The 72,089-nt window shown below is 35.2% G+C and overlaps 3 protein-coding genes across 3 annotated transcripts; 1 reads left to right on the top strand and 2 right to left on the bottom strand.

The window, feature by feature from the left end:
- Positions 1-32,480: 32,480 nt before the first annotated feature.
- On the bottom strand, positions 32,481-40,628 carry LOC127138590 (mannosyl-oligosaccharide 1,2-alpha-mannosidase MNS1). The gene is made up of 15 exons (XM_051065070.1): positions 40,238-40,628; positions 40,111-40,158; positions 39,809-40,030; positions 39,215-39,327; positions 39,067-39,132; positions 38,742-38,913; positions 36,814-36,903; positions 36,453-36,577; positions 35,768-35,833; positions 35,188-35,296; positions 35,007-35,105; positions 33,850-33,930; positions 33,605-33,775; positions 33,001-33,289; positions 32,481-32,889 (listed from the first exon to the last, which is right to left on the bottom strand). Exons 1-14 carry the CDS (start codon positions 40,388-40,390, stop codon positions 33,044-33,046), a joined length of 1,761 nt encoding a protein of 586 aa, XP_050921027.1. The 5' UTR covers positions 40,391-40,628; the 3' UTR covers positions 32,481-32,889; positions 33,001-33,043.
- Positions 40,629-58,428: 17,800 nt separating this feature from the next.
- On the top strand, positions 58,429-61,880 carry LOC127138588 (flocculation protein FLO11). The gene is made up of 2 exons (XM_051065068.1): positions 58,429-59,516; positions 61,497-61,880. The coding sequence occupies exons 1-2, from the start codon at positions 58,569-58,571 to the stop codon at positions 61,653-61,655; spliced, it is 1,107 nt and encodes a 368-aa protein (XP_050921025.1). The 5' UTR covers positions 58,429-58,568; the 3' UTR covers positions 61,656-61,880.
- Positions 61,881-62,529: 649 nt separating this feature from the next.
- LOC127138589 (uncharacterized) lies at positions 62,530-64,463 on the bottom strand. The gene is made up of 3 exons (XM_051065069.1): positions 64,125-64,463; positions 63,732-63,932; positions 62,530-62,712 (listed from the first exon to the last, which is right to left on the bottom strand). The coding sequence occupies exons 1-3, from the start codon at positions 64,233-64,235 to the stop codon at positions 62,677-62,679; spliced, it is 348 nt and encodes a 115-aa protein (XP_050921026.1). The 5' UTR covers positions 64,236-64,463; the 3' UTR covers positions 62,530-62,676.
- Between the last annotated feature and the right edge of the window lie 7,626 nt (positions 64,464-72,089).

Below are 72,089 nucleotides of genomic sequence, written 5' to 3'. Positions count from 1 at the left end.
TCTCATATCTGATACCAGAATTTCAAACTTATTACGACATTGTTTCCAAATATACTTGCACAAATCCATCTTACAGCTACGAACACTTTTCAATAGATTTCTCTTATGAAGTTATATCATCTCACACTCACTAAGATGACTCAAATACATATGCCAGAGCTCGATTGCATCATTATCAGACTCAACTGATGCAACATCACCTATAACGGTATTCCTAAATAGTTTGTAGATGTTACTTGTTGTCCTTATTGCTTTCATTACAACCAAGAACCCCTTGCTAACATTTATAATGTCCATATATCTATCAAACCTATAGGAGAAACTATTTCTTGTAGAGTACCTTTGAAAATTAAGTTCTTCCTTAAACCAGGAATATATATGACATCATTGAATGTTCATACACCACCATTATCCATGGCAATTTTAATGTCTCGTTCCAGTGATAATTCATGACTTATCATCACCTAGATAAACAAATCCAAAATTATCTGGCCTAAATGTAATGAACCATTCCCGGTGCGGCATCACGTGGTAACAATAACCAAAGTAAAAAATCCATGCATATGTGCACTTGCTGGATAAAACACACTACAAATCTACTTCACTGCCATATTCATCGGTTTGAACCAAATGAGTCATGCTTTTTGTCTGAATAATCCCTCTTCCAATGACCAATCTATTTGAATTTATAACACTCAACTATTTTTTTATTCTTAGATTTTGACCTCTTCCTTCCGGAACCTGCTTTATGCTTGTTCCACCCATGATTTTGACCCCTTTTCACATATAGATTGTCGCCTTGTGTTCATTCCTTTACACTTTGTCTACTATGAGAACGAGACAAAAATGTAGGAGTAATCACATCAAGACTAGTAGTTTATTTTCCATAGTTAAAATTAGTCACCAAGTGGTCATAAGAACTTGATAGCAAACACGTCAAGATAATTATCTTATCTTCATCATCAATCTTCAACTCAACCCTCACCAAATCAATGATTATGTTGTTGACGATATTGACATGTTGTTGAAAATAGGATCCTTCTTACATATTTAGTTTATATAGTTGTGGATTCGCAAAGAATTTGTTCATCAGTGTCTTTGACATTTCCTGCCTTTTAAGTTTGTCTCAGACCTCTTTCGACGTTATTAGGTCTAAGATATGATACATCACCTCATATGAAACATGTAGGTGAATCAGTCTCTCAACCTTCTCTTTCATTTCTTCACGGTTTATATCCCCAATGTCGTTCAATTTTGTCTCACGCAACGCTTTCTATAAACTTTGTTGAGCCAACAGATCTTTAACCTTCATTTTTCATAATTCAAAATTACTCGTTTCGTCGAACCTTCTCACCTCGAATTTCACACCAGGTTTAATCGCCATCTAATGCCAATTGTTAGAACAAAAACCGATGTAGAAGGTTAAAGAAAAGAAAGTAAAAGATAATGAACACAATTGATCTTTGTTTGCATAGTTCAACCAATGGTGCCTACTTATGCAACTATAGAGTAACTATTGTTTCATTTTATTTCAATGATTTATAAGGGTTACAGTGTTGCAAGCAATATATATAATATAACTATCTAATTTACAATAATACTTATGAATCGTACTATAGAGGCTACTGCCCCCGTATCCTCGGTCGTCTCCCCACAACAAATAGTCAAACCTAAAACACGTTTGGGTTAAACATAAGAGTAGGAGCTCCTCGTACATACCTCTTTTTAGTGTGTATATATATATATATATATATATATATATATATATATATATATATATATATATATATATATATATATATATATATATATATATATATAAAAAGACATACTCATCAGGGTCGGTTCAATCATCTCGGAGGCCCCCCATTCTACTTCAAAAATAGTCTAAATTTAAAATATATATATATATATATATATATATATATATATATATATATATATATATATATATATATATATATATATATATATATATATATATATATATATATATATAATTATAATAATTAAAAAAATACATATCAATTGTATTAATTAAAAATAATTTAATTATAATTATTTTGAGTTTCAATCAAGCTTGATTTTTGTATGTATTTAGTTTTTATCATAACATTTTTTTTAATTATTGAATTTTTTTAGTAACATTTTATTTATTTTTATTTTTATTTATGAAAAAAAATTCAAAATTTTAAAATTTGGAGCCTTTTAAAATTTAGAATCCTGTGCTGCAAGACTTGCTGTACTTGCATAGGACCGACCCTGATATTCATGAGCAATGAATTATCAAAACAAATATTAAGTAAACCTCAATATAAGAGCTAAAATTTTAAATTAACCATTACTTAACTTGAGTTTTTTTTCTTTTTGAATTGGTCAAATTGAGGGCGGGAATAGTCAATTAAATTGTTTGTTCTAATGGAGAATCAAAGATGAGATCAGTTAAAAAGTATTAAAAAAAATTATATTTAAAACAACATTTTTAAAAAATTCTTAAAAAGTTTAACTTATTACTTTTAATTTTAACACAATAAAAAAAAATAAGTGACTAAAGTGAATCACCATAATAAAGCAAAGGAAAGTGAAAGGGTAAGACAAAAAAAAAGTAAAGTTTATGAAAGTATGTTCCTTTCTTTCTTTCAAATTCAATAGTAGTATTGCATATACAAGAAAATTGACAACTTAGACCATCATTGTTGCCACACTCTCTCTTTATACGCTGATCCCCATAAAAATGTCATGGATCGATCTCATTCTTTCTCTTTTGTTTTAGTTTTAGCTAAAGAATGCATAAATAAATCAACAAAAGTGGTCATATTATATTACAAAAGATGTCTAGAATAAGAGAATATAGAAAGAATGACTTCTTGGTTAGATACACACCAACATCACTAAGAATATTAGATTTCTTTCTATATTGTCTCTATCAAATAAAAAGGGTTTCTGTGGCACCTAATGTATGAAATGTGGGTCATTTAACTTCTTCTTTTTTGTTACTTGTCATTTAACTTTATTGTTAAGGTAATACTTTCATATTGTTCAATTATTTTTATATTGTGGTCGAACTATAGTGATTTATTGTTCAATTTTTTTACAGGAATTATATATTAAAGATAAATAATTAAGAAAAAATGCTTAAAATTAACGTAAATTATTTTTAGTATATATCTTTGCATTATTCTAAGTAAATATATAAGCATGTTATAATCAAAAAATTTCATTTGTTAGTTGTGGATTAATGTTAACTATTAATCATACGTAAAATAGTAGATTTTACTTTTGTTTCAATCAAAGCATAGAGCTTTCTTCCTCTCGTTGAATTTCGGCTTCCGGAGGGCACTCCAAGTCTCGTCGTCTTGAGATCCAAGTTGAATGATTTGTTGCCTGACACCGATAACAGAAAGGTGGCTTAGATCGAGTTTTGTGACTACTTGATTGATACTGATGGAAGAGTGAAATACAACTTTATTGACTTGAAAATCGACGAAGATTTGAAAGTTATATAGAGATCATATCACCATAGGCTAACCAAGGGACCGATCGAGTTTGATGCGACGATTTCTCGATATGTCGACGACATAATTAAGATGTTGAAACGTCCAAAATCATCTAGTAGTGTTTAGGTTTTCTTATTTATTATTGTTTTCTTAAGTTATGTAATCATTTGTCTAAGTTATGTAACCGTTTGTCAAATGTTAACTTATGTTCGTCATTCATCAATGGAAGTTCTAAAATGTTATCTAATAAAAAGTGTTGTGCAAATGTCTGAGTAATGTTAGACATAATATACAAATAATACATAAAAATAATATTAATGTCTAAATAGGTCCCCCACGGACTATGTGTATTGTCTGTCATGCCAAACTATAAAGCTCGCCATATGGGTTCACCAAACCCATGAGATTATCCATAATGATTGCTATCATATGTAGGCGTTGAGCGTCATCTGCACCATGTTGAGGCGGTGGAGGTTGTGACACGTCCTTAGAAGGTACCCCAACATATGCATGAGAAGGTCCAGCATATGAAGATCCAACATGAGAAAGACTGGTATCATCTCCATGTTGCCTAGGTGGGATGATGCAAAGGTGTTATATAGTAAGGTACCACTCCAAATACCCATCCACACACTCTACATGGAACTGAACCTCCACTGCACAATCTCTAATGGCACGTGCAGAACTCATAATGTTACCACGAAACCAGTTATTAATGCCCTCAGATGGAATAGCAGTGACTGGTTGTGGGATGTCTTGGACGTATCCATACTAGCGAAGACACCTCTCAAGTAAGTGTCTAGCCAGTAACCCCTTCCATCGCAGATAACCAGAAAAAGTGTAGCGGCATCAAACTCTTCATCCCTTATATCCTCTATATAGCTTGTGTAGGATGTACATATGACATCGTCTACATTCAGTGCATTAATCCTCCTAATGTATTCCACAACACCTCCTGGGTGTGCATGACTTCCCCTTCATCTCTTGGCTCATTGGGACCCATCAGTGGTAGCAATAACTCGTATGTCACAAATGGACGGGAAATGCTCGTATATTTAGCACTGCAAAATAACAAAGACTCAGATAACAAGAAATAATGTCATAAATCAAACTAACATAATTAGAAATAATAATTTAGTTATACCTAAAATGACTCATATAACCGGCAAGTTGCCTGGTCTTAATAACACTCGCCTCTCCAAGGGCACCATATAGAATAATCAATGCAACACACCTTCATGTCCAGCTGTAATGCTCAAGGTTGTTAAACCTTAGGCGATAATATGAAAGTGAGTTGAGTATGTTGTGATTGATGTTATTAACATGAAATTTATGCTCTAAAATACTCTGAAAATTATACATGATGTGTTGATATGAATTTGAATATTTTAGTTGTTATTGATGTGTTTTAGTTTTATGAACATAACCTTAGATTCATGATAAAATCGATGTATTATATGTTAAATCAGTGAATATATGATGTATTATACATTGGATAGATACGTATGATACTTTTCCTTGCGAGTAGGGATGATTCCTACTGGTTTAGATGCAGGAGAACTTGAGTTTTTTATTATGGTGTGATCCTTATTCGACTACATGGTGTTTGTATTCGAATACAGATGTTAGAAATTGGGTTCTGGACCCCTAGCCGAAAATGTATACGAATACTCTTAGTCTGTATTCGGATATAGTTGTTTAAATGTGAAATTATGGGTTTTGGGTGAGCTGTATTCGAATACAGGTAGCCTTTCGAATACAATTTCGAGAAATTTTAATACATAATTGAAATTAGCATAACTTGAGTTTTGTGACTCTATTTGAGACGCGATTTGAAGCATTGAAAAACTAACATATAGGACTACCTCATGGTAATGTCCAAAGAGGTTAAATGTGTTTATAAGGTAGTGAATATAATGATTTACTCCTGACAACACAGAGTTGGCTATTTTCGAATCGATTTTGACAGAGTTCTATTTTGGGGAATGTTTAGTACTGTTAGGTACTAACTAGCACTGTTTGAAGTTGTTAGATGTTGAGGGATGATTTGTTGGTTATTTTACATATTTTTTAATAATTAATGTTGAGTATCATGGTTAGAGACCATGAAAAGGTGAGTTATTGAGATGTGTTGTGTATGGTCAGTTTCGCGAGTCGTTTTCATGAGCGGCTAATGTTTTGTTGTTGTTTTGGTGATTTTGAAGGATAGAATTGTTGTGTTAAAATATTATAAATGAATGTATAATATTTTAGTGTCTGATGTAATTATAAGTGATGAATAATAATTATATATGCGAGTTGTAATGTTAATTGTACAATTATATGTTGTGAATATAATTATATGTTATTGTAGTGAGAAGTGTAGTTCGAAGTAAGGACTACTATGAATGCCTTATGGCTGTTGTATATGGTTAGAAGTGAAACCATAAGTGTTGTTTGCATTATTTGTATGTCATGCATCATACATGTCAGTGTTAAAATAGGCGAGTCACCGATTCATAAGTGGAGACCAGTGATAAGTTTGGGGTTTGTAAGTGGAGACCCGATGTTCAGAAGTGGGGACCCAACTCGTGTGAGGAACCATTGTTGAGTGGATGAGATCAGTAAAAAACCTATCATATCCAAATTGGTACCACATGCATTGAGTCGAGTTGTGAGTCACATTATATACATAGATGCTTTGTCAAGTGTTGTTGTGCGCAAATGATTATTGTGTGATGATTGTGTTATTAAAGTTACCCTTGCATTCTTTTACACCCTTAATATATTTAAGTGTATTTCTCACCCCTATGTTGTTTGTTTTGTGTTGTTCTATACAATGTGGTACAGATACTCAGGAGGAGTAAGTGTTGTTGTGAGGTGGAAGATGGCCTTGGATCTCTCTTCATTTATTTATTACTTTATCGTTGTTTAGTTGGATTATTGCTTGACCTATAACATATGGGAACGAGTCGTTTAATTGTTTGAGTTAATGTTTTGATTATGTTATTTTAATTAAGTATTTATGTTTGGAGAGATAAATTGAAGTATGTGTTATTTATTGAGTTCCACTGCGAGTTTTTGAAATTATTTGAAAGAATATGCATGTTTTGTTTGAGTAACAACCTGAAATGGGTGTTTAATTATTTTAAATTAAGATTTTGGGTTTTAGGGTGTTACATAGTTGGTATCATAGTAGGTCGGTCCATCCGACAGAGTTTTATGATGTTATATATTCCCTAGTATGTGACATGTGTATAAACAATGTTGATGTAATGTTTCTTCTAATGGTTGTTTACTGGTGTATAAAGAAATGGTTGGAAGAAATGATCGTGGAATCGTTGATGCTCTGGAGGATATGGCTCATGTGATGGGTCAGGAGAATCAAGCGGTGCAGAATAAAAATGGGATAGAAGACGAGGTCAGAGGGCTGGGAAAGTTCCAGAGGAACAATCTACCGACTTTTAAGTGGAGATAGGACCCAGAAGGTACTCAGCTTTGGTTGCAAGAGATTGAGAAAATCTTGGCTTGTTCAGACATGCAGAAGTTCCTATTTGGTACTCATATGTTGGCTGATGAGGAGGAGTATTAATGGGACAATGCTCATCAGATGCTTGAAGTTGTAGGTACCGAGATCATGTGGGAAAATTTCAAGATTGAGTTCCTTGAGAAGTATTTTCCTGCTATGTTTGTAGAAAGAAGGAGAACGGTTTCCTTGAGCTAAGGAAAGGAACATGACTATTACTGATTATGCTGCGAAGTTTGATGAGTTGTATAGGTTTTGCCTACATCATAATGGGGTAAGAGCGGAAGGTTCTAAGTGTATCAAGTTTGAAAGTGGCTTGTGTCGATATATATAAGCAATTCCTCAGGTATCATGAGATTCGTCAGTTCTCTGTACTGATTAATAAGTGTAGAATCTACGATGAAGATAGTCATGCTAGATCCACTCACTATAAGAGTGTTAGTAAGAAGAAAAGTGGAAATCAAAATTTTGGAAAACCTTATGGGACTCCAGCTCATAAAGGGAAGTGGAAGGCTTCAGGTGGTAAAAAGACAAGTCGGGGAGGTTCTCCTGATTCTGTCAAATATTTTAGTCGTGGAGAAATATGTCATCATGCTAGTGAATGCAAGAGTTCTGGTCATAAATATTTCAAGTGTGGGAAGATAGGAAATTGTATTGCTAATTGTTAGAATAATGTGCTGACTTACTTTAACTGTGGAGAACCATGTCACATTATTACTCATTGATGGAAACCAAAGAAGGTCCAATCTGGAGGGAAAGTGTTTTCTTTTAATGGATCAGAGACTACTAGATCTGATAACTTGATTCGAGGTGCGTGCTTTATTAATGGTTTTTCTCTAATTGCTACAATTGAGATGGGTACGACGCATTCGTTCATATCTCTCAATTGTCCTAGAAGGTTGAAATTTGAAGTGTCTTCCATGGTTGGGAGTACAGTCATTGATACCTCGGCTAATGGTTCGGTGAATACTTCATGGTTTTGTTTAAATTGCTCTTTGACTATCTATGGTAAGGACTTTGGTATTAATTTAGTCTACTTACTGTTAAGTAAACTTGATGTTATCCTAGGAATGAACTGGTTGGAGTTCAACCATGTTCATATCAATTATTTCGACAAGTTTGTATGTTTACAGAGTTCAAAATGGGTAAAGATCAAATGTTTATGTCGGATAAGTAGGTGGAGGAGTCTATAAAGGATGACGCTCGTGTGTTTATGATGTTCGCTTCTTTTAAGGTTGAAAACAAAATTATGGTTGGTGATCTACCAGTTGTGTGTGATTTTCCGGGGGTGTTCCCAAATGATATTAGTGATTTTCCGCCGGAACAAGAAGTTGAGTTCACCATAGACTTAGTACCTAGTACTAGTCCTGTTTCGATGGAACCTTATAGAATTTCAACTTTAGAATTGAGTGATTTGAAGAAATAGTTAGAGGATCTGCTTGAAAAGAAGTTTATTCGACCTAGTGTTTCGCCATGGGGAGCGCCAGTGTTGTTGGTCAAGAAAAAGGATGGTAGCATGAGGTTGTGTGTTTATTATCGCCAACTGAATAAAGTTACTATTAAGAATAAGTATCTTCTTCCGAGAATTAATTATATGATGGATTATTTTGTTGGTGCTTGTTTTTTCAGTAAGCTTGGTTTGTGATCAGGTTATCACCAGATTCGTGTGAAGCCAGAAGATATTCGAAGACTATGTTTAGAACTTGATATGGTCACTACGAGTATTCAGTAATGTCATTCAGTGTGTCTAATGCATTATGTGTGTTTATGGAGTATATGAGTTGTGTCATCCATCATTACTTGGACCAGATTCTGGTTGTGTTCATCGATGATATTTTAGTGTATTCCAAGACAAATGAAGATCATGATGAACATTTGAGGGTTGTGCTACAGACTTTTCAAGAGAAGAAATTATATATGAAGTTGTCCAAGTGTGAATTTTGGTTGCATGAAGTGAGTTTTCTTGGTCACGTGATTTCTACTTGTGGTATATCAGTTGATCTGTCAAAGGTTGATGTTGTGTTGCAGTAGGAGACTCTGAAGTCTGTTACTGAGATCATAAGTTTTCTACGTTTGGCTAGTTACTACAATAGGTTTATTGAATACTTTTTAAAGTTAGTTTTGCCTTTGAATCAGTTGAATCGAAAAAGGCAAGCGTACATGTGGAATGTTTGGTGTGAAGAGATTTTTCAATAGCTCGAGAAGAAACTAACGTCAACGCCGATTTTGATTTTGCCAAGTCCGAGTGAATATTTCATTATGTATTATGATGCTTCAACAATGGGTTTAGGTGATGTGCTTATGCAGAATTGTTAGGTGGTAGCTTACGCTTCGAGACAACCGAAGGTTCATGAGAGGAATTATCCTACCCATGATTTAGAGTTGGGAGTTGTGGTGTTTGTGCTTAAAATATGGAGGCATTATTTGTATGGCTCTAGATTTGAAGTGTTTAGTGATCATAAGAGCTTGAAGTATTTGTTCAATAAGAAGGAACTGAATATGAGGCAGAGGAGACGGCCTGAGTTTCTTAAGGATTATGATTTTGGTTTGAGTTACCATCCTGGTAAGGCTAATGTGGTAGCATATGCATTGAGTAGGAAGTATTTGCATGTGTTGGAATTGATGGTTCGAGAATACTATTTGATCGAGCAGTTTCAAGTTCTTAGTTTGGTATGTGAAATGACTCCTAACAGTTTGAAGTTGGGGATGCTAAAGTTGACTAGTGGTATTCTTGAGGAGATCAGAGAAGGTCAGAAACGTGACTTGGTATTGATTGACTGGATGGTATTCATCAATCAAGGTAAAGAGGTAGATTTCATAATTTATGAGAATGGTGTCATGAGATTCTGCGACTGATTTTTGTGTCTCAGATGTACCAGAGCTTAAGAAGAGTATCCTTGAGGAGGGCCATAAGAGTGGTTTTAGTATTCATCTCGGTGCTACTAAAATGTATCAAGATTTGAAGAAGATGTTTTGGTGTCCAGGTATGAAGAAGGATGTTGTTATGTTTGTTTATTCTTGTTTGACTTGTTAGAAGCCGAAGATTGAGCACTAGACACCGTCAGGATTAATGCAATCATTACGTGTTCCAAAGTTGAAATGGGACATCATTTCTATGGATTTTGTGACAAACTTGCCTAAGACTTATAAAGGAAGTGATACGATTTGGGTTGTGGTGGATAGGATGACTAAATCTGTTATTTCATTCTGATACAAATCAGTTACACATTGCAGAAGCTAACTGAGGTTTATATCGAGAAAGTTGCCAGCCTGCATGGTATTCCTTCGAGTATTGTTTCAGATAGATTTTTGAGGTTCACTTCGAGATTCTGGGAGAGTTTGCAGGAAACCTTGTGAACTAAGTTGCAGTTGAGTTCTACATACCATCTGAAGACGGATGGTCAGACAGAGAGGATCATCCCGTTGTTGGAAGATTTGTTGAGAGCGTGTATGTTTAAGCAAGGAGGCAACTAGGATACTTAATTTTCGTTGATTGAGTTCACCTACAACAATATTGTCCATTCTAGTATTGGAATGGCACCATTTGAGCCTTTATATGGTAGAAGGTGTAAGACATCTTTGTGTTGGTATGAGCCTAGAAAATTGTTGTGCTTGGGCCATAGATTATTTAGCAGATGATGGAAAATATCAAGATGATTTAGGAGAAGTTGAATGCTTTGCAGAGTCGATAGAAGAGTTATCATGATAATCGGAGAAAAGAACTTGAATTCCAAGAGGGAGATCATGTGTTCTTGAGAGTCAAACCAGTGACTGGTGTTGGTTGTGCTTTGAAATCTCGAAATATCACGCCGCATTTCATTGTTCTTTATCAAATTTTGAAGAGAGTAAGAGAAGTGGCCTACATAATTTCTTTACCACCGTCTCTTTTGAATCTTCATAGTGTGTTTCATGTGTCTCAACTTCAGAAGTACGTTTCAGATCCATCTCATGTGATTCAAATGTATGTTGTGCAAGTGAGAGATAACTTAACTATGGAGGCATCACCATTGCAAATTGATTATCGAGATGTGAAACACTTAAGAGGTGAAGAGATCGTCTTGGTGAAGGTTGTATGAAGAGGACCTGCTGGAGGAAGCATGACATGAGAGTTGGAGAGTCGAATGAATGAGTTTTATTTGAAGATGTTTTGTTTAGGTATTTTTCAAGGGCGCAAAATTCTTTAAGTGGGGGAGAGTCGTAACACCCCGAATTCGATTAATTTATTTAATTGAATTTTATTTTATATTAAATTATTTAGGTGATTTAATATAATTTTATTATTTATTTTGGTGATAGCATGTGTTATGCAATTTTTGGAGGTTTATTTGAAATTAGTGGAGTTTTATTTGATTAAAATGATAAAATAGGAGAAATAGTGATATTGGGGCAGAAAGTAGAATTACTAGAAAAATAAGGGAAAGTGGTAGAAGTTGACGTGAGTTGAGGGGTAATAGTATGAAAGTAAGTTGAGTATGTTTTTTTAGGTTAAAATAAATAGGAAAAATGGGGGAACCCAAACTTGTCAGTACATTGAAGTTGTGAAAATTGGGAAAAAGAGACAAGTGTGATAAGAGGCAAAATAAAGCTTTGAGAGAGAAGAAGAAGCCATAGTCAAACTTGCTCTTGCTGAAAATTAAGGTAAGGAGAAATTACTTGAAAAAATGTGTTAATTTCATGAAGGGTAGAGAGGGATCCTCACCCTCCTCTAGATTTTTTATCTTTTTATCATTGTTGATGTTTATGTGTTCTTAAAGAAAAATTGGTGATAAATCAGTTGTTATTCATGTTGTTAACATGAAAATCGTACTCTAAATTAATCTAAAAATTATACATGACATGTCGATATGAATCTGAATGTTGTAGTTGTTATTTATGTGTTTTTGTTTTATGAATATAACCTTAGAATCATGATAAAATTGATGGATTATGTGTTAAACCAGTGAGTATATGATGTATTATACATTGGGTAGATGTGTATGATACTTTTATATGCGAGTAGGGATGATTCATACTAGTTTAGATGCAGGAAAACTTGATTTTTTTTATTCTGGTGTGATCCATATTCTACTACGGAGTGTTTCTATTCGAATACAGATTTTAGAAACTGGGTTTTGGAGCCCTGGTCGAAACTCTATTCGAATACGCTTAGTCTATATTTGGATACAGTTGTTTAAATGTGAAATTATGGATTCTAGATGAGTTGTATTCTAATACAGCTAGCCCGTATTCGAGTACTATTTCGAGAAATTTTAATGCAGAATTGAAATTAGCATAACTTGAGTTTTGTGCCTTTGTTTGAAGCACATTTTGAAGCTTGGAAATATAACACACATGACTACCTCGTGGTAATGTCCAAAGATGTTAAATGTGCTTTTGAGGTCGTGAATATGATGATTTACTCATGACAACACATAGTTGGCTGTTTTCAAATTGATTTTTCGATAGAGTTCTATTTTGGTGAATGTTTAGTATTGTTAGGTACTTATTAGTACTATTTGAAATTGTTTGATGTTGAGTGATTAGTTATTGATTATTTTACCTAGTTTTTAATAATTAATATTGAGTTTCATGGTGAGAGGCCATGAAAGGGTGAGTTATTGAGATGTGTTGTGTACGGTTCAGTTTTGCTAGTCGTTTTTGTGCGCGGCTGATGTTTTGCTTCCGTTTTGGTGAATTTGAAGGGTTGAAGTGTTGTGTTAAAATATTATAAATGAATGTGTAATATTTTAGTGATTGGATAATTATAAGTGATGAATTGTAGTTATATATGTGAGTTGTGATGATGTTTGTAAATTATGTGTTATGAATATAATTAAATGTGTTTGTAGTGAGAGGTGTAGTTCGGAGTGGGGACTATTGTGAATGTCGTATGGTTGTTGTATATGGTTAGAATTGGAACTACAAGTGTTGTTTGCATTATTTGTATGTCATGCATTATACATGTCAGTGTTGAAAAAGGAAAGTCACAGGTTCAGAAGTGGGGACCAGTGACAAGTTTGGGGTTCAGAAGTGGGGACTTAGTTCGAATGAGGAACCAATGTTGAGTGGAAGAGATCAGTAAAAAACCTACGATGTACAAATTGGTACCACATGGATTGTGTCGAGTTATAAGTCACATTGCATACATATAGGCTTTGTGAATTTGTTGTTATGAGTAAACGATTATTGTTTAATAATTGTGTTATTAATGTTACCCTTGCATTCTTTTACACCCTTAATATATTTAAGTGTATTTCTCACCCCTCTTTTGTTTATTTTGTGTTATTTTGTACAATGTGGTACAGATACTTATGAGGATTAAGTGTTGCAGTGAGATGGAAAATGACCTTGGAGCTCTCTTCATTTATTTATTGCTATATCGTTGATTAGTTGGATTATTGCTCTGATTAGAAACATCTGGAAACATGTCATTTAATTGTATGAGATAATGTTTGGATTATGTTATTTTAATTCAGTATTTCTGATTAAAGAGATAAATTGAAGTATGTGTCATTTATTGAGTTCCGCTGCAATTTTTTGAAATTATTTGGAAAAATATGCATGTTTTGTTTGAGTAACATCCTAAAATGAGTGTTTAATTCTTTTAAATTAAGAGTCGAAGTGTTAGGGTGTTACACAGTCTCCTGACTAATGATATGAGCGGTGAAGAAACTACCTACCAGCAAAATATAGAAAATCAATGAGACATCATCCAATGTAATCGTCATCTCACCAAATCGAAGATGGAAGGAAAATGTCTCCTTATGCCATCACTTAACAATGGTTATCAATAGCTGATTGTCGAGCATGGTAAGCGAATAGTCCACCATTGGAAGGAGACCGCAATCTTTAACTAACTCCTTCACCTCCAGTGACATCTCAACATCAGAGAACTTCTTTAGCTTCAACACATGGGTGGGAACCTTAAGTGGCATACAGCCCTATAACAAACAAAGTAAAAAAGCATCAGTTAATTTCAAAGTATCAATAATAAATAAAGCCACATCATTGGTATATAATATACATACCTTTCCCTAGATTAATCTAAATATCACGTGATTTGCATGTTCTGTGAGAACATATCACAATCACTGGGCCCACCAGGAAACCCTTCATCTATTTGTACAGACAGGTCTGTCAAAGCAGGAGCAGTAACATCAGTCTAATTAGGAGCAGTGACATATGTCTCAATAGGAGGAGTAACCTCCATTTCATAAGTAGCTAACGTCTTAGTAGCTATCTCTGGAGTAACCTCTATAGTAGTTGATGCCTCTGCCTTAGAAGGATGGGGCACCTTTTCCATCTTAGAAGAATGGGGCACCTTTGTCTCTGTCGGATGGGGCACCTCTTCTCTGCCACCATCTGCATGTCATCCTAAATCGGTGCCTGAACATCACGTGGCTCATCCTCGTCATCTCTCGTCCATCCAGAAGTAGATCTAGATCCTCTACATCGGATAGTTTGGGATGCGTGAAACTGATCCTGATCGGCCAGCCACCTCCTATGAGAACCGGTTGGTGCCACTATTTACCGAATTTTTCAAAAAAATGTGGTTGAACGTATGAACTTTTTCAGATTTTTCAAAAAATGTGGAAGAACGTATGAATTTTTTCTAGACTTTTCAAAAAATGCGGTAAAAATTCATGAAAAATTGGAAAAATGCTAAAAAAAAGTGTTTAAAACACAAACTTACTTGTCATCCAACAGAAATATACGGTAGTGTCTATGAAATGTGCGAAAAATTTCAGAGCTTTTCAAAAAAATTGAAATGTTCCAATACTTTTTATGAATGGAATTATAATATTGTGCATGGCTAATATGGTATAATATTGCCCATTGATCATTTCCTTTTCTAATGTTTCCATCACCTATATAAAGGAGACTCACATCCTCTTCATTTCATGCCCTTTTCCAAAGCTTTACTTTTTCTTTGGAATTTATCTCTCTATTTCTCTCTCTAGAAATATTTCTTTGGCACTTAAGTTACCTTAGTGCTTTTGAGTTAAACTTTACTTGTAAGGAAGAGTTTGTAAGTGGTCATATTGTTTGTTTAATTCTTGAGAATCCGATACTCTTGGGAGATTGAGTTAGATTCGTGAGATAAACCACTTATTACATCTTTGTCCTGGTTTCTTGAGCTTCGTCGGAAAAAACTTTGTCAAATTATTAAAGCTTTGGAAAACCTGGATAAACTTGTGGTACAATCTCTCTAACTCTTATCCTCTTTGATTTTTGTTATTTAATTTACTGTTTTTATTTATGTTTCTATTTACTCTATCTATAAGAAATTAATAATATAATTTCAAGTATAATTAAGAAAACCACTAAATCAAATACGAATTTTAAATACCACAATTCACTCCCCCCTTCCTCTTGTGTTTGAAGTCACTTGTCCGACAAAAAAGACTATATATTAGTTTAAAATGTGTAAATATTTCCAAGTTTATGCTATTTTTAAAATTAAAAAAAAAACATTGAAAAAAACTTCTAGATGAGCTTAATGGGGTGTGAATTATGTTCCTCATAGGACAGATGTTGAGACAACTTGTCCATCTTTTAGATTGATAGAAATAATAAACAATGCAAAACGCTATAAAATAACACAAGAGATTGGTAACTCAAATCGATGAAACCACACCTACGTCTGAAGGCATTCTACCCAAGAAAAGAAATTGACTAATTAGAATTAGAACAATTAGTCTTATAAGAACCTTCAAACCATATAAAGTTTTATGCCTCTCCCTAATCCTAGTGAATTTCTATTTAGGTATCCCTAAAAATATGAGAACTACTCACTTTCTTCAACCACTAACCCCTATTGATCAACCTCAATAACAAGTTTATTGATCGTTAAATTTACAACTCAACTAAGACAAACCAACAATTGTGTCAAGTTACTGAAACATAAAGAGGTGTACAACAAAGATTCAACATGAATCCTTATTATGTCATTAGCATGAATTACAAGAAAGAAAAGACTCATAAACCCTAGACACAAAAAAACTTAATATTATGTACAAAAATCTTAACTAAAACATGAGAATTTAGTCTCCTTATATAGAAATGTCTTATGGGTTTTTTCCTTATGAATCTCTGATTTAAATTCGTTCAAAATAATAGAAAATCTTATTGGAATTGATTGCTCCATAAAAATATCCAAAAGATATGATTTTTTACATTCAAATTCAAATTAAATCTCTAATTAAATTTGATTAGATCTTCAAAATATGTCAAACAAATCAATCATACATTGCTAACAAATTTGCAGCAAATCTTATCAAAATACAATCAAAAACTTTGCACCAAAAAACATCCCTTATGGCCTGCTGACAAGGCCAAATGTTGCACTGCACATGCAGGGACATCGTGTTCCACATGCTGCACCAGTACATTCAAATAAAATCTTCTCCAGGACTTATAGATCTTCTTTGTAGAGAGAATCTTTGATAGAATAATTTTGAACCAAAGTACAATACAATTTGTCTGTTGCCAGAGACTAGATGTTGCAACACATATATTGGAATACCGTGTTCAACATGTGCCCCTTATGCACCAAAACCTGCAGCTTGAGAAAACTCGGTGTATTTTTTACACAATCCAGCCAATCCCAAAAGGACCAACAATCTCCCCCTTTGGAAAAATTTGACAAAACAACTCTTCAAGTAGAAAAGCAGCTAAGTATCAAAGATATACTTAGACCAACATCAGTAGTAGTAAAAGAACCAAACACCAATCATTAGAGCATACATCAGCAGTAGAAATAACACAGAATCGAGCACAGTTCATAAATCATGAGGTAGGTACAAACATACAAAATTATGAGTTTGCTACATATAATGCTCCATAAACACTCAATATAAAATCATTCAAGGTGTGTTAGTCATGAATGTGCACATAGTTAGTAGTCAACAATAGTCAAAGGTTGGAATCTACTACTAACATATATCATCACACAAGGTTGAGGGCCACATGCTTCAGCATGTGTGCATATAGAGACCAGTTCAATTGGTACCATATAGATCAGTCGGTATTAAGCATAGTAGGATATATCAGGTTTGTAGAAGATCTTTATACATCTTAAAGTCGGTAGTCAAGTTAGTAGTCACACCACTCTACTACACACATTATCACTCCCTCTTTTTTCCACAATTTGGCAAAGGTCCTTCTTAAAAATTAATTCAGCTTAGAGGTTAGTATGTTAGCACATACACATCAGATCAGAAGTAGACAATTGTCAACAATTAAAGGACAGATGTTTGAGCATGATGCTAGAGCATCAAACAAAATTATTGGTCCCATTACAAATTCAATACAAGGAAACAAAACATGCCCAAACACAAGGGCTAAAATTAAGCAAAAACACATGTAATCACCAGCCTTCAATCTTCAAGTTGAAGGCTTCAAACGTCAGCTTCAATCCATGATGTCCACATCTGATTCATAATCACTTGAGTCACTTGATTCCATTAGTTCTTACACTGCATCTTCTATCTTTATTATTTTCTCAAGATTCAAATTGGTGATTATTATCTTCTTAGTGATAGATGTTCCCTCAGAAGGTTCAACCATTGTGATGTTACTGTTAACATTTCCTGACAAAGTGGAATCAACTTCCTTGGTCTTATTTGTCAAAGACTAAAGAAGTTTACCAACATCCTTAGGTTCATCGATTTCTTTGACTGGGAAATTCCCAATTGATTTATTAGATGTATATTTAGAATTTTGATTCATTTTGCAGAAATGAGGAGGATTTTTAAATATTAGAGAGGGATTCGTTATCTGAGAGCAGGATGAAGTAAAATGAAGTTTTTCTTGCTTGTAATGAAAACCCAATTATAACGCAACTTTGATAAGAGAAGAATTTACCTAATTTTATGTCCCATAATGGCCTTATGGAAGAGAGTCTCATTTTCTATTTTGGCACGACTCATAAGCATTGATTGCTACAAGGTTTCATAGATGATGATATACCAAGATCACCCCTTGACTTTTCAAATTGAATTGCATCTCAGAATTTGGTGAATATGTCTCCAACTGTTTCTCAATGACAATCTTGTTTTTAACATACTTCCTAATAAAGTGACAAATAATGTACATGTGCTTTGAAATGCTCATATATCTTAAATTGACATAGAAAAATGACATGACATCTTGTTCCACATTGTACTCCTTCAATATTTGGTTTATCCGTTGCAATTTAGTACAACTGCTCCTTAGAAGGAATTGTATATCATTTTTAACATACACCATAACACCTTACTTCTCATCACGACCAACGAGATCATAATCTTCATTTTCACTTCCATCATCAATGCCCTTATGAATTTGAGACTTGGTTGTCAATATGTCAAATAGGATGCCTTATCAACGTTGTTGATACCTCAGGATTGGCATTAATTTTAGAAAACAAATAATGTATCCACCTCTGTTGTTTTAATATGTTGGGTTGAAGAAATTCAACATCTGGACCAACATGTCATGTACGATGTCACGACGTCAGGTCTGTGACATCGCACATGTGTAGAAGACTGAATTAATTAATTCAGTATATGTCAAGGGATCAGCAAGGATATCTGGTGAATATCCTAACTCCCTTGTGGAGGACTTGAAGACTAATTCAGAATATATATAGGCTCAAAATATGGAGATATATATGGAGAGAGATTAGGAACTTGAAGACCTTGTTTTTAGCAGAATTTTTCTGCTGAAGTTGTAACAGCAAAGAACAAGTCTGCTGCAGCTTTCTGAAGGCCCAAATCCAGTTGGGTGATTAGGTTATAAATAGCTGATTGTAATCTAGTTTTTGTAAGCCTCTTAGAATGAATTTTTAAGGGTGTGTGTAAGGTAAACCTCCCAATCTGTGGGAAGGTTACCATGTGTCTCTCAGTGGTAAACCTGAGAGTGTTTGTTACTCAAAGCCTGTAGGCAAGAGTAATTATGTTCTTGAATGAAGCTGTGAAGCAAGTTCAAGGTGTTTGCACATTACATTGTATTTGTAGTGATAGGAATGGAAACTGGAGGTTTCTATCTAGGAGTTCCTAGGTATAGATTGCATTGGGTAGGGATTAAGTGAGGAGTTGTAAACGGGGGAGTTTAACTCTGAATTGATACTACTAATAGTGGATCTTCTTCCTGGCTTGGTAGCCCCCAGATGTAGGTCATGTTGGACTGAACTGGGTTAACAATTTCCTGTGTTTGTTTACCTCTGCATGTTATAATCATGTCTGCCATAATTCAGGTTGTGTTACAGTCTGCCAATCAAGTTAATAACAAACCTGATACATAGCCTTCTGTTGGAATGTCAATCAGAATGTTTTGACATTCATCAACAACAGCACATACTGTTTAATAAGCTGATGAATTCAGTTCAGTATGTAGTGAAGTCTGGTTTTCAAAAGCATATCAGACAAGGCCAAAAGAGCAGTGTGAAACTGTCAAACTGGATGTCTTGACAGTTCTTCCAGTAAGCTGATACTGAAGTAGAGACTGGTTGGTCTTTTACAGTACAGCAAATTTAGCAGTCTGTGTTCAGGAACTAAACAGACTGAGCATATGGTTCTGGACTCGGATGTCAGACGGAATGTTGTGACATTCATTCCTGACAGCATATGCTATATTGTTGGATGGTTAGTTTATCTGTTTCAGGATTTTTCTCAGGCTATTCTTCAGGAATCCACCAGCTGTTCTAAAATCTAGGAAACTAACAACTAAGCTACAATTAATGAACCTAACAAATAATCTATTTGTTAGCTCCTTAATAAGTGGAGATTAGTTTAACTTGTTACAACCTTTAATCTAGGAAATACAAGTACATGACCAACAAACTGGAACAATGTAACAGATGATGTTCAAAACAGGATTGAGACATCATGATGGCAACTGTGCAGGAAAACAACAGTGGTGAATGTTATGGTGCCCATAACAAATTGTTCCTCCTCTATAGGATGACATAGAAGGAGAGGTTGTGACACTGTGAAAAGGTGCACAATAGTACAGAGTGTAATAACTGTCTTGCTGTAATAAGTACAATGTTAGATCAGATGTCATGACTTGAAGTAGAACATCTGAATACTGACTACACCAGAATTTCAATTGGTATCAGAGCAGGCATCCTGTTCTGTCTCTGGATGAGATCCATGGGTGATACTTTCTGGTAGCTGGCAAGGAGTTATGTTAGTACTGAAGCTGGACCCTGTGTAAGGTTCTGCAATTCCCTGAATGGTCCCTTGAAGTAGGTGGATGGACTGTTCATGACAGGAATGGTGTGGCCTGAGTGTGAGACAGCTGTGCCAGTACTTAATCACATTCAAACCTGGTATGGTCTTGGAGGCCAATCTGGTGAAGTGTGTGTTCACAGGTTGAGTTGTATTATGATTTCCGCTGCATAATACCTGGCAGAACTCAAACTCTGATGTAGTTTCCCCTCATGTGGATGAAAGGCTGCTGTGTTCAAGATCTCATCATAATCTACTGAAGATGTCAAAGATACTTGAGTCTCCTCAAGTCCACTCATCATGACGTTCTCACTTCAGGATGGTAAGAGTCACTTAATTACTGATTCTCTTACTCTCTTGAGTAGTGTATATGAAGACCTTGAAGACCTTCAAGGAAGGTTTGTTCCAAGGAGGTGGAACCAATGTTCTATGTGATGTTAGAACATGTTGTTCAACAAGTATGCAGCTACTGGTTGAAGAGCAGATGTATTAGGGTTCAAACAAAGGGATAATTCTGTTTGGAACCTACTCCTGACCTGGAAGAGGAGACATCTGTGTGTGCTAAGTTGACAAGAGCAGGGTCAACTGGGTGTGTGCTCAAGAAGGTCATCCCTAGAAGTTGAGCTGGTTGAGATGTGACATTATGCAATCTCCTGCTGTTAGGCATCTTCCTGCAATTTGATCAGGATTGGATAGTTGTTCCCTGAAGTACTATGATGTGTTGGAAGACAAGCCTCCTGGATGTTAGCAGTCAATAATGGGGTAACCTGATTGTGATATCATTTAAGGGGGTTGGAACCATGAATCTTGTTATTCAAACACCACGTTCAGAAGTGGCAGTTCTTACTAGGAGTGAGAATATGAAGATTCAGAGGTTGGTTGAGGTAATATGCTCTGGCAATGCATATCTACTATTGACTGGTGTGTGTCTCACAAGTACTTATGATCAGCTGAAGCCTGATTGGTGTGATTGGAGGAGTTAGTTGCCACTGGTAAGGGATGGTGGATGTCATGTTGAGACATTTGTGTACAATGCATGGATATTGGTGTGGAGTTTCCATGATTGTTGATTTGAGGGGGAGTTTTGGTCAACCCCCTCACGTTTGGTCAGCCTAGGGTCAGGTTGGCTGTTGACCTGTGTCACATGGGTTCTGGTTGATGTGTGACACATTTGCAAGGAAGGATTCATCTCTCTCATTCCTAAGGGTGAATCTAATCTGGAAAGAGTCTCAAGACTGTTGAGGTGCTTGCAAGCAGAAGATGTTGACACTAGAAGAGTATTTTCAAAGTATTCTTATGGTGGAAGTATCTGAAAGGATAATTGGGAAAGGATTTAAGATCAATGTCTACTTGTGTCAAGTACAAGTATTTAATTGATTATCCTTGGAGCTCAAGACAACTGATGTTCTTAAAGATGTGGGAACATCTCTTCTTCAAGACCCTGTGAAGAATCACAGGAAGGATAGTACATTGAGTTATGATCTATCTCTTTGGTGGCAGCAAAAGCGTATGATCTCTGAAAAGGTTTCCTGGCAAGAAACATGTTCAGCCTTGGCATGTCCAAGAAGAAGAAGACATCAGAGCCTTGATGGTGGTTACTTGGATCAGTTTATTTCTGATCTAGGTAAGGAAGTGCATTGGCTAATGCACACTGTGGAGTCAAGAACAAGTGACAGCATTCTTGACATCATGGAAACAGCCTTGCTTTAGGAAGTGGAATCCTTGGCAGAGCTGAAGGGTTAGTTTCCAACTGGTCCTTCTGAAGACTCATACATCAGAGTGTCTGATGTCTTTGGAGAAGAAGCAGGGATTCATCAAGGTGTGAGCTTGGATGACTTAACTGCAAATCTACAGGATGGAGGTTGTTTGCTCAAACTTGGTTCCACAATCAAGTCTATGAGAACATTGAACTCTTGTTCTGTGAAGGGAGGAAGTTCTTTCAAGTGGCAGAAGAAGGAGCTGAATTCAACAGCTGGATGTCAAGCACAATGTTGTGACATTCGGTTCTGCATCAGATTCTTAGTTGATGAAGTGGCACATCAACTTGAGATAGAAGGATCTACAGGGTTATAGATTGGACACTTCAAGTTCAAATCTCACTTGAAAGGTCAGAATATCTTTGGGAGAAGTCTGATAAACTTGGGAAGGTCAAAAGGCAGCATTTGACCTTGTCATATGAGAATTCATGAAGGAGGTAATCAACCAGTGGCATTTGGTCTATCTCAGAAGTGAGTTCGAAGAATCAAGATAATCAACATAAGGCAGCTGATTATTCTTGAGGAAAGTCTAAGACAAATTACTTTTGGGCAGAAAAGTATTAAGTTGAAGACAAAAGGAGGTGGTTCCCATTCATCCCTTGGAGCTTGTGGTAGGAGTTCTGAGCTATTTATGGAAGACTGTCTCTGGTAGTGGGATGAGAGTGTATATATCCCAATGTATGTCTGGGTTCCTCTGGCCCAAGCTGAGGACTCAGTAATATCTGAAGCCTATCAGATAGTGCTCCCTGTGATGCTGTGAAGGAAGTCTCAGCTGATGTTCAAACATCTTGTGAAGTGATCTTCTGTTCTGGTTAGAAGAGAAATTGACACAGAGTGTGGATGTGTTCAGCCAAGAGGGTTGGACAGAGGGTGCGCTCTTGAAAACATGAAGATGCGTCTTATGTTTTCCTTTCATCAAGTGGTCTGGAATCTCTTTGAATCAGGAAGTATGTGAAGGTCCAACCTTGGGGTGTTGGATATGATCATGTGTGACCTCCAAGAGAGTAGGTTGTCCATGACAGGGGGAGTTGTGCCTTTGTGCTGCAAGCAATCACCAAGCTTGTGGCCTGTGTGTTCTCAGATGACAAGGCAGTTATCAGGATGCTGTGATGTGAGCAGAAGAATGTCTGACCGGATGTCATGACATTGCCCTGGACATTGCTGTTAATTCCTTCTGAATTTTCAAGTCATTAGGAATTATGAGGGTGATGTGGCTAAGTCTGATAAACCAGACTAAGACTGATGGCTACAGCTGTGTGGTACAGGGGGAGTAACCATCAACTGAAGTATGGAAAGTTGGCTGTAGCAGTGCTAGGTGTCTGGAGGTATGACAGAGGTCAAAGTGAATACTGGCTGAATGCAGGAATGTTAAGACATCGAGTGCAACGTGTCTGACTGCATATATGGAATGGTCTCCATGCACTGGAACGGCTGTTTTGAAAAAAAGAAACAGTCAAGAGCTATAAAAGGCATTCAAAGATAGTCTGAGATTTTGTTGGTGATTCTCTGACTGTTTCTCAGCAAAAATAAATGCATCTTGACCAAGCATTTATTTCTACCGGATATTCCTAAGCACAGGCTGGAATATTTAAAGGCTGCAAGAGCCCCCCCCCTTCTCCCCACAACAGATACACTCCAATCCCAGAATCATGGGGTATGTTAAGGTCTGGGCAAGCTGCGCCTGGATCTGGTTTTGTGAAGGGTGCCTTTACAAATGTTTAGCAAAAAAGGGGGAGAGAAAAGAACGTCAGAAACGTCCTGGGCCTGGGGTCGAGAAGCAAACAGATCACTGTGGTAACAAACAGAAAGTTGGGGTACACAAAATTCACCAACTGAAATACCACTTGTGTCTTGTGATCTGAGTTAAGAGAACAGTTGTGCCCTGTGATCTGAGTTACATTGTCTATGTACTCAGCATTACATACTCTTCAGGAAGCTCTCCTGTTGAAGGGAAGGGTTCTGGAACAACTGAGCCTTGTTTCTCATCTTCCTCGTGTACACCAACATTGGTGTTCATGGTGGGGGGGAGATAATAACAGAGGCCTATTTGTTTTAGCTAAAATTTGCCAAAGGGGGAGATTGTTGATACCTCAGGATTGGCATTAATTTTAGAAAACAAATAATGTATCCACCTCTGTTGTTTTAATATGTTGGGTTGAAGAAATTCAACATCTGGACCAACATGTCATGTACGATGTCACGACGTCAGGTCTGTGACATCGCACATGTGTAGAAGACTGAATTAATTAATTCAGTATATGTCAAGGGATCAGCAAGGATATCTGGTGAATATCCTAACTCCCTTGTGGAGGACTTGAAGACTAATTCAGAATATATATAGGCTCAAAATATGGAGATATATATGGAGAGAGATTAGGAACTTGAAGACCTTGTTTTTAGCAGAATTTTTCTGCTGAAGTTGTAACAGCAAAGAACAAGTCTGCTGCAGCTTTCTGAAGGCCCAAATCCAGTTGGGTGATTAGGTTATAAATAGCTGATTGTAATCTAGTTTTTGTAAGCCTCTTAGAATGAATTTTTAAGGGTGTGTGTAAGGTAAACCTCCCAATCTGTGGGAAGGTTACCATGTGTCTCTCAGTGGTAAACCTGAGAGTGTTTGTTACTCAAAGCCTGTAGGCAAGAGTAATTATGTTCTTGAATGAAGCTGTGAAGCAAGTTCAAGGTGTTTGCACATTACATTGTATTTGTAGTGATAGGAATGGAAACTGGAGGTTTCTATCTAGGAGTTCCTAGGTATAGATTGCATTGGGTAGGGATTAAGTGAGGAGTTGTAAACGGGGGAGTTTAACTCTGAATTGATACTACTAATAGTGGATCTTCTTCCTGGCTTGGTAGCCCCCAGATGTAGGTCATGTTGGACTGAACTGGGTTAACAATTTCCTGTGTTTGTTTACCTCTGCATGTTATAATCATGTCTGCCATAATTCAGGTTGTGTTACAGTCTGCCAATCAAGTTAATAACAAACCTGATACATAGCCTTCTGTTGGAATGTCAATCAGAATGTTTTGACATTCATCAACAACAGCACATACTGTTTAATAAGCTGATGAATTCAGTTCAGTATGTAGTGAAGTCTGGTTTTCAAAAGCATATCAGACAAGGCCAAAAGAGCAGTGTGAAACTGTCAAACTGGATGTCTTGACAGTTCTTCCAGTAAGCTGATACTGAAGTAGAGACTGGTTGGTCTTTTACAGTACAGCAAATTTAGCAGTCTGTGTTCAGGAACTAAACAGACTGAGCATATGGTTCTGGACTCGGATGTCAGACGGAATGTTGTGACATTCATTCCTGACAGCATATGCTATATTGTTGGATGGTTAGTTTATCTGTTTCAGGATTTTTCTCAGGCTATTCTTCAGGAATCCACCAGCTGTTCTAAAATCTAGGAAACTAACAACTAAGCTACAATTAATGAACCTAACAAATAATCTATTTGTTAGCTCCTTAATAAGTGGAGATTAGTTTAACTTGTTACAACCTTTAATCTAGGAAATACAAGTACATGACCAACAAACTGGAACAATGTAACAGATGATGTTCAAAACAGGATTGAGACATCATGATGGCAACTGTGCAGGAAAACAACAGTGGTGAATGTTATGGTGCCCATAACAAATTGTTCCTCCTCTATAGGATGACATAGAAGGAGAGGTTGTGACACTGTGAAAAGGTGCACAATAGTACAGAGTGTAATAACTGTCTTGCTGTAATAAGTACAATGTTAGATCAGATGTCATGACTTGAAGTAGAACATCTGAATACTGACTACACCAGAATTTCAAACGTCTTGATCCCTCAAAATGGTTTATTGGGTCTTACCGGTTGATCAATGAATTTTAATACACTGTATTTTTACTTTGTGCTAAGACTTTTATATGACTTATCATATTATTTTAATTTCTTTTAATAGGTTTTTGATAGTTAAGTTGAGTTCTAGTTATTTTTTGAATAAGTGCTTATTTTTTGAATAAATAGTTATTTGACACCTTCTAACTGTGTAATTCATAACTTGAGCTACGAGAAGCGGATTGATGTGTTCTAATATGAGTTAGAAAGATGAGATAATAAGATATAAGTTTTGTGTTGAAGTCAAAAGCAAATTAGGAGTGTAGAAGAGTCTCATAATTCGTTTTCAATTCGAACTTAAGAAAATACTTAGTTTTGGGGGGCAGTTTTGTATTTTTTTTTTTGGATTGGGTGCTATTAGGCCTGAATTCCATTGTTCTATCTAAAAAAATGTACTTTTAGGATTGATTATTACAAAATAAGAATATGGATTACGAATTCTATGGAGAGTTAATTCTCAAAGAGTTGATATGTTGTTTCGCATTCCACTTTGAAGTTTTTATAAATTTCAATTTAATTTCGACTATTTTTCAATTCTTCCTATAAAATTGTTTGCTTAATTTGATTTCTCTAATTTGCTTAATTTGATTGCTGCTTATAGGATATAGTTGATTAAATTCAATTGTTTTATGATCCTTATCTATAATCAAATTAGCGTAACTTTTCCGTGGTCGTGTTTGATTAAGTCGCGTTTGCTTAATTCGCGACAGCTTAAATCCGTTGCTTAATCTGAAAATTAGGAACATACATGACATAATACCAATTTCGCTTGTCGGTGGGTATTGTAGTTGAATAGGATCGAATCCGCTTAGGGAACTGGAATTATAAGAAATAATGATAAGTAGGAAATCGATACAGTAGATTAGTTTATTTATCAATTTTGTTTTTATCTTTAATCATCTTCTATTTATGTTCTGAACCTTAAAAAAACCCTTATTTTCATTCGTTTGATTACAATATTCAAGAGTCCTTGTGATACGACATTCGAGTGTCACTTCCGTTTTACTACACTTTTACTTCCGTTGTTGAGGACTCTCTATTGATACTCACCAATTTATAATCCTAGTTTATAGAATTGTTAGCAATTTTATTTTATTTTTGTTTTTGTGTTTTATTGATTTTCAGAATTGCAATATAGTGGTAAGTATCTCAGCCTATCAGGTGAGAGTCTGTAAGCTACTGTTTTGAATTGCTCCTAATTTTTTTCACAAATTCAGAATAATACAACAAACAGCATTCTCTTATAAGATATTTTAAAGTGATTTTAACCCTCAAAATCGCAAATTCATTGTTTTCCTATTTTATTTGATTTATTTTCTATTTTCATATTTTCAAAAAAAATTGTATATTTATTATTTTATTTTATATGATTTTTAGTCATACTTTTAGATTTTATTTTAATTGTTTTTTCATTAGATTTTATTAGTCATATTTGATAGTTATTTTATTTGATTATGTGTTGATTTGATTCAGATTTGATTCTTATTAGTGATAGTGACTTTATTTGATTATGTGTTAATTTGATAATTATAACATGGCTCAGCAAAAAACCTTAAGAGAACTTGATGCATCTGATTCACTTTTTGTTGATTTTCCTTCTTTATTTGATTTTGATGGCATTTATACTTGGGATGTTTATACTGATACTCACTTATGTTCAGTTTGTACTGAAATTGAAGTTGATTTATATAGTGATATTTCTTCTAATATTTCTTATGAGATTTCTACTGACAAAGTTGATGTTGCAGATGTAAATGCAGCTCTTGCTGCCAAAAAAAAATCATCCATTGAGTAACCACCTACTTTAGAGATAAAGTCATTCCTTGTATTTTTAGAATTTAATGAAAAATTGCTTGTAATAATTTCATCTAAGCTTGAATCTGAACATGAATAAAAGTTGTTACAGTTATTGCAGGAATATAAGAAGGGAATTTGATAGACCGTGACTGACATTCCTGATATTAGATCGTCCATGTGTATGCATAAAATATTACTTAAAGATGGAGCAAAAGTAGTGAGGCAGCCCCAAAGGCGACCTAACCTTTTGATTTTGGATGCTATAAAAAACGAGATCTATATTGCACTAGAGGACAAAGAGAAGACCGCTTTCACTTGCCTATTTGACACTTTTACCTATAGAATAATATTCTTTGATCCTGAAATAAAAAGCGAAGACACTCTGATAAAATTTTCAAAGTCAATGGATACTACCCGAAGCTACTCCATGAGAGCCTCACTTTGGAAGGAGAGACTTTAGAAGAGTTTTCTTTGAGAAAGTCTGCTTATGCGATCATCTATCCACCTTTACGACCAGAAATCCAAGTACTCGGGAGATGAAAGGACAAGTGTATTCTGACCTCTCTTTTTCATCCCAAAAGTTTTACTTATGGAGTTTGTGAGGCGAGTTTAATCGTTGGTACTTAGAGGGAGACAAACATCTAACCACATGCTAAGTACGACCGACAATCCAGAATACTCGGGAGCTGGGAGGAAAGTTGCATTCTAACCACTATTTTCTCCCTAAGAGGCCCGAATTAAACTCGTTTATTTATAGTGTTTTGAATGGATGGCAATGTATTGGACAACAAGCTAGGTACAGTCGACAATCCAAGTACTTGAGAAATGGTATGTACAATTACATACACCCCATCCTTTTTCATCCAATTTATTGTAAAAATATTTTGAAAATGACTTGACGTTGGATCAAGTGTTTAGAATGTTTGTCAATCGTGTAGAGTAAGTGAAAAAGATACTTGGTGTTTGACCAAGCGCTTGCGTGGTGTTCAATCGAGTTTGATTTTGAAAATACTTGACGTTGGATCAAGTTTATTTCATCTTTTGAAAGAGGTTATTTTTATTGTTTTTGGTTATGTTAAGTTAATGGCGCATAAAGGAAAGCAATAAAGTTAAACTATTACACGTTCATGGGATCGGGGGATATTTTACCCATAATGGGGGGATGGATCATAAATCATACAAGAATTAAATCCAAACAACCATACACCATACAATGCAAGGAAATAAATCATGCAACCATACAAAGTAAAAATAACCAAAAATGCGTGTAAAATATACTAAAGAAATTAGCACGCAATACAACCATATCAAATTAAAACAAATGAAAAAGATATTTCTAAGATTATTATCTAAAAATTATTCTAGAAAGATATCCTAAAAATAGCGAGGAAACTATCTTAAAAAATTAAAATAGTAAATGTTATTATGCATGAGAATGTATGTGTAAAAGAAAATAGTGTTAGGTTTAAACAAAATAACATTAAAACAGGTTCAAGACAAATTGGTTTCATTATTAGTGCAGAAAAAACAAAAAAAGTGGGGTGTGGATAGAAAACACTAAAAATAGGCTGAAAGTATTAAAAATAAAAAATAAAATAAAAAGGAAATATCCCCCTGAAGCCGGTTTTAGAGTTATGTCTCAAGGTATTTGTGAAGAATTATGGAACCTTGGAGTCCTAGAAGAACTTAAGATGAAAATTGAGCTTCCACTGAAATTGTAATCGAACAGTAAAGTTGCTATTACCATAGCTCATAATCCAGTTCAATATGATAGAACCAAATATATTGAGATTGATCGACACTTCATAAAGGAGAAGCTAGATGCTGGAATCATATGTCTATCTTTCGTGACTTCAAGTCAGCAAACGGGTATCCTGACCAAAAGTTTGGCAAAACCTACCTTTGAGCATTTGATAGACAAGTTGGGCATGATAGATATCTATGCACCAACTTGAGGGGGGTGGGAAAATATCTTATTTCCGTTTTTATTGTTTTCTTTAATACTCGTTTTATTTTCCTATATTCTCCATTAAGGAGATAATCAAGTGTAATAACTGTATATACACTATATAAATCAGTCTGAGGTTGATGAATAAAACATAACAGATTTTTACCTATTATCTTTAATAAAACCTTTATTACCGATAACATGATCAGATGCACCAGAATCAAGGACCCAATGGCCAATAGTAGATGACTGAGAGAAGCAAACAAATGAATTACCAGTGTGTGCAGCCGAAGACGTGGAGCCAGTGTTTTCATTAGTCTGACACCACCTAACAAAATCATTGTAGCTTGGTGTAGAGCTCTGAAGAGAAGGTGGGGTATGCGGAGTGTCTGAATGATCGATTTGAGTTGCATTCACCTGGCGTGGAGGTTTTCCATGAAACTTCCAGCAACGGTCAATAGTATGTCCAAGTCGGTTACAATGGTCACGCTTGGGACGAGGTTTGGAGTTAGATGATCCTTCTTGAAAGCGATTTTGATTATTGCCAAGGGACGCAAGGGCATATGTGTCACCTGGTGTCGAGGCAACAATAGATGGAGGAGAGACCGGGCCAAAAGCATGAGGTGTAGTCAAACGCAACAGTTGTTCACTAATTGTGTCATAGTTAGGAACAGTAGTACTGGATAAAATCTGGTTACGAACGGATTCGAATTCTTATGGTAGTCTAATAAGTGTCATGATCATGAAAAACTTACTTTGTTGTTCGGCATGAGTTGTTGCGTCTTTTGCGTAAGGCATTAGGATTATGTAATTTGCTTTCAAGGCGTCAAGTTTACTCAGATTGACTTGCATATCTATATTCTCAAACTTCAGAGAATTGAGTTTGAGGATGACACTGTATAGACAATGAACATCGTTGGAAAAGACTTTCTTAGCTTTTTCTCATACCTTATAGCAAGTGGTGAAGGATTGATAATGTGCTTGAAGATTAGGTTATATGGAATACCATAACACAGTGCATAGATAGGCATAGTTTCCATTTAGTGAGTTTGTCGACAGCAACAACATCCAATGTTATGGTTAGGTGATCTTCAAACCCTTGACCGTGAAAACACATCCTGACAACACCAGCTCATATGTTGTAGTTGGCTATTCCAGTTAGTTCTTCACATGGATACCATGTTGAAGTGCAAGAGACTAAGAGGCATTTTAGTAAACCGTGTGTTTTTTTTAAAAGTATTACGGAGACTTTATCATATAAAGAGAAATTACAACTAATTATATGATATAGTCGATGTGAGATTATTCTATACATAAATATTTACAAATATCAACCGATACCGTTGATAAAATCACACAAAATACAGATACAATCTATGTGAAAACAAAAGCAAATCACTGGTCTCGGTTTTAACCTTTCTTCTATTAAAGAGTCATGCAAAGAAGAAGAAAAAAACATACTATGCAACATAGAAACGAAATTGATCAGTTTTATCGGTGAATCCTGGAATTTTCAAAAGGTCTGCAGTAGAAGAAAAAAAAAAGATTAAAATAACAAAAGATGTATAATAACAAATTTTACTCGAAAATGCAGTTTAGTATCTTTTACATTACCTCTTTCACTTGATCATAGATGGCTAGCTCAGCAGCATTAATGATAGCATTTCTTGCGAAGTTGGGGCCAATGCCAGCCCAAAGTGCTCTGACTCCCTCCTGTTTGTTTGATAAAAATTAAACAAGACTAATTATGAGTTTGGAACATAAAGAAGGACTAAAATCATCTTTATCTTTCACAAATCATAGACCTGTTTCACATTTGTTGAATAACCATTCAATGATCCAGCGTAGCACCTTGGCACACCAGAAGCCAGGAGGCAATTTTCCTTCTGCTTGAAATTGCTACTGAAATTGCTACAGCACCTCTTGATAATGAAAAATTGCTACAGGTTTAAGAATTGTTTTGAAGTCTAACTTTGGCCGTATCCAGAGGAATAGTACATACCTATAGAAAAGATAAATTTGAGGATATAATTTTCAATATTCGCTGGGACCGAATTCTTGAAAAAACACTACGACATGACATCTAACAAGTGAATGGAACATGCAAAACAGCATAGTTAAGATATGATAAGCTGAATCAATCTCCATAAACAAGGAAGTTTTGTGAATAAATTGAAAGTTGTTTCATTTGGATAATTTACAGAAAACTATTCAACTATTGTGCCATTCTTCACTTCTGATTCAGTCAGTGAACATCAAATACAGCATTTTCAGAACAGATAATTAAGACTTTCAACAAAACAATCAGTTTATCCCAATATCCAATTCCAAAATCTACAACTATAAATCATTGAGCATAGAACAATCGAAATCAATGTTACATTTTGAAAAATAACAGCCATGAGTTTAAAGAAAATTCCTTTAATAACATACGACGTGCTTCCGCCAAACTCACCGTCAATCCAAACAAGCGCTAAGACTCACCACTTGCAATTGGATAGGCTCAAGCACATATTGAGCCAATCTTCATGAAAATCTTATATGCACACCAACTCATATTCAGCCTAATTCTGACCAAGCAAAAGGGTAACAATCAAAGTAAAAAAATTGACCCTAAATATATTTTTCTACTAAATATTTTAGTTTTAAAAAAAATCATAATTAACTTATTATGTTTTGCCGTTATTGTTTAATTAAAATATTAAATGAAGAGAAATTTCAAAACATCATTTCTGGATTTCATTTCTGTTTATTTTTCATATCATTTTTAAGCTCACTCGACCTGATGGTTATATAATTTATATTTAGATAGCAATCGACCAATAAACCACTCGTAAACTGTCACGAGACTCAGTTGAACCACATCAAGAACAAGCCTCAGGAACCATATTTGCAGGCAGCATGGTCAAAGAATCAACTGAACTAGCAAGAATTATCATTTTCATACGCAGTGCTACTCAACAATCTTAAGTTACATTTCTAGAACATTGATATCAGGAGGTTCTAATACAGAAACTCAAGCTCGCCTGATCTTTGAACTGGAAGAACCAGAGAATCAAAAAGTTCCAAAACTGATATCTCATGCTGTGCCACGTTCCTATCAATGGTCAGTCATTGATATACAAGAATTTACATATGCCAAAAATAATCAAAATAATAAGTAGAGAGGTTTCAGTATCTACATAGGCATTTACACCTACATTTATCCTAGTATTCCTACTACTACAGCAAGGAAAGAATCTTCTAGACATTCTTTACAGCAAAACTTCGGATTGGAGGTGACAGACAAACCAACTGTGTGTTGATAGAGCAGGATAAGTTGCCCCTCTGCAAGCATCAATAAAAAATGGTGGGTCACCCTAATGCAAGACCGTGGCAACTGCTGTCAAGCAGCACCAATAAGTCCTAGATATTTGAGAGTAAGGAAGTCACGCATACCTTCGGGGTTTACTTATTACAATCATAGAGCAACAACCCGTAACTACTTGTAATCAACTCGACCTTCTTTCCTACCATGCAAGTGATGAGGAATTCTTTCTTCTTGGTTCATATTCGGTTTTTCTTGATGATCATTTCTAGTCACAATTCTTAAAGGGTGTGCCTCGGTGTTGAACACCCATTCATCAAGAGAGATAACTGAAGGTGGTGAAAACAAAAGATAGAGATACTTGAGGGTTTCTGCAAGGAAGAAGCTCTGCATCATATTATCTTTGTCACCTGTATTCACCTGGGTATTCAACCAAGGGTTAGTGATGTTCCTTGGTGCACAAATTAGAAAAGGAAAACCATAATCTTTTATAAAGCATATATGAAAATCTTCCTCGTAAAGAAAGAAAAAAGAATCTGTGAACCAAGTCTGTTCTGAATAGAACATACATCACTTTATCATCTCATGCAACCAATTTCTGCATGATTTTCCTCTCGGAGATAATTAGCACATTTTGGCAACCCGGTTATGCATGCCAAACAAGCTTGCAACAAAACATGAATAAGAAAGAAAAACATTTTGGAGAAAAAGTGAAGGGCTTTAAGAATTTCTTACATCTTTGAGTCCAACGTACCCTGCCTCAGTGCGAGAGTTGTTTTCAAATGCTTGGAAAATATTCCAACCCCATTCTTGGTATGTCTTGTTTCTAGTGAAACGCCAGAGGTAGAACAGCGACTCAATTGTTTCAGGTCTTTGGATATTCCATGAGGTGCCAACATTCATATCCTACAATTATCTTTAGCTTAGCACATAACATCTAAGGGGATTTGAAGAACAGTGTGAGAACGAAAGATCCAAACCTCTCCACTGCGAAAGAAATAGTTCTCCCCAGCTAATTTAGTTGGCGTAGACTCGTAAAAATTGTAGCAGGTCCATGCAAGCTGCACAATTAGATGCAACAGAATTCAGTAGAGGTTTCAAAGAAAAATGGCAATCGAAACCAACAAATTTCTGGCACAAATCAGCACTTGTCACAAAAAACTATTCTTCCTTAGTAAAAACTAACTAACAACTGTTCAATTAAATCTAAAACCTCAAATGATTTGCAGTATGGCCAGATAAAAAAGTTACAGTCTAGCTTCTGGATGCAATCTATTTTTTATTTTGTTTTGAAATCCGAATGATGGTTCCAATTGCTTGGTAAAAAGCAAGAGTAATGTGGGATAAATTAGCACTCAATAAATTTTTAGCACAAACTAACACTTGTTACTAAAAATTTCTTAGAAAAAATTAACTAATAAATGTTCAATTATATCTAGACTTTGGATGCATTGTAGTATATTCAGATTGAGAAGTTAGGGTCTTGCTTTTCGATGCAATCTATCTCTTTATTCTGTTTGGAAATCCGAATGATGGTTCCAATTCCTAGGGCAAAAGGCAAAAATAAATGGGGATTAAATTCAAGCAAGCAATTATTGAGAAAAAATTATGTCAATCTTAATAAAAATACAAAGTGTAACAGAGTCTAAAACAAAATATATGTAGCAAAAGCACCTTGGCATTAAAAATATCCAGAACTACATGTCACCAAACAAAACTACTCCTAGCATTAAATATGCCAAGAACTTGAGGCAAGTTTCAGCTAGCTTACTGGATAAGCCAGCAATCGACTATAAATTATGGATAAAATATTAAGAGTAATGGATATTATGATTAATTAATTCAGCAATTGTTGTTTTAGAATTATAACTATTCCACTGGACAGTTTAAGTGTTTTAAGAGAATTGATCATTTGGAATTCTTCAACAATAATGCTAGGGCACTAGGAAAAACTCAGGAGTTACAGCACCTTTCATGAGGCATTTTCTCTTCCAAAAGCTTCTTATTTATGTATATGCATATTTTATTCTTTTCTTTCCCGTTACAAAAAGATTACCACGGCATGAACAATTTGAACTGGTTGAAGCTTTTTAGACAAATTGAGTGACGAATTTCACAAATACTTCTTAAGTATTACCTCCTCTGCGAGAGACATGATTTTTCCGCCTTCTCCAGGGCCATAGCCAGAAGATCCCAAAGCCAGCATTCCAGGAACAAAACATGCTAATTCATCCATCTGAAAAAGTGATAAAAAGATCAAACAATTTTTTTCAGAAGATGTCAATCTAAATTAGATAAATGTCCATTCCAAATAACACCTTGTCCAAGAGTGCATTTCCAAGCTTTTCAGATATATACACAAAAGATGATGGTGTTGACTTCTTAATCAAGCTTTGCAGACCTTTCATTGATGTCTCCCACATTTCCCTGGATAGGCATTTTCTCGCACATTTAAATATATGGGATCCAAATGTAGGCTTATTTTCTAAGTTGAAATTTCTATAACGGAATAAAGGACAAAAAAAAGGTGGGCCAGATGATTGTAACATATTTAGACTAAACAGATAATACATGCAATGAGTATAACAGACAGTGAAGAAATCTTAGTCAAACATCGGGTGTTTTGTAGAGTATACAGTGGAGAGCTCGAAAAATAGAAGAACTAAATTCTGATAATTATAAAAATAGTTGTAAATTCAAAACTTTGGGTGTGGGCCCTATATACTTTAGCTTCTTCCATAAATTTATGGCAAACAAATATGTTAATGGTGCATCAGTGAGAGACGGAGTCAGATGCATTGGCGAGAGGCAGGATAGCTGGATCAATAACTTTTTTACCATGCAGAAACAACAAAATATGCAATTTTCAAAGGACAGCAGACATTTCAAGTTTGTTACCTGTAAAACTGTACTGTTTCAGTCTTGTTTCCTTGTATCCATGCCTTAAGCAGATACTCGTAGAAGCTGCAACACAGTCATCGCATCCTATTAATTATGTGAAGAATGAAGTGACTAGAATCTAGCAAAGCTAGTTTACATTTACTTTCAACATATTGTTGCACTGTTAGTACCATTCAACAGAAGACAATAATTAGTTGAGTTGAATAATCAATTATGTCATTAGTTGGCCATCTTTTTCCTAAGAAAAATATGCATTCATGGAAACTTTTATCATATGCATGCACGGAAACATCTCTGTTCACAGAAGAATCATCATCACTAAAGTGCACGTCGACCTATTAAAGACCGTGAACCTTTGCAAACGCTAAACACCAAAACAACACCAGTTTATTCCATACTCCTGGTAATCATAATGTACAAATGTGGGCAACTGACTTAAATAATGAAGTTCTATATCAAATTCAGTTTATAATCACACTGTTCCATTCATCATAGATGGTCGACAACCCATCTCTATCTTAAAAACTCCATAAGGCTTGTTATTAAGTTAAACAAAATATAGCTTAAAGTTGCAGCTAAGTTTTCTTTGAAGATATAGCTAACAACCTCAACCAAATTGGCCAACAACTGTAAGATAAGGTCGTGAAATGAGAGTAATATATGATGTTATCAGATTTATCACCTATCACCCATAGCACCAAATGTAATTGCTCCAGCTGATTTAGTTCCAGTTAGTGGATTAAGATATATGGGAAGCAGCCCATCCTCAGGAAAGCTTCTGCGAAGCTCTTTGATGACCTTCTCAGCCTGAAACATCAGAAGGCAAATACCTCAAAATTGACATAAGGAATAAACTTCAACACTCTTTCACAGTCACAACATTCTCAAAATCAGTACACTTGGGGTGAGAAAATTTTGAAAACAAGAGTATGTGGGCTCAGTTCACCTCAAAAGAAGAGATTCACAATGTTGAAACTAATGATTCCGAAAAGCGAAAAGTATATAAATATTCTGGAAACCCATAAGAAACAGAAAAAGATTACCGTTTCCTGGTACTTGGGATCGTTTGTCCTTTGAGAGAGAGCAATAAATTCAAGCTGCTCTGAACCAGAATCTGCAAGAATACTGTTCCCCTAGTATCGGAGAACAAATTATTCAGAATATAAAACACACAACAACTAAGAAAATATTCCTAGTTTCCTTATACACTATTCCTGCAACGCATTTCGAATAATAAACAGATGCAAATAGTTATTGTCAAAAAAAATGGGAATAGTTGAAAATAAGGTTCATTAATTTTTTTGAATTAAATAAAAATCAGATAAATTTGTGCAAGAAAACATATAAAATAGACAGGCTACAAACTCAACAGAAATAGTGAATGTTAAAAGTTTATATTATTACTATAGTGGGGACTTGGGTATTATCAACTAATGCATGGAGTTTCACATTGCTGGACGGTTTTCGGTATCTGATTGCTTATCACAATGTGCGGTCATGATATGGTCAAGTATTCTCCAGTGGTATTTAATGAAGCTTCCGGTACACAACATGATTTGGATTGTTTCTTTTTATTTTTGTTGATGGTTAGCCTTACTTGCATGCATGATTTTAGCTTCTGTTCGTGTTGATTGAGTATGATGATTCTGACATGAATGGTTAAACATTGGTATATCTTGCTTATGTCTTGAGTAGTTCAGTCTTCTTTATGGTTAAACTTGGTGCCTTAATTGATTTTATTGTTGGTGTTAAGAGTCCCACATCGGACAATATATAGCATAAACATGTGTTTATAAATGAGGGCAAACCTCACCCTACAAACTGATTTTGTAAGGATGAGTTAGGTCAAACTCTAATATGGTATCAGACTCAGGTTTAAGAACCGGTGGGCCACCTGCTATCAGGTTTCCGCTATATTGAATCACCCACCATTTTATTTCCATGCTCCAGATGTCCAGTCCTAGGCGTGAGGGGGGATGTTAAGAGTCTCACATTGGACAATATATGACATGAACATGTATTTATATGTGAGGGCAAACCTCACCCTACAAGCCGGTTTTATAAGGATAAGTTAGGTCAAACTCGAATAGTTGGCTTATGTCTAATGGTGGTTAAGTGTGTTGTAGCTTCTTCCAAGGTGAAGCCTTGAGTTGTAGCTTCTTCTTGATGGTTAAGTTTTTTATTGTTGTTTCCTCCAAGTGGTTAAGCCTTTGAATTGTAGCTTTTGCTTTATGGTTAAGTTTTTGCCTTATGTCTTTGATTTTAGCCAATGTATTTCCGGCATGTCTCATTGTATGTTTTTTTTGTCGTCTTTTGATTTGATGTACCTTTTTTTGGCTCATCCCAAACCAAAAGTGTTGTAAACACCTTCCAACTTGCGGGAGGGTATTAGAGATATTAGTAATTGGTACTTAGTGAGTAGCTTGTTGGTAATTGGTTCCCTATATATAGGATGCAATCACCTCATATAAGAACACTCAGTTTGTATCAATTTAATCTTAATCAATTATATCTAAGTTTAGTCATTTTTCTCTTTATTTCCATGGATGTTGTGTTTCTTAATAGCATGTATATCTTGTTGATTACTATTCTAGAATTAAGGGGGGAAATGTCCAACAACCACCGGATAAGGAAATAACTCCTATTCTAGAATCAACTAGATACAATTGTACAAATAAAGGAAATAAATAAACTGTAAAAGTTTTTGGAAGAAAAATCATGTTATGCAGCACATCTCCAAGTAATCAATAAATAAAGCAGCCTTCTTATATTTTTACCAATTGATCAATCAATGAAATTAATATTAGTGGTGGACAACATCAAACAAAGATTAAAGGGTATCCAAGTCACCATGTTTAAGTCCTTCGCAATAGAACACGGATAGGAAAGACGGTTTCTGATATTAAACAGTGTTCTAATATGTATAACCAGTTATAGGAAAGTAACAGTACATCGTAAGGTCCAAACATACCCGGGTCCACCTAGGGTTATTTGTATTTCCATAGGCCAAGTTAATTCTGTTATAAGGGATTCCTGAAGGTGTATTCCAAGCAGGCAGCAGCTTGTCTGCAATATCTCTAGCCTTTTCTAGGAAGACTTCATCGCCAGAGAGATCGTAAGCACTAAGAAGCCCACCCAAAACCCTGAATATTGAATATAACCAAAATAATTGAGAGATGAGTGAAAATGGACTACAAAGCATAAGCAACATATGTTCCAATTGACAAAGTTACAGCAATTATCAGGCAGTTGAGAAATAACTTCAATAAATATAAGATTGAACCTTCTAATTCAACCTTATGGTTGTCTCGAACACACTAACTTCGATATTCTTGTTGAAATACAATGATTTTGCAATCCACCTGAAATATTTATTATTTTAGATGCTTTAAATGTAACCAAATTAAAATATAGAAACTGGAACTATATAGAAGAAGAACTCACTCTCTAGCTCTTTTGAATTGGGTATCAAGGCCCATTATAAATAATGTGTCAAGAGAATCTACTAAAGTTGCCCCTAGACCGCCAAAACTATCAACACCATTCATCGATTGTGGCTGTGAGAGGAATAGCAAGCTAATTAGTTGCCAAATTCAGATTTTATCAAGGAGGGAATTTAAGAGTCAAAATGTAGAAGAACATAGCAAAATATATACAAGTGGAAACACCATTTCCTACTATGGATTATTGCTTAAAAGAAAGTCCTAGACTTAAAAACAAACAACATATGCTCTATGCTGCACCACTTATCTAAATAAGAATAATGACTGAACTCAGCTAGTAAAAAAGTTAGTGTTCACTCATATACTCCATTAAGTAATATCTATTTACAGAGCAATATTAGCCATATGACTCATAACTGATTTAACAAATATCATTAACATTTCCTAACTTGTATGATATGTATAATGGAATGATCTTAAATACCATAATCATTATTATGTTAAGGAAATGTGGTTGAGCCAAACTTATAATATATATTGTCGATATGGGACTCTTCAGACATTAGATAAACAAAAATATAAAGTAGTGGAAAACCTTAAGTTCATCCTTGCCCCATGCATACTTTTCATAAGATGACCATGCATGAAGCATAGCTTCTTTAACTTTCTCTCTTCGTTGTAAACTAATAGGATCATCATCCTCGTCAACCAAAACTTCCTTGTTGGATTTATTGATACTTTCATCCTTTTGTATACTTTCATCATTTTGAACACTTTCTCCTCCTGAGTCATTCATATTACCCTGTATATCTTCCAGCTGCCATTTCAAATATAACTCAAATCAAGCCACCAAAAAAATGTCAAATTGAATAAGTTTTAGTAATTTTCAGATCTTACTGTTTTTTGCAAGCGTGTAACCTCGTGTTTTAATCTCAAAATATCCTCCTGAAGCAAAAATACATCATCAGCTTAAAAATGATAATTTAGCAATTCAATGAAAAATGAATTTGATGAATAGTGATACCTGGTGTTCTCTGTTGAGCAATTGGCGATCATAAACAAACCATGCAAGAGAGACGAAAAGGAGAATGATGAGTGCAAATCGTTTAGGTCTTTTTAGGTAATAACGGGGTTGAACATAACGCAATGTGGATGAGGAATAGGTTTTCCTCGCCATTCCGAAGATGATACAAATTACAATGATGATGATGATGATGAATTAGAATGAGGAATTGAAATTTCTGTTTGAGAAGTGCATTGCAAAAGGGAAAAGAAGTAACAGGTGTAAAGTTGTTCAGTGTAAGGAATGTGGAGAATAAAAATCGGAGTTTCCTTTGTTTCTGCGTTCCACGATTTTGGAAGAATGAATGAACGAGAGAGGAGGGTGAAGATTGTGGTTGTTACACGTGTTGTGCGGCTATTATTTTGATGTTGTTTAGAAAAGAAAGTGAAATTTTTATCACAATTTTTTTTTTCAAATAAGTATTCATAATAACTTACCTTCACACTTATTTTATTTTTTTTAAAGTAATTCATTTTTAAGGAGACGTAAATTTAATTGACGTATGTGTAAAAACACATAAGAGTATGTAACAATTCAATTTACGACCGTGTATAAATATGTATGAGAAAAAATATATTTTCTCTTCTATATGTTTGTACAATATCGTCAATTGGATTGACGTCTCCTTATATTTGTTGTACACATACGCGTTAATTGGGTTGACATCTCTTTTATGTCAAAATACTTTTTATTTAAAAAGGGATTATTTTGAAAAATAAATGAAAAAGTAGGTTAGTTTGAATATTTATTTGAAAAAATGAGTTATTTGGATAAAAAATTTTAAAGAAAATGATAAAAGGAAATATATTTAATAAATAACATGAATATTCTTATTCTTATATGAAAAGATATGAAAATATTATTCTCCGTTTAATATTGTCTTAGCAATTCAGACATCTTGTTATAGTATTAGTCGAAATAAAGGAACACATTTTTATGTATGCTCACCGAGTATAATGGAGTCTTAGTATACTATTACTTTCTCCGTTTTACAATGAGTGATTCAGTTGATCATTTCACATCGATTAAAAAAAGAATAAAAAAGAATAAATGAAAGAAGGAATAATATTTTTACTAAAGTGTCATTGTCAAGTATTGAGAATGATGAAAGTGATATTAATTAGAGGGTAAAATTAAAAAAATGTGTATTGGAAATTGAAATTGGTCATTCATTTTATGACACTCTTTTATTCCAAATGGGTCACTCATTATGAAACAGAGAGAGAATTATTTAGCCAATCCTATCTATACACGTATACCGTTAGTTACACTAATTTGTTTGATAATTATTAACTTATCTATATATTAGATATTGTATTCCACTTCCACGTGTAACCAATCAATTAATAATAAATTTATCTCTTTACAAGTTATCTATTCCTTTTTTTTTAAAGCTTGCTTCATTTTCTTCATCATCTTCATGAAACTTGTACATGATTACTGCACCATTAACATGGTATCAGAGCTTTCAAAGCTCTGGTAGCCATTGTTTCTCAGTCACTTTTTTCTTTGTAGAACTCAGCTTCTATTTCTTTTTTTTTTTTTTTTTTTAATTTCTTGACTCATACATCAATGGTCTACCAGAGTTACACTGGTTTTTCCACGAATTCCACCAATCCTTACTACTTACATCCAAACGAAAATCAAAAACTTGTTCTTGTTTCTCCATTGCTTGATTGTTGATCAGAATTATCACACTTGGTCAATCGACGCACATTGCTTTGATTTCCAAGAACAAAGAGAAGTTCATTAATGGAACCCTAACCAAACCTCTGGTACCATATCCATTATATGCTCATGGATTCTATGTAACACCATGGTCCTTGCTTGGCTTCATCGTTCGATCTCAGAATCCATTGCCAAATTTGTGCTATGGAATGATAGTGTCGTTGGTGTCTGGAAAAATTTGCATATTCGATTTTCTCATATCGATTTATTCCGCATTTCAGACATTCATGAGGATCTCTATAACACCTTAAATTTTTCCCGAGTAAATTTTAAACATTTATCAGAGTAAACAAAACAGCATGCAATTTAAGATGCTACACTACAACATACAATCAACCTGCTCAGTTATAAAGACATATAACACTTTGTATTTATAAAAATAGTAGTAATAACCACATGTCTGAATGTTAACTTTTATTAAATCGCAGCGGAACAACAATAACAAACAGTTAACTCAACATAACCAACATCAGTATAACATGTCATATAAGAAATATTAAAATATAAAGAAAGACACATCATTCCAATCCCCCGGTGTTACACATCAGAGCAGACGCCAACACAAAAATAAAATGGAAGACTTCATCTTCCACTCACATCTGAACTCCTACTGCAGATTATCTGCATGTTATCCGCGTAGAGACGACATTCGAACATAAACAATGAGATATCATAATTATATAAAGGAAATCATGATAATAAGTAGGCATCAGATTATTACATGTACATCACCCATTCCACAACACAAATCCACATAATCCACACAATGGCTATTCACACATAATAGCAACATAATAATCATCCAACATAATCAACCATCCAACATAATAACAACATAATTAACCATCCAACATAATAACAAATGCAATCAATGTACTGCAATGAGACTCAACAACTTGACTCAATGCATGTGGTACCAATACGTGAACACTCAAGTTCACCATTTCGATTCCCCACCTCCTAGGATCAAAGTCATCAATTTCTTACCATCACCTCCGATAACGTCTCACTGATTCCATCACCTCCAAAATCGGCTACTGCTGAATCCATACAATAAGATTTGAGACTCACCAAAAACTGACAGTCTATTCAACAACATGAATGCATGCAACATACTATACATGCAACAACAATATCATGCACAATGACTCACCTTCATAGTCAATATACACCGCCAATACTGGACATCATGCATCAAACACATGTTATACAACTCAACAACATCAACATACAACATAATAAGCAACAACAATGCATTTAAGGTTATGTCACACAACCACATAAATAGTATAATATATTCCAACACCATCACACAGAAAAATATTCATTTTTTAGGTATTGAAACCAAATTTAAATGATAGTACACACTCTCAGCTTTCCGACACTTCGAACCGTGCATCAAGCGGAGTTACGGAGCTCAAGTTACGTCATTTTCAATTTCTCAATTTTTTTACGTAACAGTGGTAATCAATTATGCTCAAATCGGTAACCAGTTACGGGCTTCGAAAACAGCCCAAAAAGCTATTTTTTGTCGTTTGATGCCTTCCGGACCTCCGATTTCGACTCCGTAAAAACCTCTGATCTCAGAAGTCGATATACTATCATTATTCATTGATTAAAACAGAAAATTTATATTATATTACAGAGTAGTATAAAAAATCATTCATTCTTATTAATTCATATGTACCTCAAACCTCCCAACAGCAACAATTGCAATAATTCATCATTCCAACTCTGACTCGAAACCGCATCAATTTACACAACTTTTACATCACACAATCTAATCAAATTTCATGAGTTTAACAGCAATATTTTCATCATTCACACAATTCAATCAAATTTCATGGGTTTAACATAAACTTTTTCATCATTCCCACAATTCAATCAAGTTTCATGGGTTGAACAAGAACATTTTCATCATTCATACGATTCAATAAAGTTTCATGGGTTTAAAAGCAACATTTTCATCATTCTCACAATTCAATCAAATTTCATGGGTTTAACATCAACATATTCATCATTCTCACAATTTAACATAGAGAAGAAAACACAAAACCTACATGGCATAATCTACCCACCACCATCATGTTAACCCTTAGATAATCAGAACTTCATCCTTATCTTAGAGTTCCTAGTAATAGCTTCTTTAACCTTCAACAACGGTGAATCTCCCCTTAAACTCTAGCCTATTCCTCTCTCTTTCTCTACTTTTCCTCTTTTCTCCCCAAATGTTACGTACTGGGTTTCTATCCCAATACCCCTTCTATATTTTTATTATAAATCCTATTATTTTATTAACTTATTATATTATCACTATTTTCTTAATAATAATAACAATAATAGTAATAGTAATAGTAATAATAATAATAATAATAATTCACTCAAATTAAATAATTAAATTAATATTCATATAATATTAATTAATTAATTAAATAATAACTAATATGATTAATTAGTTTTACTCATCACACCATCCTTTCTATATTTTTGCTCACACACTCCCCAACATCTTAATTTCTAAGGCAACTACCTCACACAAAGGGTACACAATACATCAAAACACCAATCAACACAATACAACCAAAACTATCACATAATTAAATTACGGGAAATAATTTAAATAAAATTGAGGTGTTACAATCTCTACAAGCTTCATCAAGGTACTCTCGATGTTTCTAACTACTTTACTCAGCTAAAAGTTTTATAGGATGAACTGAATAACTATAATCTTGTTCTTGCTTGTTCTTGCGCAATCCCTTGTTCTTATGGTTATTTTTCCTCTGTTCACAAATATTGTGAACAAGATTGTGTGATTTGTTTTCTCAAGGGATTGAATGAAAATTTTACACACTCCAAGCCACAAATAATGATGATAAATCCATTACCAGACATTGACAAAGCATTTTCCCTTATTATTCAACAAGAACGAGAGATGAACAATTTGATATTTGATGTGACTCCAACTGCTATCAACAATGAAGATATTGTTACATTCCAAGTTCAGACAAATTCAGGGAATTACAATGGAAACCCTAGTTATTCTAAAGGGAAGACACATGGCTTTAGTGGTGCTAGAGGTTATAACCGTGTATGCACTCATTGTGGCAGAATGAATCACACTACTAAAACTTGTTTTATCAAGCATGGCTTCCCATCAGGATTCAAAGGGAAAAGTAAATCTCAAAGTGTTGGCAATAATCCTCAATCCACTATTGTAGTTAACATCACCTCTGACTCTTCTCAACAAGGTTCAGTTGCATCATCATTTGGATTCACTCAAGAGCAGTACAACAACATCATATAGTTGCTCCAACAGTCCAAACTCAACCCTAAAGCCAATTCCTTTTCTACCTCCCCCTTTGTCATGAACTTACATTCATCCAACCCTAATGGTAAGAATTCACATCTCTTGATTTTAGATACAGGCGCAACATATCACATTTCCTTTGACAAAACTTCTTTCATTACTTACAAAAACATCATACTTGTCCATGTCAATTTACCTGATGGTTCCCATATTGTTGCATCTATGTCTGGTAGTTTAGTTGTTTCACCTTTTCTAACTCTGCACAATGTGCTTTATATGGCTAATTTTCATTTTAATTTGATTCCTATTGCTAAACTTGTAAGTAGCAATAATTGTTATGTGCATTTCAATGCCGATACCTGTCAAATCCTGCATAACCATTCTAAGTAAATGAGGTACAACTAAGTTGCAAAGAGGGTTGTATGTTCTTGACTCTACACATCACTCTTTAGTTTGCAGTTCCAATGTTAATGGTTCATGTAATCTCTGGCATTTTAGACTGGGACACATTTCTGATATAGGCTTGAAAACTATTTCAAGGTTGTTTCCATTCATTCCTTGTAAGAATAATAATATTCCTTATGATCCTTGCCATTTTGGTAAACAAAGAAAATTACCCTTTCCTCATAGTACTACTCAATCTTGTGCACCTTTTGATATATTGCATATTGATTTATCGGGTCCATTCTCTACCATTTATTTCCTATGACACAAATATTTACTACAGTAGATATAATTGGGTTGTTTTCTTTAAAACAAAGGACCAAGTCAAAAGTATCATCATTCAATTTGTAGCCTATATAGAAAACCAGTTTCACACATCTTTGAAATGTCTCAGAACAGATAATGACACAAAATTTGTTGCCTTATCTGAGTTCCTTTTTTCGAAAGGTAAAATACATCAAAGGTATTATCTTGAAACACCCTAACAAACTAGGGTGGTTAAGATAAAACACCAACATATTCTCAATGTTGCTAGGACCTTATATTTCCACTCCAATATACCATTTAACACATGGAATTTTTGTGTCTAACATGTCATCCATCTAATTAATAGATTGCCCACTCCCTTGTTAAAATTCAAATGTCCTTATTAACTTTTATCAGATACTAAAACCATGATAAAACCCCACACAAATACCAAATCCCATGTAAAAACCAGAGGTAGGCTACGGTCATCCTATAACCCCACTAAGGCGTCTCACCATACATTTTCCAGAGGGCCAGTACGGGTGACCCATAGTATGCGCTACATCTTGTAGTGCAACCCAAACATCTTGTAAGCATTCACCTATATAAAGACCAGGGGTCTACTTCAGGTAGCCCATAACATGTGCTACGACCCATAACACCCCTCAACTTTTCCCATTTCAAATTTATCCATTTAAAATGGACCCCACTCACCATTATCCCACCCAATCACATAAAATTATTTTCTTTAAATGCCCCAAATGATAAGTTTTTCTTCTCATTTTCTAATCACCTTTCTCTCTCTTCACTCGTCTTCTCCAACATTATTCAACCTAAAACCTAAAACCACCATTCTTAACCACCATAAACCTTCATATTCACCATGAACCACACCCCAAAAACAAGCCTGATGACAATTCATCATTGCATATATTTAGTTGAAGAATTAGAGTAAAATAAGTGAAAGTCGAGAAAATATGAAGAAGAATGACCAAAGAATGAGGGGAAAATAGCTAAGTGTGCAAATTGTGGATTTAATGAAAATGTGAGTGAAAAAGGTGCAAAAGCATGCAACCACTGGAATAATCACATACAACATCGTGCACCATCACGCATGCGATAAGGCATTTAAAGTTGCATCGCGCGCGTAATGCAAGGTATCATGCACGCAATGGTCACTTTCCTGGGCTTTTTCTGACGCATTATGGTCCATTATAACGCCTTTAAAAGGGGATTTTTTGCACTTTCACAAGAGTTACAAAATTTGGAGATTGAAGCGCGATTTTGAGGGCACAAGGGAGATTTTTAGAGCATTTGAAGCCATTGGAGGGCATCACTTCAAGGGACTTCTCATGTTATTTTTATTTATCAATTATGGTATTGTTAATTGCACTATGAGTAGCTAAATTCCTCTAGGTTAGGTTGTGTTATGATGAACCTATTTCTATATTGTTGGATTCTATGTTGATTTGACCATTGTATGAACCTATTGATCTATAATCTTATTCAATTGCTTCTTGCTCATAATGCTCTTTATGTGAGATGATATTTTAATATGATTTTGGGCACATAGGGAATATTGACCATTAGTCTATGTGTTGGACCTAGGGCAATTGTTGTACTTATGCTGGTTGAATAAGGATAGTAGACCCCGAGTAGTGGCATAGAGAATTAACGTTCTACACATCGCCTAACCCTACTTACGCTAGTGGACTCACTATGCCAAAAACTAGAATAGACAGTGCACCTTAGAGGGCGCTTTCTTAAAGAAGCGCACTCTAAAGTGAAGAGAAAAATAAGGAGGAATAGACAACGCACTTTAGAGGGCGCTTTTGTAACAAAGCGCCCTCTAAAGTGAAGCGAAAAAATAATGAGGAAATGGAGGGACACCAATAGAGGGCGCGTTTATGAAAGCGCCCTCTAAGGGTACCCTTAGAGGGCGCTTTTAAAAAAGCGCTCTCTAAGTCCATGTACATTTCCAGTTTATAAAGCGCTTTTGGAAAGCCTTAGAGAGCGCTTTTAGAAGCGCCCTCTTAGGCCCCCTTTAGAGGGCGCTTTTTTTACACAAGCGCCCTCTAAGGTCCCCTTTATTAAACATTAAAATTATAACATATATACTGCATGTCTCTTTATTTTCCCTCTCTATATGCTATTTCGTTTATGTAACTGGGTTTTCTCTCTACTGCGATTACTCTCTACTGCGATTACTCTCGTCCTCCGTTCGTTCTCCCTCCCTCACCGTCGTCGTCGCCGTCGCCTTTTTCTGCTGCTGCGTTCACGTTCACTGAGTTATCTGCGTCCACCGTCGCTGTTCACTTTCTTCTCCATCGTTACCGTCACCTTGAAGGTATTTCTCTTCTCTATCGTTACCGTTCACTTTCTTCAGGTGTTTGATTAGGGCATTTTCTAAACTGAGTTTTACATTTTGTGCATTATGTTGATTAATGTTGTTTAGGGTAAACGAGCACTATATGGTGCTCATGAGCACCTTGTTGTAAGGTTTTTTATTTCTGATTGAAAACTGATGTCATTTGGAGTGTGTTTGAGCTTGTGCTTGGAAGTTTGATGATTATGGTTGCAAGTTTGTTCATGTTCCAAACACCATAAGTTTGCATTGGTCTTTTGTATGCAGTAGGTGTGTGTGAGTTTGTATTCAATAATGATGAAAAAAAGAGAGAGTTTAGATTGTTGTAACATGAGATAAATAGAAGGTATATGAATGTGTTTTTTGTGTAGCTTCACGAATATGGTCATTGTCTTACTTGGGTCTTATTGAATCATTTCTATATTACAGATAAAATGGCTAACCAAGACGATACCCATGACGCGAGTGGATCACGTAACAATGTTGAAAAAGAAATCAAACGAGGATTGACTGTTATGAAGTCAATCATTCGTGCAAGAGACAAGGGTGAAAAATTCGAAGTACATTGGAATGCTGAAGACCAACTAATTGAGCATAACGGTTCAATGTTGGCAAGTTACATTGGTTCCCTTGTTCGACAACATATTCCGATTACATGTGATAATTGGAGAAGTCCGGAATTGAAGGTTGGCAAAGAAAAAATATGGTCCGAGATACAGGTACTTACCATATATTATTATATCTTTTTTTTGTTGACTATTTGTTGACCATATATTATTATAATATTACTTATAATAACACACTCCATTTGTATGTTTTTTAGAGATCCTTTCACATCGATGAAAGCCGGCAAAAATATTGTATTCAATTGGCCGGAAAAAGACTCCGAGGATTTCGATCCTTTTTGTCCAACAAATTTCTCAAGGATGAGGAAGGAAACTCTGTTGAAGCAGAACGGCCAATGAAGTATGCGGAGATTATTTCAGCCGAAGAATGGGATAACTTTGTCGCCAAACAAAGAAACGAAAAATTCCATGTAATGTCTATTAATTATGGTATTATACAATTGTTAAGTTACTTGGTTCTAATATGCCTTAAACTTTTTTATCCAGGAAGTAAGCGACAAAAATCGGAAAAGGGCATCAAAACCCGCGTATCCGTACAAAAAAGGGCGTACGGGATATGCACGGTTACAACAAAGAATTGTGAGTATATTCAAATGCTATGAGCTTATACATTGTCACAATATGTTATAATTGATGATCTTATAATCTGATTCAATTTGTAGCTAGCCGAGGAGAAAAGTGACGCAACATCTCTTCCGGAGCACGTATTGTGGAAGGCTGCTCGGGTTGGGAAGGATAGGGCTGTCGTTGAAGCGGTTCAAAATGTTTATGACGAATGTGTAAGTATATGTAACATTATTTCTTTAATTATATCGAAAATTTTGTTAGACATATAATTCATTTTTAATCTCCTCTAATAATATTTCAGGAGACTTTATCCCAAACCTTACCTTCAACCGAGGTCCAGGATTGCAGGAGCGTACTTAGTCGAGTACTAAATGTTCCTGAGTATTCCGGTCGTGTGAGGGGTAAGGGTTTTGGTGTGACTCCGTCGTCATTTTATAAAAAACCAAAAACAAAAAATCCTACCAACAAAGAGGTGATGGAGACCTTGGCGGAGTTAAGGGCACAAGTACTCGAACTGCAAAAGGAGAATGCAAGGTATAGAGAGGAAAGGTGCGGTTCCGAGGCAAAAGATACTAATGACCGAGCTAGTATCAATTGTCAACCGAAATTTCCCGAGGTAATTATATATGTTATTATGAAATTAAAATAGCACTTTTTTACTTGACACATATACACGTTAACAATAACATTTATTATTGGTTTAGGGCATTACACCTTGTCAGCTGTATCTATCGTCACCAACTTATCGCATAGTTCGCAAGGGAAAAGTGCACAACACTTCGGGTGAATTACTTCACCATAATCCCCTCCCGGTGGGATATATGAAAGTTTCGGTTGACCTTGTATTAGATACCGACGCGCTTCTACCATTACCTGACGTTGTTTCAGAGACAACGTTGATGCGAGATGCAGTCGGATCCTTTGTTGGATGGCCGTCAGATCTAATTTTCCCAGATGCCGAGGTATATATGTTCTAAATGATTATGAATATTTAGTATTCACATTTCAATTCAGCTACAATTATGATATTTAATCAATCCTTATTACATGGTAATGTTAGACTCCTACAAGACCCACACATAAAGCTGGTAAAGGGATTTCAAGACGCATCGAGTCGGTTGCATCTCAAAAAGAGGTACAAATATATATACCCATTGAATTATATACGCAACGATTCTGTTGCATCACAAAAAGTCATGATTTAATTTATATGAATTTTTAGGTTCCCGGTCGAAAGTTGAAAAAAGCTGGTAACGATATTCCAACGACGTCCGGGACAAAATCTCAAATTATGATGCGTCTTGAGAAAATGGTGGAAGAGTCCGATATTATGCACGGCGCCATCCGTAGTGTAGATTTTGATGAAGGTGTTTTCGGAATTGCTCATTCCGAAATAATTGCAAAGGAGGACATGCAACAACTTTTTGAACACGAAGAATTGAGCATCGCTGTCATTCATACATACATATGGTACTCCGATCAATCTATTATTTACTTAGTTGAACAATTTATTTACACATTTCAATGAGTAGTCTAATGTTTATTATGTTTCTATTTAAGGTATATGTATGTAACATTGATGCGGGGAACTGAATTGTGTAACCAATTCAATTTTATTGCTGCTTCCCGTATCAACACAACGTTTATAACGAAAAATCCAACATCCGTAAAGAATGAACTAGTCGATAGATTCATGGCGGCCGGCGATAATACTACACCCAGTTTGTATTTTTTACCGTTTAATTCTGACAACGGGTTAGATTTTCTTTCTAATAATTTCATTCTAATCTATGTATATCTTTTACGTAGAAAATTTTCATGCATCTAAATTTTTATTTTATTTTACAGTGGTCACTGGGTGTTGGTTGCTATGGATCTTTCGAGACTAATGGTGTATTATCTCGATTCGTTATCGGGTGATTGGAGTAAATATCCGAGTATGAAGAAGACGGTTGACGCGTAAGTGAAATTCCCCTAAATATTCGTGTGTATTTGTATATTTAATTATGTCTGTCAGATTGATCTCAATATACATTTTTATTTTGTTAGGGCAATACTAAAATTTAGATCGAAAAAGAATTACCGTAATAGGAAGGACATTACCTGGGTCAGAATTCAGGTATATATTAAGTATCTTATTTTTGCTTATAATAGTGTTTGTTTTTTTGCTTATAATAGTGTTTGTAAGAAATTAACTATATATATTGTTTGTTTTTCTGTGTAGTGTCCTCAGCAAAACAATTCGGTCGATTGCGGATTTTTTGTATTGAGATTTATGAGAGATATCATTGCGTTGAATCGTATAGACATCCCAAAAATGGTATGGAATAATAACTTAGGGTTTATTTTAATATTATCGGATATTTCATCTAATTTGTTACTAAATCATGAATATGTTTTATTCTCTTAATTGTAGTACTTTGAGGAATACAAATCTTACTCAAGAGCTCATTTGGATGAAATGAAGGATGAATTGTGTCAATTCATTGTTGATCAAAGAATCATATAGCTAGGTTGTATATTGTTGTACATATATGTATGGAATGTTGTTGTTGTATGCTGTTGTTGTATATATGTTGTATATTGTTGTTGTACTTTTACTAAATCATGAATATGTTGTTGTATATTGTTGATCAAAGAATCATATATTAATGTTGTATATATGGAGGATTAATGTTGTATATAAATGGATTCATGTTGTATATATCAATGGATTAATGGTGTATAACATTGGATTAAAGGATGAAATCAATATGAATTTTACACTTTTGCAGCATGCGAACAGGTTACCAATTAAATATCCACTCTTTTTCAAACAATTTTTTTTAAAATAATTAACACTTTAGAGGACGCTTTCTGTAGGAAGCGCCCTCTAAACACTTTACATTGACAACTTTAGAGGGCGCTTTGTCCAGAAAGCGCCCTCTAAACACTTTACATTGACAACTTTAGAGGGCGCTTTTTCCAGAAAGCGCCCTCTAAGGTGTCCCTTTATGGACCACTCCAGAGGGTGTTTTTTTCTGAAAGCGCACTATAATATGGCCCTTAAAGGGCCACTTTAGACAGCGCTTTCTCCAGGAAAACAAAGCGCTGTCTTTACCTATGTCAGCGCCACTTTAGAGGGCGCTTAAAAGCACTGTTATAGGCCAAAATAAGCGCCCTCTTTTCCCTTATTTGGCGTAGTGACTATGGATATAAATCTTCGAGTAATGGTTATTGAGTTATTTCATGAGGGATTGACTATAATTGTTTTGTTAATTCGTCATGGGGTTATAGTGATTAAGTCATTCATACAGGGCATCAAACATCAACAATAGAGGAATATAGGATTCTAAAACACAACCTGATCGCTTTCGTGACATTGTTTACTCGTTTATTTACTTTTCACGCTGAAACTAGAAACCCCCATTTTTAGTAGTTTTTATAAATTGCATACATTTTATCTTACTTGGAGGCGGTCCTTGTGGATTCGATCCTTTTTTATTACTTTGACATTATCAGTATACTTGTCGAGAAGTCAATAAGTTTTTGGCATCGTTGTCGGGGACTGTTAATTTTTTAACAAGGCGACGTTTGTGCAATTGTTTTTATTTTTAGTCATTTTAATTTTTATTTTAATTTCTTGTTTATCATAGTTCTACTAAGGTATTTTTAGTTTATGTATGCACAGTTCAGGATCACCATTAATTCCATTGGATCCAGAAATTGAAAGAATCGCACGTACTCTTAGAAAAAACAGTTAGAGAAGCAGCTCTGGACGGAGGAATACCATAAGAAGAGTAACTATCAAGTTCTTCTGACTCTGAAGAATAAGTCATGGCAGATGCACAACCCCTTACTACAGGGGACTACTGTAAACGGACTGATGAAGGACATGTTTTTAAGGGGTTTGTACCGATAGACCTTGCTAACTTTGATATTAAAAATTCTTTACCTTCAGGTTTACAATAAATTTTGTTCGACGAGAATGCAATTACAGACCCATGGGCGCATCTTGCACGCTTCTATGAAACAACTTCAATGTGAAAATAACCTGATGTCACTGAATGCCAAGTTAAATTGAGGTTGTTTGAGTTCTCACTGATTGGAAGGGCAAAATATTGGTTGTTTTGCCTTCCGAATGGAATAATCCTAACTTGGAAGGAATTGGAGGATAAATTCCTTGAAAATATTTTTTACCACTACTCAGTTTATCGAGCGTCGAGCAGAAATTATTAATTTTGAGCAATAGGAAATTTAGTCACTTTATGACGCTTGGGAGAGATTCAAACTTTTATTGCGTAGATGCCCGCATCACAATATGAATAATATTGAGCAGATGCAAAACGTCATCAAAGGTCTTAGGAGTCAAACTCGCATGTTATTGGATGCTTCCGTAGAAAGTATTATACGTCAAATGATTGAACCATAAGTAAAAGACCTTATATAGAAGATGTGTATGAATGAATACTGTTCGAAAAGTGAAAGGTCGGTCAAGCTTGAAACTGTGGGCACGCCTAAAGGTAAGTTACCTTTTGATACCCATACTGCTCTTTTAGCTCAAATTGAATTATTGAATAAAAAGCTAGATGAAGGCAACTTAGGTAGAGCTAACGTGAGCCATGTACAAGCACTTAGGTGTGATTTATGTGGAGACGAACATGCGAATGGAAGGTGTTCGTTGGAAGAGACAAGTGAGGAGGTCTAATTTGCTAATTTTCAAAAGAACAACCTGTATTCCAACATATACAATCTGGGTTGGAAAAATCACCCAAAATTCCATTGGAGCAATAACCAGAGTTACAATGCTAGCTAAGGGATGCAACAAAGCCAACAAGCTTTGTTTCAACGGAAGATGTCATAGTTGGAAGAGACCTTGCAGAATTTCATTAAAGTCACGCGACACAAAGAAAATTGTATGTAGAGACTTAAGGCCAATGCATAGTTGAATTGGTATTTAAGGAGGGAGACTTTATTATGCATTCTTATAGTTTGTGTTCTTACAAAGCCTTTGGTGTTAAATTGAGTACCAAGAGAATTAACGTTTGATCGATTCAAACTAGGATTCACATATGAGTATGGGTGATAACACCTTTATGACCTTTTATTCGTTGATTTATGTTGTCAGAATTTTGCCTATGCAAAGCCAATATGCTTGAGGACAAGCAACAATTTAAGGATGAGGGAGTTTGATAAGTGGTTTTTGCATTGTTTTCTTAGTAATTTTTCATTTGATTTTTAGTCATCTTAATCCTTGTTTTTATCACTTTTTATGTGTGGTTATTCGTTTTCTCAGTTTTCAAACTAGAAAGAATGTCATAGAACAAAAGAGAAATCGAGGGGAGCAAAAATCACCGAAGATCAAAGAAGGTAACTTTTTCCATACAAAATCTAAGGGGTCACTACAGGCTGACCGTAGCAAAGGCTACGGGCCGAAATGTCCCCCAGAAGACCTCCATACAAAAATCCAGGGATCTATTATGCGTCGGCCGTAGCACCGCCTACATGCAGTAGCAGCCCCAGGCAATTACGATTTCCTTTTTTCTTTTGTTGCATTTTCTCCCACCTTTTCTGATTCTGATTGTTTTGTTTTGTAAAGAAACACCCATGAACATATAAGGACATGAAATTAAGTCTTGTAGTAATGGGATTAGCCTATTCATAATTGGAATTAAGGGTTAACAAGATATCTTATGCCTTAGAATTGCATTTAGTTTACACAATTTATTTTCCTACATTTTTCTTCAGTTAAAGCTACTTGTATTGCTGTACTAAAGAACTCCATTGAAGGTTTTCTATTCAAATTATTTATTGGTTTCAAATAAGGTTCCTATTTTACTTATTATTGTTATTGTTTTCTGTTATCATGTATACTAATACCATGTATACTTTATTTGTTTTACTGATAAACATGCGCGAGTAGTCTCTTAGGGACTAAGGGTCATGAGGATTGTCTCGTGATATACCTCATATGAAACCCTCTACTATTTTCTTATGAGAAACAAAACCAACAATTATTTTAGAATTATAAGCTTTTAACGCATATGCCATTTACAAAAGTAAGGACATTTCATATACCGATCATACACTGAAAGGGTGTATTTTGGTATTCGAAAGCGGAGTTCTAGACATCTGAGTACGAGACAACGAAAATATCTCAAACTCGGTTGTGAAAGCTCCACTTTTATAGTTGCGTAAAACTAATCTCTAGCAAATAAATTGGGCTGATGAAAGTGGATAAATTATTTATTTGAGACAAGACAACCCGCTAACGAAATTAGGTGTTGTCTAATTTTCTTTATTTTTCTATAATTTGATATGTTTCTCATGATAGAACTATAGATCACGTGAGTCTTTTTGGATATGAATCATCCACCCTATGTCATGTTTTAAGCTTCTTATTTCTTAACAGAAAATATAATCCCAAACTCATTTTTTATCGCTTTATCTAAACAACGATAAGATAGAAATCGATAATCAATTATTTGGTCTCTATGGTACGACAACCATTTTACTACTTCGATATTGACATACACTTGCGGCGTGTCAAACTTTGTGATTTTAAAATAAAAAAGTAGAGTAAATAGATAATTAATAAATGAATTCTAAAGTCAATACAAATGTTAAATCTTTTAACAATAAAGTGATTATTATTTAAAAATAACAAAGTGATTTTACCTTCATGTTCTTTTAAGTAGTCTTTCTATAGATGACAACGGGTCGGATATTGTAGCACATGTATGCATATTCGTAGTTTGACAAAATGCTTTTACTTAGGCTCATACTCTCATGGGCACCAATGGTACCTAAGTACCTCTACATGTTACTCGTATTTCTACTAAAAATAAATCGATTAATTATAAAATATACATCTTTTTACTTTTTAATAACATTGAAATGATTTCAAAGATTTTAATGATGTATTATGAAAATTATAAACTATTCTCTACATTTCAAAGTGAGTGTTGTTTTAGGAAACAAAATTTCTTTCAAAATTAATGTCATTCTCACTTCTTAATATAGAAATAAAAATGATTGATATCATTTTAATTGTTATTTTTTAAAGTTGTTGACTTATAAATATCAACAATTTGTTTACAGGAATCGAATCATGGATCAGCAACTTACATACATTTAACTCAAATAACACATACTAGTTGAGTTATCCACTGACCCTATTTCAATTATAGAATTTAAGTCATATCATATACACTATTCCAACACATTAATAAAGTTAATTTAGAAAAAATATAGTATATTTTAACAATTTTATTTCACTCCTTAATATGTATTCAAAAACTTTAAATGTCACTTATTTTGACAATTTTATTTCACTCCTTAATATGTATGCAAAAACTTTAAATGATTTTTACTTTAAATTGACACTTATTTTGACAAGTATAGTATGATTACAAAGTGTGACGAAATCTATTACTTTTCTTAAACGATGTGGCTTCTAGTGACATATTATATGTTCACCGGTGGTTGAGAGGCCTTTAGATTCCTTTCTTCAACTATTGGATTGGATCTATATTCTTTCACCTTCTTACTTTTTAAAAAAAAGTTAGGCTTATACATGTACCATAACGAGACAATATTTCATCATTGCCTTTTCTCAACTTCTTGGCATCTATGACCCCAACATTATTAGCCTATACAAATTCATCGCGTGGAAATTGATTCCCTGATTAGGGAAATTTTGGTTTACTCTATTCTTGACTCTTTTTAAAAAGGTGTAATGCTCCTATAAATACTCTTATCTTTCAGATTTCAAATCACCTCTTTCATTTGCAATTTCAAATTATTTATTATCTCAATTTTTAAACAAGTGTTTTGACATTAAAACTTTTATTGAGATTTTTCTGCAGGGTTTCCTCAACTCGTAGAGAGACATTTGAGGTGGCACAAGTTCAAGGTGTGGTGGAGAAATAAGGATTGTTGTAAACGTTGGAGATAGATGAATCCAAATTTCCTGATGTGGGGAAGATAAAGTTAGTCCATTGTTAAAGTTAAGGTTAATCTAAATGATCTTACTAGCTACGACTCAACAAGGAAGGTTAAAGTTTTAAGTGATTCTGTCCCTACGGTTCAACACTCTCATGTTGAGTAACACATTGAAATATTAATGCACGTTTGATACAGACGATGTTAATGATCTGGTGTAGATCGGAGTTGCTCATGTAAGTGTGAGGAAATCATATTTGGGTTGATTCTTAGGAATTTGTACTGTGTTCTCCAAGTCAGTCTAGGAATTTGACATACTGACTTTCCTTTTATAGTCACATCATATGGTTTCTTTGGGATTTAAGAATTTCTTGTGCATGATAGTTGTACAAAGAGACATATACCACAATATTACTCATTCTGTTATATCATTGTCATCCTTCAAACAAATTTTATAAGCATGTATTTTCTTAAGGCAATTTCATTCTTGTTCATAAGATCCTTAAACCTTCTTTAGGTCCATAACCGAAGAATTACATTTTGTCTTGACGTCATCAATTAGACATCGCATCAACGAGATTATTCTTGATCATGTGTATGTTATTCTTCGTATGGCACTAAAAACTTAATCATATGAATGTTATTCTTCAAAGGAGGTCCAAGTGAACTTTTCGTCTTATATATGTTAATACTCCTATTAAAATGAGAATAATTTTTATTTATTTTTAAATACCATAAATTTTTTAATTGATATGCATAATTTACACTATTAATTAATCATAACTCTTTAATTTTTACTTTAATCACATTTAAAATACCACATATAAATGATTATAATACACTAACCCAAACTCTACTTTAAATCTTGTTTCTTCCCTAAACCAAAATATTTAGTATTTTGTAATAATTTTGATTAAACAACACAAATAAATTTACCATAAAAAAACTTTTCAAATACACCTAAAACCATAAAAAAAAAACACAAAACGCAGCAATAGCAAAGGCATATCTAGGGTTGAGTGGGTTAATCGATCAGAAAAATTTGCTGCTGCTAATTCCAATCGTGTTTCCGTCGTCATCGCCGCCATGGATTCTCTGCTAGCAACTTACGCCTCTTCAGACGAAGACGAAGACCACCAACAACCAATCCCGTCCAAAACAACTTCGTCTTCTTCCTCCCTCTTCCCCACTCTTCCTCCACCCAAATCATCTTCTTCCTCTTCTCTCTTCAACTTTCTTCCTCCTCCCAAACAACCCTCTTCCGACACACTTTCCGCCGCCCCCTCCAATTTGACCGGAATCTCTTCTCTCCCAAAACCTAAATCCCAAATCCATGAAAAACCCAAAAGAGTCGTCCAATTCAAACCCCCAATCATTCCTTTACCAAAACCCAATCTTGAAGAGGATGAAGATGATGACGAAGAAGAAGAACGAAACAGAAGAAGAAAGTTGGAGTCTTCCATTCAAGCTCCATCGGTGAAATCATTTTTGTCCAGCATTCCAGCCCCGCGAAACTCTTCCACTCTTGGTGTTCAATCAAGCTCAGGTTCCGGCCGGAGATCCATCCTCGAAACTAACACACCAGCACCGGAGCCAAGTTCCGGTGGTGTCTCTGTCTCAGTCGCCGCAGAGAGCAATGTTCCTGAAGATCAAAACCGAGGGGATTATGAAAATTATGAGAATTACCAATATGCCACTGACCAGTATGATAGTTATGGGAATTACCAATATCCAACTGACCAGTATGAGAGTTCTGGTGCTAGCACTGGCACTGCTTCCAATGGTGATGGGTATGCGAACTACGGTGCCTATGAGGATTATGGACAGTATGAAAATAAATGGGTTGATAGGTCGGTGCCAATGGCCCCGGAGGATTCTGCGATTAGTGAGAGTGTGTTGAAGTTTACTGGGAAGAGAGGTAGGAAGGAGGTTCCGGTGGAAGTGATTGAAGTGAAGCAAGATGAGTTGATGAAGAATAGACCAAGAGAGGATAAAGCCAAGCTAACTGGGTTAGCTTTTGGACCTTCTTACCAGGTATTGTTCAGTTTTCTTTTACTTGTTAGGAACTTTTTTAAATGGTTGATACTCATATCTTACCTGAGAATACAATCAATATTTAATGTTACATAGATGATAATGATGATGACGATGATGATGATGTGTATTGTGTTTTTTTGTGAAACTTGGATTTGATTTAGTGTCTAGGTGATGGACTTTTGAGATTGCGCTTTTTGTGTGTTTGTTTTACATTTAATTTAACTTAATTGATAGTAAGGCGAGCGGGGTATGACGATTTTAGTAAAGCGCACATATGAGTGATGGTCGAGATGGAAAATGTGTAACTAAAAAAACAGTATCTGAAATAATTTGAGAGCCTTGTTAAATCCTACGTGAAAGTATGTTCAAACAGTATAGGAGATAGTAAACTCAATAGAGGCTGGGTTTTTTTGGTCACCAATTGGATTGCATTCAAGAGAAACTGTAAAACATCTTTTATTAAGAAAAAATGAACTCCCTTTTAAAAGCCTTTAAGCCTTCTTCTTTTTGTAAAACAACTGCTATAAGTAAAAGAAATCCTAAATTGCATATTGATTTGGTTATAGCTATCTAGTATAAATGGAGATTTGCAAGGTGCATTTACTTACATTGATAGGGATTAACAACTAAATGCAGGGTAGAACGCTTCAAACATTGCATCTAACATTTTTGTGAACAGAAAAGGAAAGTCATGGCTTAAAATTTTTGAATTAGTCAGGGTCGATGTTTGGTGGTGACTAGTTCTGATCCTCCTTAGTTGTTTCTGTAGTCAGCTGAGTGTTGGTACTATGTCTTGGCTCCGTTTAGCGTATGTATTTGTATTTTTGTGGTTAACAATAGGACAGACCTTAGGAATTTTGTTATGCTATCTCATTCAGCTGGTGAGTAATACTGTGGTCAGGAAAATAAGAGGAAGCTGATTTTTTTTTTTTTGAAAACTTGGTATCCGGCCTTGAGAGTGACTAATCAAAGGGGACCATTCCCACCGTCCACTATCGGGGGGGCCATTTAAAGGCAGAGCAAAGCTCTGTATGGATTGACCCAACACAAGGATTGTTAGCACCTAGTGAAATTCGAACTTGAGACCTTGAGAGGAGCAGACTCATGTCCAAGTCTTTCACCAACCGGCAAACCCTTGAGGTTTTAAGAGGAAGCTGTTTGAATTAACATAGTGGAATTTGACTGTTTTATGATCTATCTTTGAATTAACGCACAAGAGAACATTTTGGCTTTAGTTAATTAATCCATGTAACCAATCTCATCTAGTAGGAAAACTTGGTTGTTGTTGTCATGTCTGTCTGTCTAGTAGGAAAACTTGGTTGGATGCCTATGCATAAAACCAACTTATATTTTTAAACTTTTATTTCTGTTGCCATTTTCTTGGATGCCTTTGCAACTACAAAGAAAACCTTTCAAATAGTTGTTAGCTTGAGTATTTTTCTTACAACAATCGAAAGAATTATGGTATAATATTGTTGGACACTAGGACTGTTATATACTGCATTGTTGGATCTTCATCTTCTATTGCCACTATCCCTATAAAAGGCAATAGTAGTGATACCAAAAATTTTGACATGTGTCGGTTTGTAGTGGGAAGTGCTTAGCTGAGATATTATAAGCATGTGTTCTTGAGTTTGATTTTGGGTCCATATGTATGGAAAAAGTACTGTGTGACAACCATAAATCATAGTTCATGTTACACCATTTTTGCAATTGGAGGCACAGAAAAAAAGTTAATTTTACTGGTGCCCCAAAAAGATAAATCATTTATTTTTCACAGACAAAATCTGAAGTCCTTTTTTTTTGCAACTGTTTTTTGTGTATTCTCCATTTTTTTTTGAAACTGTGTTTTTTGGTGTGTAGTATCCACTTTTAGTGGAATCTCCCTTCCAACCATATTTTCTCCATCCACTTTTGGTGTGAAGTATGCTACTATGATTACTATTTTGTATTGATCAGTTTTCTTTCCTTTTATAGCCTGTTTCAGCAAAGGGAAAGCCTTCAAAGCTAATGAAGAGGAAGCATCAAATTGGTTCATTGTACTTTGATATGAAACAAAATGAAATGAAACTCGCCGAGCGCCGTTCCAAGGGCATGCTTACCAAAGCTGAAACACAAGCGAAATATGGATGGTGATTTGGGGATGATGCTGTAATTTTAAGCACTCCATTTGTAAAATGATTTACAAAGCTAGCTTTCAAATGTAGCTGCAGCACTTGTGCTATACTGTTCTGTATGGATACATTTACAGATTTACTCCAATTTTCAGTGTAAAGAATAAATTTATTATCATATATTCTTATTGTGGAATTTTGTAGGTAGAGTTTCATTCCTAATAAAATTACATTTCTTTCCTTTGAATCAACTTTAGTTTAGAGGTCAGTTTTTTGGATATAGTTATTTTCATTTAATTAATCTCTCCTTGGATTTTGGTGAACATAATGTATCCGTTAAGTTGAAAAACGATCATAATCAGACGATCTGGTAGTGTCAATCGCAATTGATATATAGCTTTAAAAATTCATTCTAATTTGAAATAGATTGTTGTGTTTAAGTTTATTGTTCAACTTAATTTTACACTAATACTTTCAATTATGTCCTACTATATTCAATCCAATTTTGAGTAAAATCAATTTCACAAAATAGTTTTTTATTAAACAAACACACTTAGGTGAGATGCTTATTACATGCCACAAACTCATCTTAGTAAGATCATTCACGTTAATTAAAAAAATGCGGACTGAGATAGAATAGAACTTTTTTTTATCAATGCTTGATTTGTAAAATAATCATGAACTGTGAGAGAAAACTGTGAGAAAATTTCATGAGGCATCCTTCACGCATAACATTACTTGCTATCTTTTTAGTTGGAGTGTCACTCAAGTGTTTATTGATTGCTAGCTTTCTCTTTAAAATCTAAATAACTTCTATCTGTTTTATATAATCTGTTACTGAGATTCAGGTCCAACAAGAAGAACAATAAATTAAATGATTCTTGAACAGACCAAAATGAGGGGACTGAGAAGGATACATTTTTATATATCAAATGTGTTTTGTTCACCACAATGTACATACAAATTTGTAATGATCCACAGAAAGATGAAATAGATTTCTTCCTTGTGAAACTGCTCAAATCTTTGACTTGAAATACCTCTGATCAGAAGGTTGAGCCATTGAACCCAAAGAAAGAGCGCTGCACCACAACACAAATAAAATGAGATCTAGAATGTCAGCAATGAAACAATAAAATATATATTGTAAAAGATACTTCAGTAAATTCAAAATGATAGTGAAAATACATAAATCATGATACAGATCACTATATGTTGAGAACTATTTCCACAAAATGTGATGGGAACTAGTATCTCATTACAAAAGAATAAGGAAGCTTCTTGGATTACAATGTTGCAGAGCTTCAAGGGTCTGCGCCGCCAACTCAATCAAAATGACAAGCTACCTCACTCTAATCCCTTCCTCCTATTTATACACATTTTTTTAACATCAAAATATATTAATTGGATTCACTAGACAAGATGTGCACAAGAAGGAAATTTGAGTAAGAGTACAAATGGACTGAAAAAACAGGCCGCAAAGCTGCAGATCAACACAAATCCATAACAGAAACAATCCCATTTCCAAACCATTCGAAAAGGCATACATCACAACGACCAAAACTAAGAAAAGCTAAAACATAAACCACCCCATGACAGGAGAGCCAGGGCTGATTTAGCAGAAAAAATCTGATATACACTAAAACAGACCAAACGGAACCGCAACACCGGACTGATACACCCTAGAATCTGCTCCCCATCAAAAACCAATCTTCCCATAATTCTCTCCTCGTATTTATATGCATAACATCACACTCCAACCTAACCAACTAACAAAAGAGTTACCAGTCACAAAAATAACAATATCCATTGTTGCTTCATATATCTGGAATAATTTCCAAAAAGCCGATAAATTTTGGCACCCAAAATATTCACCTTTGGGGTGAAATAATCCTCAGGCACAATGTTCTCACAACCTATCAAGTACAGTCTCTCAAGCCATATTATTGATTTTATCCTATTATCCAAATACTTAATGAGAATAATACATGAAATAGAGTACCACGCATAACTAGATAAAGTAAGGTAACTGAGAATCCTAATTGAATAGAACGAATATACCAGATGCCAGTTAAAAACAGAAAAAAGAACAGAAATTTACCTCCACATCATAAAACTTGATGTAGAATCTGGAGCTATCAATGTACAGCTTAGTTTGAATAATTTCGGCAATAGTAGAACTCAATTTTCCATTAACAGTTGGACCAAGACCCCCAATTGATACCAATTCTCCATAGGCAGCAGGCTCTTCAGTCCCACCAAATGCAATAGGCACTCCACCATTCAACAAAATCATCACATACTGAAACACAATTCAAAAAAAAAAACACAAATTTAAGTCAAATTGAACTAAATAAAGTTGATAGATAAAACTACAATTCAGTGTTGCTGGCATTAAGACCATCAAGGGTTTGATAAAGTATTGTCATCTACAGAGTAATTTCATCAAACAACTGGTGGTCAAGAATGAAGAATGTCTAAAAATGTACTCAACGGATTCGGGTTTTCCAATGATCTTTGCAACAGCTTTGGTGGCATCTCTGAGAATGTCTGAAGCAATAACAGGGTCCACAGGAATGTTGGTGAAGAGGTTCAAAGTGGGCATTGCGGTGTTGTTGTTGCTGCAGTTATCAACGGATAGAACAAGACCTTCAGGAGGATAAGGTGTCTCTTCGTACACCAATATTTTTTGTTTGGTTTATTTTGGTATTTGGTCTCCAATATTTTATACCAATTTCAATGAAAAATTGTAAATTTTGATATTACAAGTTAAAGATAATTTAGGCTATGTTCAATATTTTTTGAAAATCAAAGTGCCCTATTAGGGCTTGTTTGGATAAATGGAAGCTTATCACACAAACACTTATCAAAATAAGAACTTATAGAACAAAAGATAAAATAAATATAAATTGTTTTTATCTATGTTCTAAGCTGTTTCCTATGATATCTTGGAGAATGTATAAAAATATATTCAAAAAAATTTAAGAAAAATGATATAAACTGTTTTGAAAAGGATTATTAAATAGTGACACAAAACTTTATATAAGTAGATAAACTATGCTTGATGGATTGAATTAAAATTCAAAACTATGACCACTAATTCACTTAAATCGGTTTTTTTTTACAAAAATAACCCAGTTTTTCAAGGAAATTCCCAAAATACCCCTGGTTTAAAAAAAATCCCAAAATATCCCACTTTTAGGAGGAGTCTCCAATTGAATTGACGACTCCTCTTAAAACTTGAATGGAGGCGCCAATTGGATTGGCTAGGGCAGGTGCCCTAACCAATCCAATTGGCGCCTATGTGCAGGTTTTAAGAGGAGTCGCCAATTCAATTTGAGACTCCTCATAAAATGCATTTTTTGTCTTATAAATAGATGCGTTGTGTGACCAATTGTTTCACATCTCATATAATCATTTGGCTATCATGTTTGGTGTTCGTCGCCGATACGGAAAGGTGATTTATGCGAGAGACAAACCTCAAATGCTGATGCTGTTTTGAAACATCACCACGTTCGATCAACTGAAGAGGGAGCTGGTTCGTTGATTAGATGGGAAAATACCAGAAGGGGAAAAAATCAGAAGTATTGAGAGACTTGACAATATCTTTGGTTGGGTGCGAATGAAGACTGATAAGGATGCTAGGGAAATGATGTTCGGTCGAGACGACATCAATTTGATTGTTGTAATCAGTTAGAAATATTTATATTTTCAGATGTTTTGTAGTGATGTTTGTTGTGAACCTCGTTGTAACAAGAACTTAATGATATATAATGATTGAATGTTACAGAAATACAATGTTACAAAAAGCTTAAGACCTAGATGATGCTCCTCGATTGGGGCAGTTGTTTTGTTGTGTCCTGGTTGACGACAGATACTACATAATCTTATCATTTTATCTGTGGAATCCATCTCTGTTCTTATACGTGTGCTGTTTGGCATTCCTTTCTTCTTTCTACGCATCTCGTCATTGTGCCAAACAATATCTCCTTCATATGGAGGCCAGTAATCCTCCATTGGTAGTACTGAGAAGCTTTGAGTATATACATTCATGATGGTGTTGGCCTTGTACACATCAGATAAATGGTTGTAAGCGTCTTGACGAGTATAAGCGCATGCTGCTATGACATGGGAACAAGGTATGCGGAAGACCTGAAATTTTCCACAATCGCACCAACTTCTGTTTAGTCTAACATCGTAGGCTAAATTTGGTCTCCCCTCGTTGTTGCCCATTGTTTCCTGGACGCTGAAATTTTGTCTATGACGGTCAAAGACTGTTACAACGTGTGTGCTGGCTTTGATGCTCTCCTCTTTCATGACCTTCATGCAACACTCACTGAATACTTGCCCGGACATTAACACTGTACTCCATCTTTCACCTCTGGTTGCGAACATAGAAGTCAACCTATAATAGGTTGATCTTACCAAGGCGGTTACCAGCAGATTTCGAATTCCTTTGAAAACCCCGTTCATGCATTCCACAATGTTTGTTGTCATGTGGCCCCATCGACAACCTCTGTCAAATGCCCTTGTCCACTGCTCTACTGATATGTTATTTATCCATCTCCCTGCGTCTTCATTAGACAGTCTAATTTCATCACGATAATATTGAAATGACGGTTGAGTTAAAACATACCCAACATTCACCACTTTCTTGCGAAGATTCTTATTTTTTATAGCACGCATGAAGTTTTGTGCAATGTGTCTGATACAATAGACATGTGAAGAAGGAGGGTCATGTCATCCGTTGTCATGGTTGTTGTAGGCACTCTCAATGGCAGCATGTCTATTAGAAATCAAACAGAGATTGGCTTGTGGAGCCACATGCGTTCTGAGATGTCGAAGAAAGAAACCCCATCCACCAGCCGTTTCACCTTCAACAAGAGCAAAGACAATGGGAAAGACTTTGTTGTTGCCGTCTTGTGAAACCGCCATGAGCAAAGTACCCTTGTATTTTCCGTATAATCAAGTGCCATCAATTTGAATAATAGGTTTGCAGAATGCGAAACCTTTGATGCACGGGTCAAATGCCCAAAAGAGACAGTGAAATATTCTATTACCTGTAGCACAGGTTCCGTCTGGCATCATTGCTGGCACTGTCTCCATAATTGCCACAGTTCCTGGGACATATGTTTTTAGTGCCCATAAAAACCGTGGCAATTCCTTGAATGAATCCTCCTAGTTGCCGAAAACCTATTCAACAACCTTTGTCCTTGCAATCCAGGCTTTCTTGTAAGATGGAGTATAATTATATGTTGTTCTGATATGGGATATAATTATACTCACCTTCACTGATGGGTCTTTATTAACCAACGGCAGAATGTCTTGACATATCAAAGCCGCACTTAGTTTACGGTGATCTTGTTCAACGTTAGTTGCAATGCGACTGTGCGGTGGGTCTATTGAAGCGATCTCCCAAGAGTCGTTTTTATTCTTGTAAGACGCAGCCAAACGAAACTTATAAAGCATGTTACGACATTCGATAACATACCTTCTAGAATCAGTGCGTTTCACTGTAAAGTTAGCAGAGTTGTTCATGTGGAATTTTTTGATTGCCAGAACATATTCTTCTTTGGTACGAAACATGTCTCCCACCTTTAATTCGCCTTCTGATCTCGGATACGGATTATAGAAAACACTGTTGGATGTTTCATCGTCGTGAAGATCCATATTTGTCATATGTTGAGGCGGATTGTAGACATGACTAGGAGGTATTGGTGGTGGTTGATCATCATCTTCATCATCGTTGTTTAGCATGTGATCAACCTGTATCTCGGCCTCCTCTTCTTCTTCATCAACAACGTCCACTTCTGCTTCTGCTTTTGGGTTGGGTTCATCTGACCATTATGGATCATCTTCACCAGCTTCATCCTGATCGGTTAGTTGAGACTGTTGAGATGGTATACATGGTTGAAGAGTAATGTACAACTCGATACAGTTGCAGCCTGAATGTTCATGACTAACAAACATGTATTCAACATCTTCATCGTCTCGTACCTTAAGGGGGAAATACTTGCATTGACCATTCTAAAAAAATATTGGATTTTGATATGTGATCTTTGACACAATATCCGATCCTATAAAGGATTGTATTCTTTTTTTCAAATGCAAGAAGGTTGCATTTCTCTTGATCGTGATTCTAATGGTATAAGTGTTTCGAAAACAAAAACCATATAGCTCAGACTCGAATGTTTCACCGTTGCAGTGAACGTTGACACTGTATAATGATGAAGATGACATTGTGCAGATGAAAACTATTTTCTTACTGCAGATGAATGTGAGTAAAGTGTCTTGGATGTTGATAGTAAGACACTTAAATAGATGAGTGAAGTGTCTCACATGCTAGCTAGTTCGGAGTGACGTGTCGGACATGCAAGATAGTCTGAGATGACATGTGGGACATGCAAGCTAGTCTGAGATGATGTGTCAGACATGCATGCTAGTCTGAGATGATGTGTTAGACATGCAAGATAGTCTGAGATGATGTATCAACCATGCAAGCTATCAAGAAGTGACTTGTTCAGCATGCAGGAGACAAGACAGCCACGTGTCAGACATGTAAGATATTATGAGATGATGTGTCAACCATGCAAGCTATCAAGAAGTGACTTGTTCAGCATGCAGGAGACAAGACAACCACGTGTCAGACATGCAGACACACACTCCAAATGGATTGGCGCCTCCACTTATTCCTTGTACATGGTCGCCAATTCAAGTGGAGACACCATGCATTCAGACCTCGAAACCAAGCATTCAGACCTAGGTCTTGCATGCATGTCCCTATGGAGGCGCCAATTTGAATGGCGACCCCTCTTAAAGGTTGTACATGGTCGCCAATTCATGTGGAGACACCATACAAGCACAACTTTTCATGCTCCCATCCATTTGCCTATAAATACATCCACTCCATCAACACTTCTTCCACACCATCACTCTCACTACTTCCTCTACAATACTTCTTTTACAATTTCATCTTCAATAACATCTTTAGTTTCATCTACACCAACCCCCCAACAAAATGTCTTTACTCACAATGGGCGAAGCACTTAGAGGAACGGTTGCAAACATCGCAACATATGTAAGTTTTTTCTTTTGTTAATTTTTTATATTTCATCTTCACCAACCCCATTTTATTTTGACATACCAACTTAGTCAAGTGTTTTATTCTTTCTTTTATAGGATGTATCAAAGTTTCGAACTCGGGTCCACGAATATGTCCATATGGACCCGATGATTCAACCTTATGTTGAACTCGCCGGTTTTGGTCATATTAGCAAGATTTTGTCTTGGTCTATAGATAACAAATTCATTCTAGCCTTATGCGAAAGATGGAGACCAGAGACACACACATTTTGGTTCCCAACCGGTGAGTGTACAGTGACGTTAGAAGACGTCTACATGCTTTTAAGACTACTAATTGAAGGCAAGTTTGTTAATGGTAAGACCAACTATGCAAATTCAATTTGCATGGAGCTCTTAGACACTGATTTGTTAGATGATAATGCTAGAGGTCAAGGTATACTCCTCTCACGCCTAAAGTCATATTATAATAGTTTATACTTAGATGAGCATTCTACCGAAGATGCTCGAATAATAAAAACTAGGTGTTACATTATGTTGTTAATAGGATCCTTTTTATTTTCTCGAAGGTAGTGGTTCTAGCATGCATATTATGTACTTACCTTTACTTAGACATGTAGATAGAATAGGAAGTTACAGTTGGGGACCTGCTTGTCTAGCCTATCTCTATAGCTCGTTGTGCAAAAACTCCCACAAAGATACATCTACATTTTCTGGATGTGCTATTTTGCTACAAGCATGGGGTTGGTCAAGACTACCGTCTCTAGCACCGGTCAATAACAACCCTTTCACATTTCCATATGCACAAAAGTAAATTGTTTAAATTTCTATATCTTTACTTACTTCCTTAAAGTTTATTACCTCAAACTAATATTTTTTTAAAATTTTGGTGTAGATGGTCGGCACGTGGTATGAGTTACAACAGATGTCTGAGACACTGTATTACTCAGTATCGCAACCTGTTGGATCACCTTCGACCGACAGACGTAAGCAAAATAACTTAATTATTTCGTTATATTTTGTTAACTTTTTCTACATTCATTATAATCCTATCTTCTTTAACATTTCAGTTCATTTGGCGTCCATACCTTAATTTGGATCATGACCATGAGGTCAACGCTGAAGACGCAACCGTATGGACAGCATGCACACCGATAATACGGTTCACAACTGTGGAGATGCACAACACTGATCGTGTGAAGCTGCAGTTCGGTATGGTCCAGAATATCCCAGATCCCCCAGCTAGCCTAGGAGAATGGCATTTGCGTAAAGTTAACGACCAATGGAACTTCAACCCATGGCAAAACTTCGTCAGATTGGAGTGTCGTAAGTGGAAGCACCGTCATGACCATGTCTTAACTGACGCAGTCATGCCAACTGAGGTAAAACCAAGTCGTACTTATATGGCTTGGTACATATCGGTTGGTTTTCAGTTCATCGCCGAAGATATGTACCTATATGACCCACGCCAGGCAAGTTACACACAAGAAGGATCAACATCTAACCCCCAACAACATTCTCAGCCCGGTTACTCACAACCCCCTATCCGTCAAACTTTCCGTTCCACAAACACACAAACATACAACCAAAACATGTCATTCACCCAACTCCAATACCAAGAGCATACCCCATACCACCACCAACAAATTGACCATCAACCTGAGACCCAACATCGCTTCACACCCACACCATCACCCTACCAAAGTCGCCTTAGCCAAAACACCAACCACCCCTCTTCCTACCGTAGCCAAGAAGCCCAAACATCACAAAACCAAAACATCCAACAATCTTATCTCTACTAAACACCCCAACAACCTTTCCAACCTTTCCTCGACGCATCATTCACACCCATGTCTCCCTTCAACCGTCTCGGTCGCCCATCCATGAGTCAACCACATCCCAACTTCTCTGGCATGGGTCATGAGCTCAGCTACGACGGTACACCATCAATGCATACTGAAGACTATGCTGACTAGTCTGAATACCTCAACAGACATTCTCCTGTAGTTGGTAGTGACACTCCTGGCCCCTCAGATGATCAAACACCGGTGCAGAATCGTCAACGTCGGTTAGGGCCAAGGGTTATGGTAGCTAGAGGATGTGGGACCGGAGGTCGGTTAGGTGATCCCGGTCATCACCATTAGGTTTCTTTGTGTAAACTCCAAACTTTATTAATATCAATTTGTATTATATCAAATTTATCTTTCACTTATACCATAAAACACAAAAAAAAATATTTTAGGAGGAGTCTCCAATTGAATTGGCGACTCCTCTTAAAACCTACACATAGGAGCCCATTGGATTGGCTAGGGCACCTGCCCTAGCCAATCCAATTGGCGCCTCCATTCAAGTTTTAAGAGGAGTCTCCAATTCAATTGGCGACTCCTCCTAAAAGTGGGGTATTTTGGGTTTTTTTTTAACTAGGGGTATTTTGGGAATTTCCTTGAAAAAGTGGGTTATTTGGGTAAAAAAACCACTTAAATCAGTGAAAATCGCTTAAAGTAAAACCCAATTTTTTATAGTTATTTTATTTTATTTTATTTTGACAAATGACTTGCCTTATGTTATTGCGCCTCGCTATTTTTTTTAAGGGAAAGACTTGTTTTTAAATAATAAGAATAATCTCTCCTAAAAAAATATACACTTTAATATTAATATTTTCTTTTCACAATAAATTTTAATTTTGATATTAATTGTTAATTGTTCTAACCGCTTTAAAAATCAGATTAGTTATCAAAGTTATGGGAACATTGAATTATTGGTTTATTGACCGAACAACTGGATATCATCAAACCACATAATTAAATCCGATTAATTAGATAATTCAGTTGAATAAATTAATTTCTATATAACAAGACTATATAGTTGTTAAACTTATCAAATTAGATGATCTATCTTTAAAACAAATCATGACACCTACACAATTTTTAAATTTTTAAAAGGTCATAATTTTACAAATTCATTTTTTATATTCAAATTTTAAACATAGTCATTAAATAGTACAAAATACAAATCCAAATAAATTTTGAACAAAATTTAATTGCAAGATAAACTCATAAATTTAATTCTAAGGAGAGAAAGTTGTTCGAAATAAGATTTGAATAAATTTTACTTATATTTTTGTTTTATGATCTTTTTTAAATTATCAAAATCATGTCGTTTTGTATGAGAAAAAAAACACAAGCATTTAACTTATTGATTTTCTAAAACCACCCATTCGTCATTTTTTCTCTCGATTTTATCTGATTCTGATCGGTTCTCACTGGTTCAATAGCTTACCTGATCCAACAATCACACCAGACAACCAACTCCTCTGATTCCTAATTTGACCGGCCTGTCCGATCCTATTTTTAAAACACTTTCCTACAAGGCCCATAAA

Source organism: Lathyrus oleraceus, chromosome 4 (assembly GCF_024323335.1).
Source record: "Lathyrus oleraceus cultivar Zhongwan6 chromosome 4, CAAS_Psat_ZW6_1.0, whole genome shotgun sequence".
Lineage (NCBI taxonomy): Eukaryota > Viridiplantae > Streptophyta > Magnoliopsida > Fabales > Fabaceae > Lathyrus > Lathyrus oleraceus.
This window is presented reverse-complemented; position numbering and strand designations above follow the sequence as displayed.

What these genes read in the sequence shown, in the direction of transcription:
- LOC127138590 (XM_051065070.1), bottom strand. Translation starts at nt 40,390, where the DNA reads ATGGCGAGGAAAACCTATTCCTCATCCACATTGCGTTATGTTCAACCC. An exon ending in GGGGCAAGGATGAACTTAAG is followed by an intron (nt 39,328 to 39,808) that starts GTTTTCCACTAC and finishes TTCCTCTCACAG; the next exon opens with CCACAATCGATGAATGGTGT. An exon ending in TCATGTCTCTCGCAGAGGAG is followed by an intron (nt 33,931 to 35,006) that starts GTAATACTTAAG and finishes CTAATTGTGCAG; the next exon opens with CTTGCATGGACCTGCTACAA.
- LOC127138588 (XM_051065068.1), top strand. Translation starts at nt 58,569, where the DNA reads ATGGATTCTCTGCTAGCAACTTACGCCTCTTCAGACGAAGACGAAGAC. An exon ending in CTTTTGGACCTTCTTACCAG is followed by an intron (nt 59,517 to 61,496) that starts GTATTGTTCAGT and finishes TTCCTTTTATAG; the next exon opens with CCTGTTTCAGCAAAGGGAAA.
- LOC127138589 (XM_051065069.1), bottom strand. Translation starts at nt 64,235, where the DNA reads ATGCCCACTTTGAACCTCTTCACCAACATTCCTGTGGACCCTGTTATT. An exon ending in TCATTGGAAAACCCGAATCC is followed by an intron (nt 63,933 to 64,124) that starts GTTGAGTACATT and finishes ATTGTGTTTCAG; the next exon opens with TATGTGATGATTTTGTTGAA. An exon ending in TCAAGTTTTATGATGTGGAG is followed by an intron (nt 62,713 to 63,731) that starts GTAAATTTCTGT and finishes GTTGTGGTGCAG; the next exon opens with CGCTCTTTCTTTGGGTTCAA.